Genomic DNA, 72089 nt, shown 5'->3' on the forward strand with positions numbered 1-72089 from the left:
TAGGCAATTCCCCGAGGAACCGTTTGTGGATTATGCTAGAAGGTGGAGGCACCGTTATGAGCAGTGTCATGAAACAATGAGCGATAAGGTGCAGCTTATGTGCATACAACGAGGTGCTATTCCGTTGGCCGCCAGAAGGATGAGCAGAGTGTCCCTCTGGGATTATGATGAGTTGATAGGTTGGGCCTTGTACGGATCGGCGGATCCCTTTTACTTGAATCCGAATGTTCCTCACGTCATGGATTTAATGGTTGTGGACATTTAGGAGAGTTCTTCGAACGAGGAAGATGCCAATCGGAGGGTTCCTATTAACATTTAGGACGAATCGGATGATGAGCCGGAAATTGCGGTAATGACGAGATCAGGCCGTGTGGCCGAGGGGAAGGCACCTATGATAGAAACCGAGATTGGAGAAGGGTCGGCTCCTAAGCCCGATGACCAAGTTCTTGAGCAGTTGAAGAAGATGCAAGCTAAGTCCACAGTCTGGGAAGTCTTATGCCATTCTAAGTACCATCGTGAGAACCTGATGAAAGAGTTGCAGAATCTGGTTATTTCCACCGATACTGAGCCGGCAGCGCTAGTGGGAGCAATTATGGCCCGAAAGAAGGCTGAAATCACATTTACTGACGAGGATCTCCCAGAAGAGGGGAAGGCTCACAATAAGCCTTTGTACATCCGAGCGGAAATCAACGGAAAGAAGACTAGCTGTGTGATGGTCGATGATGGATCGGCCATTAATGTTTGCCCATTGAAACTCTTGTCGAAGTTGGGAGTGGAGAGAGGAGATTTGACAGCTTCTGAAACTGTGATTAGAGCATATGACGATAGCCGTAGGCACATTGAAGGAGTCTTCAAGGCCAAGTTGAAAGTGGGGCCGCATGAGGAAGAAACTGAGTTCACGGTGCTGGATATCCCGGTAACCTTTGCCGTACTGTTGGGACGCCCTTGGTTCCATAAGTTGGGAGGTGTGCCCTCCACGCTCCACCAAATGATTAAATTCCCCTTCGGGGAGGAGATAGTGACAATTAGAGCTGAGAAATTAAGCTCGGTGGCACCATTGGGAATTGAGCCTCAACTTTTCTCCGGATTCCAAGTCTCCGGGATTTACGAATCAAGCATGACCACCGATGTGGTGAAGATGATGAAGGGAGGTTTCATCCCAGGAATGGGTTTAGGAGCACACCATCAGGGGTTGCCAGAATTTTTGGACTTTAAGAGTCAGAAAACCCGGAGGGGTTTGGGATATAAGCAGGGAGGTCCGTCCAATGTGAGTGGTGAAGGAAAAGTGGGCCTAAGGAAGTACTTCGTGAACGAGGGGCATGGAAAGGCGTATTCAGGGACCCCCGAGGCATGGACTAGCACAGAAGGGAAGATTCTGCCGGGGTTCGAAATCTTCAATGATGTTGCCGACTGGGGCAAAGGAAAGGCGAGCTGCTTTGTCGAGGAGATTATGATGCTGGATTTGAATGCCGAGGAGCAAGTCATCACCATTGAAGCAACTGCAGGAGCGGGAGATGAGCCTAGTACCTCCAAAATTCATGAGAAGTCCGAAGACCCTGATGATGAAAATTGTATTACTGCTTTGTTTGAATCAGATGATGTAATCACCCATGCTATCAATGAAATGAATTCTGATTTTGCTTACTTGCTTGATGTTGATCATGATCATTCCATGCATTCTCATTCATATAACATGCCTACATTTGAAATCAATGCAATAGAAATGTCAACTTTCAATCTTGGTACGGATGAAAATCCTAAACTTATACAAATTGCTCAAGAATTAACTATTGAAGAGAGAAAAGAATTCGAGAGAATAATTAAAAAATACGAAATTGTATTCGCATGGACATACGAAGACATGCCTGGAATTGATCAATCTATCGTAACTCACCGCATTCCAACTTACCCCGAAGCAAAGCCCGTAAAGCAGAAGCTCCGACGTATGAGACCACAATGGGCAGATAAGATCAGAGAGGAGGTGAAGAAGCAGTTAGAAGCAGGATTCATCGAAGTGATCGACTATCCCCCTTGGGTCGCAAATGTGGTGCCAATCGCAAAAAAGGACGGCAAAGTGAGGATGTGCGTTGATTACAGAGATCTTAACAAGGCATGCCCCAAGGATGAGTTCGCATTGCCTCATATCGACGTATTGATCGACAGTGCAACGTCAAGCGTCTTACACACGAATGTGGATGGTTTCATGGGCTACATGCAAGTTTAGATGGCCGAAAAGCACAAAGCAAAAACCTCGATCACAACCGAGTGGGGGAGATACTGTTACAGAGTAATGCCGTTTGGTTTGAAAAATGCCGGGGCAACTTACCAGCGAATGGCCACAACACTGTTCCATGATATGATACACAAGGAGGTAGAAGTCTACGTGGACGATATGATGGTCAAATCAGAGACAAGAGAAGGGCATTTTACCGCGCTCGAAAAGTTTTTGGCCCGAATTGCAGAATTCAAGCTAAGGTTAAACCCGAAGAAGTGCTTTTTCGGCGTTTCATCGGGGAAAATCTTAGGCTATGTAATCGGAAATAAGGGAATCGAGGTGGATCCTGATAAAGTGAAGGCTATACAGGAGATGCCGGCGCCGAGAAATGAGAAGGAAGTGAGAGGGTTTCTGGGGCAGGTTCAGTATATCAGTCGGTTCATAGCGAGACTCACCGCAATCTGCGAGCCAATCTTTAAGTTGCTAAGGAAAGACCAACCCGCTACTTGGAATGATAAGTGTCAGCAAGCTTTGGAGAGCGTCCGGAACTATTTGTCTAATCCGCCAGTGCTGAGATCGCCTAAACTGGGAAAGCCGCTTCTCCTCTATGTAGCAATTGAAGAGCGATCTATTGGGGCAATGTTGGCTCAAGAGGGAGACACCGGTGTGGAGCACGCGGTGTATTATTTGAGTAAGAAATTCCAGGAGTACGAGCTCAAGTACAACATGATCAAAAAGACATGTGTGGCAGTAGTATGGTTGACAAAGAAACTGCGGCACTATTTCCAATCGTATAAAGTGATCATTATTTCTCGGATGGACCCCGTAAAGTATCTATACCGAACTCCATCCTTGACGGGGAAGTTAGCCAGATGGTTGTTGCTTTTGTCCGAGTTTGACATTGAATATGTGACGAAGAAGGTTATCAAAGGGAGGGCCGTGGCAGAATTTCTGGCCAACCAACCCCTGAATGCAGAGGAAGAAGAGATAAGCTATGATTTTCCCGATGAGCACTTGACCGCAATCGAAGTTATACCATGGAAAATGTTCTTCGACGGAGCAGTTAATTCGAATGGAGCCGAAGTAGGAGTACTACTTACCTCACCGGAAGGAGAAAGGATCCCGATGGCCAAGAAGTTATCCTTCCCTCTCACCAATAATATGGCCGAGTATGAAGCGTGCATTTATGGTTTAGAGTCATTAGCGGCACTGGGAGCGTCATATGTCGAAATTTGGGGTGACTCAAAGTTGATCATCGAACAGGCACAAGGAAACTGGGAGGTAAGAGAAGAAAGACTACGTCCGTACCTCGATCAGCTAGAAGGGTTGGCACAAAGATTTAAAGAATGGCGTTTCTATCATATTCCTCGAGCACAGAACCAGGCGGCGGATGCCTTGGCCACTTTGGTGTCAGTTTGGGACAACCCCCGGAACCTTGCCTCGAAACCGTTGGTATTGAGGAGATCTCACAAACCATGCTACGAGGACGTAATGATGTTAGGGGCAGATGAAAAACCGTGGTATTTCGATATCGTGAACTTCATGAAGCATGGAACATATCCGGCAGAGTCAGAACCGAGGGATCAAGCTGTGATTAGAAGGTTAGCCCGGCAGTTCGTCATCCACAACGATTTACTTTATAAAAGGCACACCGATGGGTTACAACTGAGGTGCTTGGATGCGGAAGAAGCCCGCGAAGCAATGGAATCAGTACATTCAGGAATTTGTAGAGCCCATATAGGGGGAGCAGTACTAGCTAAGAAAATTATTAGGCAAGGCTTCTACTGGCTCACCATGGAAAGAGATTGTAACGAGTATGCAAAGAAATGCCATGATTGTCAAATCCACGGCGATTGCAGTCATCTTCCGGCCATGGAACTACATGTGCTAGCACCTATTTGGCCATTCGCTGCTTGGGGCATTGACATCATCGGCGAAGTAAGGCCTAACGCTTCAAATGGACATAAGTTTATTGCTGTCGCCATCGATTATTTCACCAAGTGGGTAGAAGCAGAGTCGTTTAGCAAACTGGGATCCAAGCAGATGAGAAAGTTCATTGAAAAACACTTGATCACTAGGTTTGGAGTGCCTCATCACATGATTACGGATAACGGGGTCCAGTTTCAGAGGGAAGTAAGGAATCTTTTCCGAGAATATGGAATTGAACATCACAGATCTTCTCCGTACCGTCCATAAGCTAATGGGGCAGTAGAAGCAGCTAATAAGAATCTTAAGAGGATTCTCGTAAAAATGGTGGAATCACATCAGAATTGGCATGAGCAGCTCCCAATCGCATTATGGGCTTATCGCACGACAGTCAGAACCTCGACTGGGGCAACGCCATTCTCCTTGGTATACGGAACAGAAGCAGTCCTGCCGATTGAGATCGAAAAGCGATCGTTGAGAATCGCAATGGAAGCAGAAATCCCCGAGACGGAATGGGTGAAGAAGCGATATGAGCAGTTGGCTTTGGTTGACGAGAAAAGGATGGAAGCCCTTTACCATGTACAGTTATATCAAAGAAGGATGGCTCGAGCTTTCAATAAAAAGGTCAAGACCAGTCCTATCAAAGAAGGAGATTTGGTGCTGAAACAGATTCGTGTGACGCACACCGACCCTAGGGGCAAGTTTAAACCTAACTGGGAAGGGCCATTCGTCGTGAAGAAGATACTAAGCAAAGGAGCGGTGAAGTTAACTACCATGGACGGCATGGAATTCTCCGAACCTACCAACCTGGATAGGCTTAAGAAATACTTTTCGTAAAAAAAAAAAAAGAGAAAAAGAAAGAAAAATTCCTGATAGGTTGAAAACCCACAAAGGGCGACCTATGCAACAACGAGGGAAATCCCAATGGGTGAAAACCCGAAAGGGCACTCATTTAAAAATTCCGGGATAGTAAAAGGAGAGGAGAAAAATCGCCGGGATCCGAAAACCGAAAGGCGGGTCCTGGTAACAATAGTTATTACTTGAGCAGTTACAAAAATGATGTATAAGAGACTAAGTATTTCTGTTGTTTGTAAATAAATAAAGGGCATGAATATATTTGACGAGAATGATTGGAATCATCATAATCTACTAAATGCATGGTAATATGAATCATGAGTTATACATTTCCTATCTTACTTTTCATAAAAAGCCTACCTGATATCCACCCCACTCCCTATACATCAGCTATACATCGGGGAAACTCTAATAAAAAACTACAAAGCAATACATAAAGAGCCTAATACGGAGGGAAGTCCCAATAGTCCTCAAACTCCCTCAAATGTGACGCCCGCTCCGCAGATAGTGTCTCCTCAGCAGCTCGTGCTCTCTCATCAGCAACTCGTGCTCTCTCATCAGCAACTCGTGCTCTCTCATCTGCAACTCGCGCTCTCTCCTCGGCAGCAAGGCGTCCGATCGACTCATCACGCGCCCTCTCCTCGACGGCAAGGCGACCCTCAGTCTCCCGTCGCATCACCCCCGACCAGTGGTCGTTCCTCTCTTGATACACCTGACCAACTCGGGCATCGGCCTCCCACACTAACTCGCTCTGTCTCCGCTCATGGGCATGCAGATCACTCTAAAGAAAAAGAAGGAAAAAGCGGATAAAAATAAGAAGCAGCATAAGCAAGAACATAAATCATACATACATGCATACATTCCACTACACTAAAGTAAAGTAATGATACATACCAGGTGATCGGTGCAGCGCAAGCTGAGGCGGTCTCGGAGATAACCAGACAGCCCCATGTAATCCGTACAAGTCTCCCTCGTAGTCAGCGAAGCGTCTGAGGGATCAAATGGGACCCTCGAGGAGAAGATGGGAGGAGCCGCCTCGAATCCCGCATAAGCGGCCCCGAAATCGTCATAACAAATCGTGGCAAAGTCTCTCCCGTAGTTTGGTAGGGGCACACCTAGGGAAGACCTCTCCGGTCGGGCAGTGCTGGAGGACTCGCCGACATAGTAGGGCTGCTCGCACACAGGCGTCTGAGCTCGAGTGCCGTCAAAGAAATCGGATAAATGGGCACTCCTCCAGGATCCCTCTTGCAAAAAAAAAACACACAATAAAAACCTCTAAACATCTCATGAATGAAATGGTAAAATGAGAAGGGGGCAGAACCACTTACCGGGACCTCCTCCTGACCAAAGACTGCCGCGATAGCCTCCCTCGAAAATACATCTGCCACCGGATCCACCTCCATCGCTGCCGCCGGGGCATCCCTCGCGCTCAGCATAGTAGATAAGTAAAGCTCGCGGCCCCCGGCGTGAATCCACACTGCTCTACCAACAAACCGACGGGTCAGGTCCTGACGAATGGTCGATAGGGGCATGGTCCGCACCGCGAACATAGAAACGGGAATCTCACCCGGTGTCCAGTGGGCGTCACTAACTCCGGTGATGCCTCGGTCCCCCAAATACCATGCCCGCACGCAAGGGCCGGTGAGCACACACTGCTGCTCCTGGATCATAGATACATACGTATAATCGGGACCGAAGTCGAGGTCGTCCCACCTGAACTTAATCTAAAAAATGCACAAAGAGAAAGTCAAAAAGACTCAAACAAAAATCTAGCACGACTAGGCAAAATCTACCTGTCTGAGGGTCAGCGAGTCGATCCAATCTAGGAGCCGCGGCACCATCCGACTCCTCTCGGTGCCCAAGTCAAAATCTCTCCATCGGGTCATGAAAGGCGGCCTCGGTACTCTCGGTCGAGGTCGAGATCAGCTGGGAAGGATGTGCCTCTCATACGCCCACACCTGCGGTAAAAACAAGGACTAGGGGTGTGAAAAATGCGAAGAAGATAAGACGGGCAAGTCAAGAAGGCGTCACGTACCAGCAGAGCAAAGGTGTAACCACCGAAATCCTTGCGCTTCCGGCAAGTCAGATCCAAAAATTTGTAGAGAAAGGCTAAGCCTGCCCCCGCCCAATCATAGGAAGCCGCCGCATCCAAATCACTGAGTGCCTGAATGAGACCCGCGTGTACCTTTCCGCCCTTCGTGCGGAAAATCGTCTCACTCAGGGTATATACCAAGAAACTATGAACCACCAAGTCGGTATCGTCGGTCTCGCAGAAATCTCGCCGACTCAAGAGGCTCGCGGTGGAAACAAAATTCGCCGGAGTAGATTTGGCGCATGGGCGAACTCCCGGTCCAATCAAGGCAGCAAGCCTAGCAAGGTCGACCCGTGGTCGCATCATATCAAAATGAAAGGGAACGGGAGTGCTGCTCCCTCGTAACCCTGTCAGCAGTGAAAAATCTCTGGGCGAGATGGTCATCTCCCCAAAAGAAAGGTGGAAGGTGTGGGTCGAGTCAACCCACCGCTCACATAAGGCCCGTAGGCCAAAACGATCACATACCCCATTGGTGCGGGGCAACGCTGCAATAAAAGGCTCGAAGCCCAACTCGCGCATGCGGGCTCTCGCCGCGGCACCCAGCCTAGCATACCACGAGTGAATCTCGGCGGTCGTCCCGGAAATCTCAATAAACTAAAAAGAACGAGACAAAAAAATTTAAATACAGTTCCTAAAGCATGCAATTAATGAGAACGCGTTAAGACTAGGTATTCTTTCATTATCTAACCTAAAGACATCCGGTCAGTTAGGACCAACTTGCTGTAAAAATCTCTCCTTTAGGGTCATTCATGTAAGGTTTAGTCAATTCTCTAATCCACTCTCGTCTGCATTGACAAGAAGCATAGATTAGGTTTTACTATTCACGTGCATTAGTTAAGTTTTTACTATTCGCGTTTTTTTTACTACTCACGTGCATTAGTGAAGTTTTTGCTATTCACGTTTTTACTATTCACGTGAATTAGTGAAGTTTTTGCTATTCACGTTTTTACTATTCACGTGCATTAGCTAAGTTTTTACTATTCACATTTTTTACTATTCACGTGCATTAGTTAAGTCTTTACTATTCACGTTTTTACTATTCACGTGCATTAGTTAAGTTTTACTATCCACACGCATTAGTTAAGTTTTACTATTCACGTGCATTAGTTAAGTTTTTACTATTCACGTGCACTATTCACGTTTTTACTATTCACATTGTTTTTTACTGTTAGCATGCATAAATTCGTAGTGTCACTATTCACATGCATATAGCGCGCATCCTCACGCAGAAATAAATAGGTGTTACTTGTAAGTCAAGGAATTCATATTTTCTAGCTAAAGTCCTCTAAGGCAGTCTAAAGGTTAGCATGCAAATCATGTTCGGATAGGAATACTAAAGCCTAGAGTTTGAATCAAATAAAAGTGAGAAATTACTTACCTCGTTGCAGCGTGTCCGGCTCAGATGCGTCGTAGGGTCGTGGAAGGGCTCCACTCTATCTAGGTTTACGTAAACCTCGTCCATGCCTCTAGTGCCATCCCATTCATCTAAATCCATCCCGAGAATAATCCAAATCGAAGTCTAGAGAGAGAAATAAGAGAGAGAAGGTGTGGGGTTGAAATGAAACCCCACCACTTTATATAGGGAGAGGGAATGGCATTCCCGTAGATAGTGAAAAAGGTACGATTTGACATAAAGGTAAAAAGTAAATAATTAATTACTAGGTGCACAGACCTCCGATTTGCCGTCCGTTTTAGCTTGCATTTCTCCCAGACAGCGACCAATATTATCAAGACATGAACTCCAGACAACAGTCAATTTTTATAGAACAGTGACACCAGTCAAAGTACAGACGACAGTCAATAGAAAAACAATCATTAGTCTATATCATTTCAGACTAAAACACGTTCCCATTGAACCTCCGAGATGATAGCTCTAGTGAGAAAATACAGACAACAGTGTTGTACGAAAATCCGAAAACAATCCCCGCTTTTGAGCCATATGACTCATGGTCGCAGACCTGAATTGCTTTTGAGCCATATTACCCACGGTCGTGGACCAGGGTCGCTTTTGAGCCATATTACCCGCGGTCGTGGACCAGGGTCGCTTTTGAGCCATCTGACTCACGGTCGCAGACCGGAGTTGCTTTTGAGCCATCTGACTCGCGGTCGCAGACCGGAGTTGCTTTTGAGCCATATCACCCGCGGTCGTGGACCAGGGTCGCTTTTGAGCCATATTACCCGCGGTCGTGGACCAGGGTTGCTTTTGAGCCATCTTACTCACGATCGCAGACCAGAGTTTCTTTTGAGCCATCTGACTCACGGTCGCAGACCGGAGTTGCTTTTGAGCCATTTTACCCGCGGTCGTGGACCAGGGTCGCTTTTGAGCCATCTTACTTGCGGTCGCAGACCTGAGTTGCTTTTGAGCCATCCCATTAACGGTCGTAGACCGAAATTGCTTTTGAGCCATTCTTACCCATAACCAATGTATGCTAGATTCTGAGGAAAGAACATTCATCGACGGCCACTCCAAAGGTGACGATGGAAGGAATCAGAGAACGACACCGGAGCGCGCAGCGCGAAGGTCAGGTATGCTCCCTCCTACTCTTTACGTGTCTTTTACTTTTATATGTTTTACATTGCATGTGTTATGTTAGCAAAAAACGTTTTCAAAACACACACATCTCTGTCAAAATAGAAAAGTAGGGGCAACTGTAGACACCGAGTCGGAGGACCTGTGACGAAAACCTGAAAACAACACGGTTGAAGCGATTGATTCCGAAAGTTTCAAAAATAATAAAATAAATAAGTTACAGTCGGTCGCTGTTGTCGATCGGATAGCTCGCGAATGCTTAACGGCACGGTGCGAGTGCTTAGCGGCGGCCGGCGCGCATTCGATGACAGTCGGACGCACGCTCGACGACACGAAGCACGCGCTCGACGTCTGTCGGACGCATGCACCCAACCATGAATAGTACGCGCTCGGTGTCTGAGCAAGGCACGAGCTTGGCGGCACGGGACGCGCGCTCGTCGGCCACGGGACGTGTGCAACCGGCAGCGTGGAACACGTGTTCGGCGGTCACGACGCATGAACGCCCGACGACGCGGAACGCGAGTTCGACGGCCGCGGGACGTGCACGCCCGACGGCGCGAGGCGCGCCCCGGTGGCCGTTGAGCAAGTGCCCAATCGCGTTGGGGGGAAGCCCAAAGGTAGGGGGGCGCGAGCGCCCAACCGCGTCGGGCGGACGCCCAACGGCAGTTGGGCGCGTGCGCCCAACCGCGCGTTGGGCGACCGCCCAACCGCGCGTTGGGCGACCGCCCAACAATGTTGGGTGGTAGCCCAACGTGATGTTGGGCGGCCGCCCAACTAGCATTGGGCGGCCGCCCAACGGCTTTGGGCGACGCCCTATTTTGCTCGGGCGTCGCCCAAAGTTTCCGGGACCCGTTTCCCTATATAAGGGGCACGGATCCCAATGCAAAGGGAGGGGAGGGATTTCTTAGAGCCTTTCTCGCTCTAAACATTTTTAGAGAGAGAAAGTGAATTTTTTTGAGAAAAATATTTTTTTTTCTCAAAAATTCCGAGTTTCCTAAAGTTAAACTTTTACTAAAAAATATAAAAAAGGAAGATCGCGACTCGTGGAATCGATCGGCTTCGACTGTCAGATACCGAATTTAAGGTATTATCCGAGGACTAGACTCTTTTATTTTATTTTATTTATTCTCTTCTTCTATTTATTTTTTATGTTATAGTTTCTTTATTTGATTAGTTATTTATTTTATCACGTTTTATTTAATTAGCGTATTTATTTAATTTTCGTTTCGTGTTGAATAAAATTCAGTTTTGTTTTAAAATAGAAAACCTCGTTTTGATATCCCAATACGAACCGTGATCCGATAAAAAGGTAGTTCGGGTATCGAAAAAACGTTGAAATTATAAGTTTCTAATTTAAAAGAAATTTCCAAATAATGTTTTAAAATAAAAACATGGTTTTAGGAACTTCCGTTATTGACTATGATCCATTTTTGGTAGTTCGGAAATCCAAAACGATTGAATTAGATTTAATTTAAAGCTTTTGAATAAATCTGGAAACAATTAGAGTGCTGCTGTAATTTGCCATTTCTGTCACTAATTGCTGTTTACCGACGGATTTTCCGTCGGTAAATCTGCCAAAACGTAAAAAATACCATTTCAGTCCCTTTTTCTCAACTTTTGAGCTTTTAATCCTTAATATATATATGTATAGTTATGTAATTTATGTTTTTTCAAACTATTTTAGATATTTAGTGTATATAATTATTTAGGATGTTTGTATATCATTCTTTATTCAATTTTTAAACATAAGTATATGTATATATATGTTTTCTTTTATTTTATTCATTTGAGTTATATTAGATTCTATTTTGAAGGGTATCTACTTGGGCATTTTGGGAAATAATAAATAGATATTAGTATATGTTATTTTTTGATATTTAAAACTATAATAGTTATGTATATATGTAGTTTTGGGATATTTGGGTTATTTTATTGGTTATTGAATGAAATTATTTTGAGTAAATGTTATGTTCTTATTTATGATATTTATTTACTATTTTCACATCTTTAAAGTATAAATGTATTTTATCTAATATTTTCATATATGTATTATATAGTTTCCTTTTATTAACTTTTATTTTCATATTCTCTTTTTGATTTAAATGTATATATATATATGCTAGAATTACTTTCTTTATTCAATGGATCATTCATGGGTCCATGTTTCAAATGGGCTTTATTTGATTATGAATCTTGCTTTAAATGGGTTTATTATTGTAATTATAATAGGTAGAGAGAGTCCATTAAATAAGAGGGGAAAATAAATCAAAAGAAAGAGAGTTTTCAATTTGATTATTTAAACTAATGAATTTTTAGAGGTTCCTAATGTAAATAAATGGAGTTGTTTTTTGTTAATATTTCAAATCGTTTCCAAAACACCACGTTTTAAAACCTTAATCCGTTCCAAAGGCGGATTAAGTGAACATTGTAATTAAAATCGCTTTCTTTGTGAATAATAGAGTTTTTGAATCATTTTCTTAAAGGATTTGTACAAAATAAAATTGACTTGTATGTTTAACCACGTTTTCTTAACTAAAGGTTTTTGTCTCAAACGTTTCCAAAGCACTTGAGTCGTTCCAACGGCGACTCGAGTAAACTTCACTAATCGGGGTTTTAAAACGCACCTAAATCGTTCCAACGGTGATTAAGGTGCGAACCATGTAAATAAACTCATTTTGGGGAAATAAGTTAGTGTAGAATAAACACACGGCATGACATTTAAATAAAGTTGTAAATAAATCACTTCTTTCTTCCCCCTTCTCTGTGTATGTATAATATAAATGGGTGATTCTTTACTAATATGGCTTTCCAATAATATATGCTCAAAACGGTTTCTGAAAAAAGAAAGAAAAGGTTTCAAATGAATTTTAAACTTAAAGAAGTATACGATTAGTCCGTTATCACCTAACATGCTGAGTAGGAGGCCGGTGATTCATAACCGGGCGATGTCGGGGTGCCTAGTAGCCTTTCTCCGGAAAGGAGCTAGCTTTCTCGGCTCGTACCTAAGTTTCTCGAACCCACACCGGTCTCCCACAAGGGATCGGTGTTCATTTTTCCATTCGTGGGTGGCGACTCTTCCATATCTCCGAGCTCCGGTCCTGCCGAGCAGCTTGATTCCACGATTGGTTGCTTTCGGCGCCAATCACCGCTTACGTCGCCATGAGGTTGTCCACCCCCCGGTCCGCCCGGGAGATTAGGCCGCGGCACCTCGTCTAACAACGGTGCTTGAAGATTTTAAAGTTGTACTTGCGATCGGTTAACAGTAGCCCCGCGAGGCAATGTTCATATTGCGTATCCGTAATACCGAGTCCCACGTCAGGAAACTCGAAGCCACCATCGATCAATGAGAGGGATTTCATTTGGTTCTCCATCAAAACGTAATGAGATTGACTGCCGCACAAGCTGCAAAAACTGCCAAAACCCTAATAAACCCTAATAGGCATAGGGAACGTTCTCAAGAGGAGCAAAAAAATCCTTATTCTGTATAAACTAAGAGATATCTTCTCTTTTTTTTTAACGCCACAAAAGGAATGAGATATACTTGTATGCTTATTAGATGCTTATATATAATAATATCCTTGATACATATACTTATGTGCTTATATTTTTTATATTCTTAAATATATACTATATTGTAACAAATTATATTTTCTCACTAAATTTTCAAATTAAAAAACGAATAATGTTTGGGCTTCTTAAATTTAAGTTCTTACTAATTCAAATCAAATCATTTTTTGATTTTAAGCTACCGTTTACTTGAAGAAAAATATTTTGTGACTAAGGAATTTTTTTTTGTGTATTTAACTACAATATCATAAAACATTTTCCGATTTTTGTTTATCATATTCATATCACTAACTTAAAGTATATAATTTTCGGTGCTTCTTTATAAAACTGAAAATTAAGTGTTAAATACTTAATTTTAAGTGTTTAATATTAGGGAAAAGTACAAAAATAAACCTTGTGGTTACACTCATTTTCGAACAACACCCATGTGGTTTAAAAGTTTGCAAAGTGGTACCATGTACTTCATTCCGTTAGCAAACACATACCAAATTGACTAACGGTGTTAAAAGTCAAAGGGAAAAGAGTTAATTTGGTCTTTATATTTATTTATTTTTATAAATTAACTTCCTTATTATCTAATTATCACAAACAAACCTCAAAATAAAAATTAAAAATCAAATACACCATCTTCTCCATCTCTCTTTAATTTTTAATTTTTCTTCTTTTTTCTCTCTCGTCTCTTTGTTAATTTCTCTCTAATTTTCATCTCTTTCTAAAAAAAAATTGAATGAATCAAATCTTTAAATCTTAATACATTTGCAGTATCAAATCAAATGAATCAAAGATATCCAACATGAAGTCTGGGCTCCGTGATGCAACAACTTCTCTAGTATCAGATTTGATACCATTAGAAACATACAACGTTAAGTCCATTTTTTCTTTAAGCACCTCAAATATTGGTATCATTCGTAACTGGAAGAAAAAACACCTATGAACTTCACAGATCAATGACACCGGAAAGCTTCTGAATCCGGCACCTGCAACCTTATCAATCTTGCAATGAAGCTTACCTGCTGCAATAAAACGTGATAATTCCCTGAAAAATAGATAAGCTTGACTTAGTGTAAAATTTTGTCATCTCAAAATGCAGAAGTTTCAAAGTGAAAGAAGAGCAAAACCAGTGGGTTGAACCCGTGAATTCAATAACTTACACATCAATGAACTCCACCTTCTTAATATCTTGAATTTTGTCATCCCAAGCTGTAAAGTAAAGAATACCAAGTACATCTTCTCCTCAACTGCAACTGTTTTGCTTTCTGTAAGCTTTAGTTGTTCCAATGCTTTTTCCTGCAATTAAAGTGAAGAGATTTACAAGTGAGCAGAGATAGATGCGACAGACAGAAAAATTTTGTTCTGCAATTTATTGCTCTTAATCACCTAGTCAGCAATCCGGATGTATAACAGAGATTTGGCCAAATGAGCTTCTCGAACTTCACTTTCACCTAAGTTTTCTTCAGCATCAACAATCCTAAGAAAGACAACTGAGTAAAAAAAAATACGCTATTATGAAGAGTAAATTAGCAATTAGCATTATATACCATGTAACATTTAATATTAATTCCTCAACCAGACCAACCATCTAAACTATAGGAGTGCCAAGGCTCTCCTTCAAGATAATCTAAGGGGAGTGCTTGCATTAGTGCTCGGTGGTGGAGGGTGCTTGGAGTAGTGCCACGCATACTCCACATAGGAGAGAGAAGAGAGAGAAAAAAATTCAATTGATTTTAGAGAGAGAAATTAACAAAGAGGAGAGAGAAGAGAGAGAAAAAAAGAAGAAAAATTAAAAAGTAAAAAGAGATGGAAAAGATAGTGTATTTGATTTTTAATTTTTATTTTGGGGTTTGTTTATAATAATTAGATAATAAGGGGGTTAATTTATAAAAATAAATAAATATAAGGACCAAATTAACTCTTTTTCCTTTAACTTTTAACACCGTTAATCAATTTGGTATGTGTTTGCTAACGGAATGAAGTACATGGTACCATTTTGCAAACTTTTAAACCACATGGATGTTGTTCGAAAATGAGTATAACCACAAGGTTTATTTTTGTATTTTTCCCTTAATATTATGAGTGTTGAAAGTATTAAATGGTACAACGTTAACTTTTTGATAAATACTAAAAATAAAAATAAGTACTTGAAAAGTAATAGTTGAAAATGTTCAACTTAACTTAAATATTCTGACTTGTCACAATAAGTTATTGTTAACTTAATTGAACTTTTTAAGTGGTTGAAGAATTGAAATGATCAAACACCTTTAATATAAATGGATAAGATGTAAAAATACTCATACTGTTTACGGACAGAAGTAATTTTACAACTAACATCTAAAATGGTGCAATTTTACCCTAACATTGACAACCAAGCAGAATTACAAAATACATATATTTTATTTTGTATTCTGCACCAATTGTATATCAATTAGTTTTAAAAAAAGATTATATTTTTTATGATTTAATAATCGATTTGAAGATTAATATTTTTAAATCCGGTGAAATATTTGAATTTTTTTTCGTCCAGCTAGTATAAAATACAATATATTTTTTTAATTTGTTTTCATGTCTAATCATATATTTATGATCTGTTACTAATTAGTGATAAAATGACATATATGTAAAGTGAAAATGACAAGATTCATGGTTGAGAAGAGAGTTTGATGAATTATTTCTTAAATTGACCTAACTAGTCAACGTTAGGGGTAAAATTGCTCTATTATCTTCACTTTCACCGATACAGTGTGCGATGGACCATCCTTTGTGCTTATACCGACGGTCTTGAGAAAGGCAGCCTCTATTATCTTCACTGATACTAAACCTACAAAACAATGAGGTCCAAGCAACTCCCTACCAAATATGGTAATCACATGCCCGAACCTGAAATCTCTTCGTTTTTTTATTCATTGCCCTCAGTGAGTCATCCGCGAGTCTCACGATGTTAAGCCCAAAATATACCTAAAATATCATACATAAATACATTAAATTTACATTGAAATCGTGCTAATTATATTCATTTGGAATACTTTTACGTCTTTATTTACTTCTTTGATGCAATGTACTTAATTATTTGGTTAAATCCAAATAGGAGCGAAAACGGAGCTAAAATGGAGGAAAAACCTAAAAAACGTACCAAGAATGCATATCAGTCAGAAGAACGCACGAGGAAGACAAGAAGCAGTCGAGAGACGGGGAGAAAAGCCCCTGTCGCCACTGAGATTCTCAAAATCTCAGTCGCGACTTTCTAAATCTCAAACGCAAAAGTCGAAGTTTTCAGCCTTTTCCTGCACCCCCTGTCGCGACTGAGATTCTCGGAATCTCATATGAGACAGCGAAGTATTCTGCACATAAATCACATGTTTTAATCCGAGAAACGCGACTGTTCGTTTGGATAAAAGCAACCCTTCACTAGCGGACACGACCCATCATTTACAACCCTTCAACAACTATAAATAAGTGATCCATTTTAGAATTGAAAAGGTTGGAAAAAGTTAGAGAAATTAGAGAAGAAAGTTATTATGTTGAGTCTCTGACTCAGAAATGAGTCAGAAAGTTAGATTTCATTTATGTGTAAACAAACTTGCTATACACAAGTTGTTATTAGATTAGTTATAAACATAGTATTAGTTTAGTTTCAAAGGTTGATCAGAGACGAGTTTTCATTCTAGTAGTAGACGAGATCAGTCTCTATTCCGAAGATCCAGCGAGAAGAATTGACGGCTGAAGCGCATGAGGTTTGACGCACCTACGGAGTTTGAGAGAAAGATTGACAACCCGAATCTCAAAGTTTTCATTACAATGCTATCCAAGTTTCTACTTCTCTGTTAACTTGTGAAAGTTCACATTTCATTAATGATATACCTATTTATTCAATATATTCTTACTGTTGATTATTTTGATATTGTTCTGACAAAATGATTTTCAAAATGATAAATTGGTGTTTTTATTAAAACGTTCTATTCCATCTTATTCATATAAGAACTTTGTTGAACACTTGACAGATTTAGTTTTTATGGATGACATGATCGCTGATCGCGGCTTATCAGACATAAAATACTAGTTTGATTAAGGTAGAAATCACCTCAACATCAGGGGGATTTCTACAGTTCAAAGCCATTTAATTGAATAAATCGCTATATTGTTACATGTCCATAATCTTACAAAGTTAAAGTTGTTTTCTTTGCTTTATGAAAATAAGTTTTATACCTATTATTTATTCCAATTACGGAAGTATCTGTTTTGTAATCAAAATTCCAAAACAGAACTGTTCTCTAAACTCGATATAATCCTTCTATCTAATCCTAATTTACCAAAACCAATACAATCAATTAAACGTATTTCTTTTATTAAACCTAAACACATGATTAAAACCGAATTAAATAAAGTTTTAGTTAAAAAGCGTTCCCTGTGGGTTCGATATCTTTTATTACTACAAGCGTATACCGTGCACTTGCGGAAATCGCTCAACACACGACATTAGTCCCGAAGCCATTCTCTCTACAGTAAAGTAGAAAAGTTCCTGCTCATCGACTCGATTAGTCTCGGAGTGGTGAATTTATGTAAAAGGTTCAAAATAGGATATTCTATGTGTTTAGATTGTAAATTCAAAATGTTATAATCAGTTGCCCCTGTTATAGGTTTCTAGTATATTTTGGCACTCAGCCACACATGCTATTTTGTTAGTGGGTATTTACTCATCCAACAACCTAATTTAGTTGTAACCAATCTGTACTTACTGTGAATGATTCTCCGAACAATCAAAATTGAAAGACATATTTATTTTTTACGGGTACTTAATCTATGGTATTATAACATTCAGTCACCATGGATAAGTAAACTTTAAATTAGATTTTTGAAAAATAATCCCAACCCATAGACTTCAAATTTTCCTCAAATTCTACATGTCATCCCCATTGCGCAAGAAAATCAAACACCGAAAATAGTGTGCATCGTGTAGTAGAAATGTTTTGAAACCATTTACCTTCCTCCACTATGTGAATCAAAGAGGGACAACCGTAAGTAATTGATAAAGTTGGAAAATCTTGGTTATGGTAGTGGTGGCGGTGGATTCTGAGCAACTTTTCTATTATGTCATTCGATGTCCATAGTGGTTGGCTTAACTCAATTTTCTTTTACACTCCTTTTGCACTTTCAATAGAATTAGAACACGCAAAAACACAAATCACAAACAAAGATATATAAAAATGAAAGCTTGAAGGTCTAAAAATGGAGGCTATTTGGAGAAGGGTTTTAAGAGATGGAAGAACATGAAGGGGTTATGGGTGATAAATAAGGATTTAGTGGGAATTAATTGTTTTGGGAAGTTAAAAACGTATTGGGAAGTGGAAAACCTGTATAGGGAAGGGAAAAAGTTGTATTTGGGGAGACATTATCATCCTTTAGGCATCCACACCGCATGTGAAAACATAGGAAATTTCCAGTTGAATTTTAACACCAATATCGATGCATGTTCGTAACGCGGCCGCTATTGACTAGATCAATAACGACGCATTCTCCCCAAGCACGTCGCTATTAGAAAAATTAATACAAGCATCAATAGCAACATGTGTTACCTTATGAGTGTCATATTGATAAATTCATTTCGATTAACAAATATAAAGATCAATAGCGATGCACGATATTTATAGGCATCGTTATTATCCAATTAATAATGATGCACGTTATCTATGAGAGTCGCTATTATTAAATTCATTAAAGGTTCAATAACAACATGGGTTAATTACGTGTGTCACTATTGAACCATCAATAATGTACATATATATGGTCGTTGCTATCCACACTCACTTGTGATGCCCGATATATTTACTATCTCTATTGGTAGTCATTAGTGACGTACATTACAAGAGGTTGCGCTATTGAAGTGTCACTAGTGACCATTTTCCAATGTGTTTTTTTTAAGGGATTCAGATATCAAGTGAGTCATGTAACATTAATTTGGTATAAAAATTTGATGGGTAAATTATATCCATGGCCATTGAATTTTACTTATTTTATCATTATGGCCACTAAACTTCAATTCTTAATTGTATGGCCACTGAACTTTATTCTTTTTAACACCGGTGACCATTAAACTTTAACTAATTCCTCAAAATGACCGGTAACGACCTTAAAATGAAAATATTCAAGAATTAAAGTAGTTCAGAACGACATTTACTATGAAACCATATTTTTTATTTTTCAAAATCACCTTTTTTGGAGCTTTCTCTCTCTACAAATTCACTCTCTCTCCTAACAAAAAAAAACACCTAAATGGTCTCAAAACGATTTTTTTAAGAATTAAACTTCCTTAAAATATCATTAACTCTTCGAATTTTTTATTTTGAGGCTGTCAACGGTCGTTTTGAAACATTAAGTGGCCACCAGTATTAAAAAGTGTAATGTTCAATGGCCATGTGTGTATTTTCCCAAAATTTAATTGTTTTGTGAACTTTAGAAATGTCTCATTAGCTTTTTTACGCTTACTTAATATACTATATTGACCCCAAACTTACTTAAATAATCTATTAGCCTATGAATGTGCTTAAAATAAAGGGAAAATTACAAAACTGGGTCAAATGGGAGGCCCATTTACATATTAAACCCATTTACTAATTCTACTACATATCTAGACTGATTTTGTGCGACTTTCCAAAAATACCCTCAATATTTACGCGGAGCTCGCCCCATCCCGTCTGACTTCGCATATTCACCCATATGCGAAGCCTGCGAAGTTAATGTTTTAATTTACTTAATGAATTTAGTTCGCATATGCGAAGCCTGCAAAGCTGAAGTTTGTTTTGCTTGATGAATTTAGTTCGCATATGCGAATGCTGGATATGATTTGAAGCTAATACGCGAAGTGGTATATAACAAAAATTGGCAAACAACAACGGATTCGAACATTAAAATCATAACATTATCAAAATTTACAACAAGATTGCCACAATAACAACATTCAAATCATAACATTATCAAAATTTACAACAAGATTGCCACAATGAATTCTACTAACTAATCATTTCAAAGTGAAACTAACTAATCCGGTACCAAGATTACGCATCCGCTTCAAAATTGGCACCGGATTAAGTTAGGTCCACTTTGAAGATTGGCACCATAGGATGGACGTGTCCCATGGTGCACCCCGAGATTGACACAACCTCTCCTAACGAATCATTTCAGGAGTGAATGTGTCAATCTTGGGGAAGTTCATCCCTATACAGGAAGGAAAATCATCTCCCCTGCAGCCCAGTACGCCGCCTTCCAGAAAGGGATGTTACGTATTCAACCATCTACAGAAAAAATTAACCGTGTTAGTTAGGAAAAAAGACGATTTTGGCTTCACGAAATGAAAATTAGCGAAGCATGCGAATGTAAATGTGCAGGGGAAGAGGTGATTTTACTTCGCATATCAATTTTTTCGCGAAGTCTGCGAGGTCTGAAATGTAACTATCTACATCGCATATCGCTGCTTTCGCGAAGTCTGCGAGGTCTGAAACGTGAGGATCTATTCGCAGACTTCGCGAACTAATCGATTCGCGAGGTAGATCCATACGTTTCAGACTCTTTCTCTTCGCAGAACTTCGCGAAATCATCAATTCACGAAGTAGATCATCACTTTCCAGGCTCGTTCTCTTCGCAAAGCTTAGCGAAACCATCGATTGCGAAGTGAATTCATGAAAAAACGCAGAAAAAACAAACAGATACTTACATTTTTCGCCCCTTTCATCCCCAAAAGCGACAATAACAATATGATAACATGGGAAGAACGAAGGAAATAACGTAGAAAAACCATTTCTTTGATGGTAACAAGAAGAAAGAAACCAAGCAACGAACAGGAAGATGAAAAACCATTTACTCGTTTTCTAGGGTTGGGAAGTTGCAGAATCAAGAGATGAAGAGATGAAAAAGAGAAATTCATTATGATTTTGACTAAATGGTGCAGATTTCGTGCAATTTAAATGAAGAAAGGAAGATCAAAAGTCTTGAAATCATTAATGCTGGAGCAACTTTTCGCATAACCAATGAGATAGAGGGAGCGGCAATTCGCAAGTGGTGGAAGTGGGAAGGTCAGGTGTATTTTTGGAAAGTCACACAAAATCAGTCTAGATATGTAGTAGAATTAGTAAATGAGTTTAATATGTAAATGGGCCTCCCATTTGACCCAGTTTTGTAATTTTCCCTAAAATAAATTATTAACCCTTGAAAACGATACTTAATTTCTTATATGCTTGACACGTAATAATAAAGGCTTAATTATGTCACATTTAAGACAGCCAATGAACCATCATTTAAATTCAGGGTGTAATCATATTTTGGGACCAAAAACTTTGTCCTTACTGTATCATGTGAATGATGATTTATGGTTGCTTGTTAATCATCTAGGACCCTGGTGTCATTTTCATTGTACCTATTTAGCTTTTTCACGACGTAATTGTCCTTTTCCTATATACTCTCTTTCCTAGGGCTGTAGTCGAGCCGAGCCGAGCCGAGCTTTGGCATGTTCAAACTCGGCACGCTATAAAATTAACGAGCTCGAGTCCGAGCCGAGCTTGCTATAAAATTAACGAGCCGAGCCCGAGCCGAGTTTTGACTTACTCAACGAGCTTGAGCCGAGCTTCGAGCTTGTTTCGAGCCCAAAATCCTCTTTTGGACTTGGTTCATTAAAGAAAATTATCTAACCATGAATTGTTTGTGAGTAAATTATTAATTATATTTGTAAAGTTTGCTTGCAAATAACTCTTTAATTGTGTACATGCTCACAAGCAAAGTTCGTGAATAAATAAACAAGATTCTTACAAATAGTTCGTTTATTACTCATTTATTATGTTTGCGAACCAACTCATCTCATAGCAAATGAAATAATATTAAGTTTAGATATTTGTGAACTAACACAAAACTATATAGTTTTCTACAAAACTAAAATTTGTTTATAAATGTTCTAATTGAGTCTGCTCGCGAGCTTTCGAGCCGAGCTTTGATCTGTTCAAGCTTGGCTCGTTTACGAACCGAGCCAGTAAATCGTGTTCACGAGCAGCTCGTTTACAAATCAAGCCGAGTCGAGCCGAGCTTTTATCGAGCCGATCACCGAGCCGCTCATGAGCGGCTCTGTCCATTTACAGCACAGATTCTGTCCCTTCTAGATAAACTTATGATCACAAACAAGAGGTTGTCATGTGCATTACGTATCCACACAGATTACATTATTAATGAATTATTAGATAGTGAAAACAATTATTATAAGAATATCCATCTAAAGTATAAAACAAATGAATACATGTTACAGATCAGAAAGATAGAACTGAAAATGGGGAGTGAGGAAAGAGCATCAGAAACTCAAATAATAGCAATCCCTTTGCCTTTCCAAGGCCACTTCAGCCCTATGCTTCAACTCTCAAATAGACTTGCTTCCAAAGGATTCAAAGTTACTCTACTTGTCATCTCTCAGACTGAGATGACAAAATCCCCAAATAATACCTCTGTCAATGTCGAGTTCATTTCTCAAGCTGTAGAAAATAATGCAGAATCTTTTCAGAAATTCGTTGATACTGTTTTGAGAAAATTACCTGAAATTGTTGCAAAACTCAGTAACTCCGGCTACCGAGTTAGTTATGTGGTTTATGACTCGTTGTTGCCTGGGGTTTTAGAGATAGCTAAAAAGCTTGGGATTGGTGGAGCTCCGCTTTTCACAATGTCTTGTTCTGTTAGTAAGATATTCGAAACAGCATACCAAGGGATGCTTAATGTTCCCGTTGAGCAGACACCTGTATTAATAGATGGTTTGCCCCCACTTGACATCTTTGATCTACCCACTTTCTTTTTCGACTTAGCGACTTACCCAAACTCCTTAGAGTTCCTGCTTAATCAGTTCATGAATATTTCTGATGCTGATTGGGTTTTTTTCAACACCTTCAACAGCTTGGAGAAAGAGGTAAAACTATATCTTTTTATAATGTTTTCTGAAAACCGTACGCATAATGTAACAGAGAGTAAAATTTTGCATTATCACTCCCTCCCAATAACAGTAGGAATGGATTTATACATTATCCCATGATTTAGTTAAATATTTCCAAAACTCATTTTGCCTTATTACAAAATAGAAAATTAATCAAGAACTTTGTTGAATTTCATTATCAGGTATTGAAGTTAATGGAAAGCCAATGCAAAATTACAACAATAGGGCCAATTATTCCATCAGTATATTTAGACAAAAGAATAGAGAACAACAAAGACTATGGTCTAAGCCTCTTTAAGCCTGAAATAGAAAGTTGCAAGAAGTGGCTGGACTCAAGAGAAACTTGCTCGGTTGTTTATGTTTCTTATGGGAGTTTAACAGTAATGTCAGAAAAACAAATGGAGGAAATAGCAAACGGTCTAAAAAGCAGCAATTATTATTTCTTATGGGTAGTAAGAGAATCAGAATTAAAAACACTTCCAAACAATTTTGTGGAAGAGACATCAGAAAAAGGTCTAGTTGTGAGTTGGTGTCATCAGCTAGAGGTTCTGTCCCATAAATCTATAGGTTGTTTTGTGACTCACTGTGGGTGGAATTCAACAATGGAGGCATTGAGTTTGGGAGTGCCAATGGTGGGAATGCCACAATGGGTTGATCAAACAACTCATGCTAAATTTATTGCTGATGTGTGGGAGGTTGGGGTCAGGGTTAAGACAGATGGTGAAGAAAGAATGGTTAAAAAGGAAGAAATTGAAAGGTGTATAAAGGAAGTTATGGAAGGTGAGAAGGCCAAGTATTTCAGAATGAATTCTGAGAAATGGAAGAAACTGGCTAAAGAAGCCATTGATGAAGGTGGGACTTCTGATAGGAGCATTCAAGAATTTGTGACAAATATGATGCTTTGACCATGGAGAGCGAATCTTAATTGGAATAATTTATCAATTTGTGGATGTAGGGATAAATTCAAAATGAAGTAAGACTCTTAATATCTAGAGTGTAATAGTTTATTTTTTTATATATAAATTTGGACATTTACTGTTGTGTGGAATTAACGAAAGATAAATAATAAACAATCGAAAAACACAGATTTACGTGGTTAACCAACGTTATGTTGGCTAGTCCACTGGAAAAAGGAGAATAGTATTATTAGGAGGCAAAAAATCAGATTACATGATTAGGTTTACATAATGATGTATTTATAATACCCAATCTAACCTAATCCAACTAGGAACCCATGATCCTAATCTAACTAGGAACCCATGATCCCACGATTCCGAATCCAAGTAGAAATCCGAAACACAATACTAATCCGAATAGGAAAACAGGATATACTAATTCAAGGCATTACGACAAATCCTCCTGAAAACATAACAGATGCACCCATGACAACGCCAGATTAACAGACTTCTCCCTCTGCCTCAGAGTCGCCCCCACAGGGCAACTAATAATCTCTGACGTTAAGCAAGTTCAAACAGTGTTGAAACTTGCTCTGTGGAACAGGCTTGGTAAACATGTCAGCTGGATTGTCAGCAGTGCCTACCTTTTTCACCTTGACCCTCTTCTCACTTCTCAGAAAATGATACCTCACATCTATATGCTTGGTCCTCTCACGATGAACCTAATCCTTGGCTAAACATATTGCACTCAAGCTGTCACAATACACTGTAGCCTGATCATGATGTAGACCAAGATCACTAACCAGTCCTTTAAGCCAAATCCCCTCTTTAGCAGCTTCAGTCAGTGCCATATACTCTGCTTCCGTAGTAGACAAAGTCACTGTAGGCTGCAAAGTAGCTTTCCAACTGACAACTGAACCGCCAAGAGTGAAAACATAACCAGTCATAGATCTTCTACTGTCAACATCTACAGCATAATCAGAGTCTGAAAAACCTGTCACCAAACACTCTGTATCACCTCCATAAATGAGACCAACGTCAGATGTACTTTTAGGTACCGAAAGATCCTCTTCATAGCTTGCCAATGCTCCTTGCTAGGTTGACCCATAAACTTGCTAACAACACTAACAAACTATGCAAGATCAGGTCTAGTGCATACTATTGCATACATCAAGCTTCCTACCGCACTAGCATAGGGAACTCGAGACATGTACTCCTTCTCTTCAGCCCACTTAGCTGCAAAAGCAATAGACATATGTGCACTTGCAGCACTAGGAGTATCTATGGGCTTTGAAGTAGACATGCCAAATCTTGACAAGATCTTATGAATATAGCCCTTCTGTGATAGAAAAAGTTTCATTTTGCTTCTGTCCCTGTAAATCTCTATTCCCAGAATTTTCCGAGCTGCACCCAAATCTTTCATCTCAAACTCTGCACTGATAAGACCCTTCAACTTCTGAATGTCGTGCTTCTTCCTTGCAACTATCAACATGTCATCTATATACAACACCAGATAGATAAAAGACTCATCTTCTAGTTTATTGTAATAGACACAACAATCATATGGGCTCTTGGTGTAGCTCAGCTGCATCATGTAGCTATCAAACCTCTTATACCACTGCCTAGGAGACTGCTTAAGTCCATACAAGGACTTCTTCAACTTGCAAACATAATTCTCCTTTCCAGGAATCTGGAAACCATCTGGTTGGGTCATGTATATCTTTTCCTCCAAATCTCCATGTAGAAAGGTTGTCTTTACATCAAGTTGCTCAAGCTCCAAATCCTGATGTGTAACTATAGCTAGCAACATTCTAATAGAGGTGTGTCTGACTACTGGTGAGAATATCTCATTATAATCCACTCCCTCGCTCTGATTGAAACCTTCAGCAATAACTCTAGCTTTATACTTGACTCCCTCTGCAGTTGATATCCCTTCTTTCATCTTGAGAATCCACTTGCAAGTAATAATCTTTCTCCCTGGAGGTGGTATGACTAAATCTCATGTTTGATTCTTATGAAGGGACTCCATCTCATCTCCCATAGCAGTAAGCCATTTCTCAGAATCGGTGCCTGAAATAGCTTCTTTGTAAATTGATGGTTCACGAGTGTCCACCTCTTCAGCAACCTGTAGTGCATAGCCCACCATGTCCTTAAAACCATACCTCTTAGGTGGCCCAACTCCAACCCTCCTTGGTCGATCTTGAGCTAAGCTACGATGTGTAGATTCAGATGGTTGAGAAACTGATTGTGTAAGTTCTGGTAGCTCAATTTCTGCTTCTGACTCTTGTTCCTTCAAGCCACTCTCACTCTGTATGACCTGAAGCTCCACCTGTTTATCAATGCTATCAGTTTCTGTTGTAGTTGTAGGCTTCATAATGGGTCTAAGCACAAATTTTTCGTCAAAGACTACATTTCTGCTCAGAATGACCCATTTCTCTTATGGAGACCATATCCTAAAGCCTTTAACTCCATCTCCATAGCCTACGAACACTCCCTTCTTGGCTCTTGGCTCTAGCTTACCCTCATTAACATGATAGTAAACTGTGCACCTAAAAGCTTTCAAATTTGAGTAATCAGCAACCTTTCCTGACCAAATTTCTGTAGGCATCTTGAGCTGTATGCCGGTGTGTGGTCCGTGGTTAATCAGATAACATGATGTGTTCATCGCTTCAGCCCAAAATCTTGTATCTAACCCAGCGTTAGAGAGCATGCACCTCGCCCTCTCCAGTAATGTCTGGTTCATTCGTTCAGCTACACCATTCTGTTGTGGTGTATTCCTGACCAGTGTTCTAAAAATCGGGCCAGGCGGGCGCCTAGGCAGAGATTTTCATAACACCGCTCCAACTTTCATTAATAGGACAAAACAAATCGGCCGGCCGCTTTATTACCGCCTAGGCGGATCAAGGCACTGCAAGACGGAGCGAGGCATTGCAAGGCGGAGCAAAGCGGTGCAAATCGCAAATAAGCGCCTAACTTTTTGCACAATTATATTTTTTTTTGTCCTATTACCTAAGTTCTAACCAATCAAAACACTCAATTTAATTATAATGTGAACCCTCAAACAAAAGTACAAAATAAAATATACTAAAATATTCTTCTTCTTCTTTTTTGTCTTATTAGCTAACCAATCAAAACACTTAATTCAATTAAAATGTGAACCCTCAAAATATTATTCTATACTATCTATTCCTAAATCCCAAATCGTAACCTAATCATCTCCATACGCCGCTTCCTCCTGACGAAGACGAAAACCAGAGACTGACGAAGACGAAGACCTAACAAAATATTACAATATTTATTTTTTTTATCTTAAATAATAATTATTATTATTATTTAGATAGTATAATTTATATTTTAATTGTATTTATATAATAATTTATTTAAAAAAATTCAAAAATTCAAAACCGATTAATCGCCGATTAATCTCTAAGGCCCCTGTCCGCCCGACTAGCGCCTAGCGCTTTTTAAAACCTTGTTCCTGAATGTGTGATGCCGAGAAATCCATTCATCCTTAAAGAACCGATCAAACTCAGACGAGCAGAATTCCAGACCATTACCAGTTCGCAGCCTCTTTATCTTATTTCCTGTTTGGTTTTCCACCAATGGTTTCCACTGCTTGAAATTCTTGAAAGCTTCACTTTTATGCTTCATCGTGATGACCCAAGTCATCCTTGAATAATCATCAATCAGAGACACAAAATATATGTGACCTCCCAAAGACTCAACTCGAGATGGACCCTAACAATCAAAGTGGATGTAATCAGGTGTGCCTTTTGTTATGTGAATAGCTTTGGGAAACTTGCTTTGATATAGTTTCCCAAAGACACAATGTTCACAAAACTCCAGACTCTTGATTTTATGACCACCAAGAAGATCATCCTTTGATAGAATCTACATCCCTCTTTCACCCATACGACCAAGTCTTATATGCCATAGCTTTGTCATATCTTCTTGGTCAATCTCTGACGATGCAGCATTAGCTGAACCTGTAACAGTGGAACATTACAGGAAATACAAAGTACCGTACTTCACACCTTTCAGAATCATATCAGAACCTTTACAAACATGCAGAACTCCATCTTTTCCTGACCAGCTGAGACCCCTGATGTCTAGCAGACTCAGAGATATCAGATTCTTTGTCATCAACGGAATATGCCTAACTTCGTTCAACGTGCAGAACTTACCATCATGTGTCCTCAACTTGATTGAGCCTATTCCAACTGCCTTGCAGACATGACTATTAGCCATTGAAATGTTACCTCCATCTACATGCTTATAAGTTGAAAACCACTCTCTCATTGGACAAATATGATAAGATGCTCCAGAATCAAGAACCCACACATTAGAGTGATGAGTGTGTCCATCAGCAACTAGAGCAATGTCGTTTTCAGAGCTGGTGTCAGCAGCAGAACCTGGTTGATTTTCTGATTTCTTCTTCTTCTTTAGACAATCAATTTTCCAATGTCCTTTCTCCTTATAGTAGTTAGATGTGCCGTCTTGCTTGGGACCCTTTGAGAACGGCTTCTTAGACTTTTTTTTTCCACCGTTACCCTTTCCCTTACTGCCACTAGAAAACAGTCCAGATGCCTGATTATCTGTACCTGTATTGTTCGCCTTATGGTGCAACTCCCTGCTATGAAGAGACGACCCAACTTCTTCCAGAGTCACAGAATCTTTGCCAACAATAAATGATTGAACAAAATTCTCATATGAAAGCGGTAAAGACACCAACAGAATCAAAGCAGCATCTTCATCTTCAATTTTCACATCAATATTACATAACTCTAGTAATAATGTGCTCAGTTGATCTAAATGATCCCTGAGTTGCGTACCTTCCTGCATTCGCAGGCCAAACAGAAGTTGTTTCAGAAGAAGTTTGTTTGTTAGAGATTTCGTCATGTATAAGCTCTCCAACTTCATCCACAGACCGGCAGCAGTCTCTTCGTCTGAGACCTCAATGATGACGTCATCTGCGAGGCACAATATAATTGTCGAATGTGCCTTTTCTTCTAGAATCTCCATCTCAGCAGTGACCTCTCCTGTTGTCTTCTTCAATGGCGTCCACAGACCTTGTTGTTTTAACAAAGCCCGTATTTTAATCTGGCATAGAGTGAAACTATTTCTCCCAGTAAACTTTTCGATTTTCACATTCATCGCATACATCTTTCACTCCAGAAAACAAAACCTCGATCGGAAACCGAAAGCTCTGATACCAGTTTGTTGTTCGGAATTAACGAAAGATAAATAATAAACAATCAAAAAACACAGATTGACGTGGTTCACCAACGTTATGTTAGCTATGAAGGAAAATAGGCAAACGTTTGGCAGCGGAAATATAAAAATTTTAACCTTTTTCCATTAACCCAAGATCCGTTAATCGTTATTTCATATAAAGAGGGATAGAAGGAAATACCTTTTGATGTTCTATCTACCATTGCAATCGAAGTTCCCACAACTCTTACTTCGAGTTCCCGAGCACAAGACAAAAGCACAATTCAAAACCAAGTTAGAATTCAACCGTATGAAAGCAATCAAGAATAGATTGCCTCTAATTAATCAACACAAGATCAAGGAATAGAGAAAGAGATTAATAATCAATTGAAACAGAAGGAAGCGGTGAATGATCTCGTCCTCAACTAGGGGTCAAAATTTCTCTCTTCGGTAGACAATAGCTTGGCCGAAATTTACATGTAAGGGGGGTATATAAACTCTCTTGTATCTAAACCCTAGTTAGATAGAATTAGGTTACCGAATAGGAATTTAATTCGGAATCAAATTCTTATTTATTATCTATAATTATATCTAAATATAAAGATAATAATAATAACCTTATAGGATAATAATAGGAGCAATTTAATCTCATTAAACCTCCTAACTTATTTATCCTTTAATTAATTTAATTCACAATCATAATCTAATTAGAATTGTTAAAAATCAAATTAATTATTTATGTATTTATTATACATAAAATCGCCCCCCTATTTACTAGGCCTTAGTGGACTCAGTTGGGCTTCCATCAATTAATTAACATCTATTTCTCTTTTGGGCTCCAAGTCTTATGTGTGATGTCACACCCGACCCTAAACGACCTCAATCGGCATCGGGCGTGAAATAGAAAGATCATAATCAATACTTAGGAGTCTCCAATTTAACCAAATATCATTATATTACAATTGCAATACCAACGTTCTAACCATAATTCTAACAATAAGCAACCAACTTCCAAACCTCGCCTAATCGGTCGGTAACTTTCTCTATATCCTGTACTTTATCACCTAAAAACATTAAAACATTTAAAAACGTGAGACAAAAATCTCAGTAAGAAACTATCAGCTATAAAAACCAACTTTACTTAACATAGTTGTATATATACATTTATAAAGGGATTTAATCAAAACCTTATAAAATATACTCAAAACTTAAGTTCATAATATAGTCAAAGTACTAAACCAAAAACCAAAAATATATAATATTGTATCTATTCTTGAGTTCAAAACCTTATATCAAAATCAATCATAACCGAAAACATAATCCAAATGAACTTAAAACATTGTATCCATCCTCGAGTTTCTCCCCTTAAGTATCAATCCATAACCACATATATAGTCGAGACGTCTCTTAACATTGCCTATCCCATATGGTTTTACCCAACACTTCGCTGCCATACCCAATAGGTCTTCAGACTGTGTACACAGGCCATGTCCCTCACTGAACATGGTCTTCAAATATAAAACCACCGATCCGGATAACTTTCGATGGATATTAAATCATTAAATCATAACGTGTTCAAATTTCCTTTCACAATCAAATTCCAAACTATTTCACAACCATAAATCATTTGGCTTCAATTAGTCCTTTTGTATCATAAAAATCATATTTGGACTTCAATCCAAAATTCAATAAAAAGCAAAATCGTGAAAAATTCCAATTTTACAAAATTCCTACATAACCTTAAAATATCACTATCTGAAACTCTTTAATTGTATATATATCTATATACATAAAACTCAAAATATAGTTGATAGTTACTTACCTTGGTCACTAATTGAAGAAAATACACCCGATCGATTCTCGTCTAAATTCTGTCTGAGACGTTTCCCTCCAAACACTGTCGAAACTCAAAAACTCTTCGGTTAGGACTTAGATCTATATATAAGGATGCTATGGTTCCAATTTCGAGTGATTCGGACGGTCGAATCTCCGTAAATCGAAGAAACGGTGGAGAAACGGTTCAGGAACGATGAAAATGATGAAAAGGCAGAGAAAGAAAATAAAAAGAAAAAAAACCAAAGAAGATGATCATCATCTGCGAATGATTTTGGATATATATCCAAACCTGAAAAATATCCAGTTTGGTCCTCCATCTTTATATAATCTTTTAAAAATTACTCTAAACTTTTAATTTACGCCTAAAACCATCAAATTAACTCCAAACTTTTCCTATAGTACCAAATTAATATCACATACCCAATAATTATAATATATACTAATATCAAGATATCAATTCTAAAAATTTAGATACGGACGTGATAACATTGAGATATTATCCCAAGGACCGAAAGGGATATTCACCTGGAGAAACGCCGTGTACAGATCCCCAAAGAAGATCCGACGGGCGGATCTCCTTGATCCAGCTTGAAGGGATCCGCTGGCGAACCTATGAGGCGAATCTCCTCCTTCACCTGATTCACCACAGTAACGGCTAACCGCCGACTCGGCCATAAAGACCATTAATGAGCTATCAATTAGCTAACCGCCAGGTTAAAGATAACCTGTAACCGCCATTAATGGAGCATTAATGGAGACTTTCTAGTGGCTGAAGGTTACGACTTCCTAGCTATATATAGCCTACATCCCTAGGCTATCAAGGGACACATTCTCACATCCTTTGTCAATTCAGTTTGTCCCTTGATTCACCTTACTGACTTTGGCATCGGAGCTTCCCCCCGTCGAACCCAACGACGCCCCCACAGGGACGGAAGTTGATCAAAATTTCTCTGCTTGTTATCAATTGGTGCGGTGAAGGTGGAATCCTTAATCGAACAAAGGGTTTTTCGTTCACATTAAAAATCTATGACAACTGGAGATTAGAATCCCTCTTCAGGGATTGAAACACCATTAGTTACACCATCTAGTGCTGGCCGCACAGATTCAACTACTCATGCAACGCACGTCGAAAGTAGTATGAACCCAGATGCTTTCATCAACATGTGTGCATAAGCAATCGGAGAACGGTTTGAGCCCAAGACGGGGAATCACCTGCGGTCATTTATGACCCTTCCTCCGCATTGGAGCATGGCGTCCACATCGGCTGTATCATCTTGGCCCTTATTAAACTTTGGACCGGGCGCCCAAAGTTCTTCATTTCTCCAAGCTCACAACACGGATTCTATGGTAACTACCACGTCATCAGGTGGAGAACGTCAAATCAATCGGGAGTTATTCCCTAATGGTGTAGAAGGAAGTCAAAGAAACGATTCAACCCTTCCGAGCGGATCTACGGATCCTGGGTTAAATCTGAGTGGGTCCAAAATCCCGAGGCGCCCACGGACAAATCTCTCCCTTGGCGGATCCGAAGGGCGAACGCACAAAAAACTTAGAAAGGAGAAAGGTAGGCGGTCTAAATCACCTTCGCCTCGACGACCGAAATCCTCCCGTCGTGGCCGATCGCCCCCATCTACTGGTCGTAGACGGAGTAAAAGGCCAAGGAAGACACCCCATTTGAGTGGACCACCGCCGCCGCCACCCCTAGGAACTGTTGAGCACAATCCGTCGGGAGGCCATGGAGGGGGTAGTGGGCAGGCTCCCCCAGGTGGGGAGGGCGGAGGAGGTAGTAACGGAGGAAGAGGCGGACGCAAAAGCGGAGGAGGGCGTTCGCCATCAGATCCATCATCTGGGTCAAGCTCTTCTTCCTCTCCAACAGATCTCCACGAAGGGGTCGCCCAAGGGCGGATCCGGAGAATTTTAATGATAGAGTTAAAGCTCTGGTACTCCGTATGAATGAGGAAAATGCTAGGCATAATCCGTTCACCAATAGAGATTCACCTTTCGCAGCTTGGATTGAGGCGGAGGAAATAGATAGAGCTTTTAAAATACCTAATCTCGCTATATACACAGGTGTTGACAATCCGGAAGCTCACGTCAGAAAATACCGAATACTGCTTAAACTCAATCGTGCCACCGAGCCGGTGCTCTGCAAAATGTTTGTCACCACGCTAGGGGGTCCAGCCTATGGGTGGTTTCAGTCTCTACCTCCGGGCTCGATAAACAGTTTTGATCAATTGAGCATGGAATTTTGCGCTAAATTCGCCAGCTGTATTCCTCCAGTGGTTAAATCAGGGAAGCTTTTTGAGTTAAAGCAGAAGGCGAACGAATCCCTTCGGGAGTACGTGGACACTTTTAACCAATTGTGCATACAAATCGTTGATGTGGATATCTCCGTAGCAGTGGAATATTTTTTGAGAAACACCACTTGTAAGAGCTTGCAAGAAGATCTAATTCGAAAGAAACCCACCAGCATGGCAGAATTGATGGAGCGTTGTAAAGACTTTATCGAGGTGGATGACATTCGCCGAGGATCACTGTCATCGCCTAAAAGGGACAAGGGCGAATCTCGCCATCGAGATAGAGACAAAGACAAGCATCAGGATTCTTCATCTAGAAGAAGGCAAAGAGGTTCTAAGAACAAATCAACGTTTGTCACCTCTTTCACACCTCTCAACGCTTCTAAAAGTGAAGTCCTTATGTGGATCGAGAACAGTCAACACAAACGGAGCATTTCATACCCCGAACCAAAAGGGGGGGAGTACACCAATACTCGTAAAAATCCTAAAAACTATTGTAAATATCACAGGAAAAATGGCCATGACACCGATGCATGTTGGGAGTTAGCTCGGGAAATCGAGCGTCTCATTGAGAGAGGCAAATTGGATCGGTTCATCCAAAGTGATGGCAAGAAAGGAGATGGCGATAGATCCAAAAAGGACCCAAAGAATAAGGGAAAGGGTACCATTAATGTCATAGCAGGCGGACCTGGATATCAACCAATGCTGAAAAAGGCAAAGACCACCGCTCTTGACAGAACATCGTTAAATCGCCCCTTTGCCGATGTAGGTCCTAAAATCTCTCCCCATGCGGATGCATTGGTCGTCACTATGATGGTGGAAGGCTGGGAGATGAAAAGAGTGATGATTGATACTGGGAGTTCGTGCAATGTCATCACCAGAGGAGCTTTCGCCAAACTCATGATTGATCTAGTCCAAGTAGAGCCAACTGTGGTTGATATCCTAGGAGTGACGGGACACACCATCCAAGACAAAAAATTCCAAATCACCTTTCCAGACCTGATCATCGTCTGTAAGCTCACAAGCTCAACATTGACAAAGATGCAATTCCCGTAGCTCAGAAGCGAAGGAACCATGGGTTTGAAAGACAAAAGGTGATAGAGGAGGAGATCACCAAGCTTCAACGAGCGGACGCCATTGAGGAGGTACTTTACACTCAATGGTTGGTGAACGTCGTTCTGGTGAAGAAAGTAGGCGGATCTTACCGCATGTGTATCGACTTTACAGATCTTAACAAGGCTTGTCCCAAAGACAACTACCCTTTGCCATGTATTGACATACTCGTGGATGGAACTGCCGGACATGCGATGTACTCCTTTACAGACGTGAAGTCGAGTTATCATCAAATTCCCATGGAGCCTTCAGATAGAATCAAAACCTCGTTCGTGACTCACCAAGCCACTTATTGCTTCAAAGTCATGCCCTTTGGGCTTAAGAACGCAGGAGCCACTTATCAGCGGATGATGAACAAAATATTCGCAGAAAGCAAAGGTGATAACTACTCAGTCTATGTGGATGACATGATCATTAAAAGCACAACCATAGAAAGGCATGCGGATGATGTAAAAGAAGTACTGGACGTACTCCGACGCCACAATATTAAGCTGAACCTAGAGAAGTGTACTTTTGGTGTGACGTATGGAAAATTCTTAGGGTTCATGATCAGCGAAAAAGGAGTTAGCCCAAATCCTAACAAGGTTAAGGCTGTCCTAGAAATGCAGGCACCACGGAACATCAGAGAAGTGCAACGCCTTAACGGGCGGATCATAGCCCTGAGCAGGTTTATCTCATGTTCAGCACGCAGATGTCAGCCCTTTTACGAGGTTATCAAGAAGCAAAAGGCGTTCGAATGGGACGAGGATTGTAAAAAGGCCTTTGAAGGGATCAAACGGTTTCTCACGGAGCCGCCCATGATGAGTCGGCCGATGAAAGGAGAGGACCTCTACATGTACGTATCGGTTATGGATAAAGCCGTGTGCACGGTCATGATACGAGAGAAAGACGGCCATCAGTTTCCTATTTATTATGTGAGCAAGGTTCTGAAAGATGTCGAAACCAGATATTCTAAACTTGATAAAATGGCGATGGCTGTTGTCACCACAGAAATCCGCCTTAGGCCATATTTTCAGGCTCATACTGTGGTGGTTCGAACGAATATACCGATGAGAAAGGTGTTGCAGAAGCCGGACACTTCTGGAAGATTGATGGAATGGGCAATCCGCCTTGGTGAATTCGATGTGATATATGAAAGCAGGTCAGCTTTGAAAAGTCAGGTCTTGGCAGACTTTGTGAATGAATTCACTGAGGAAGGGATAGATCATCCCAAACCTCCAATGGAAGAGTGGACAATGTACACCGACGGCGCCTCCTCGGCGAATGGAGCGGGCATAGGCGTTGTGATCAAGGGTCCCCAATACATAAAGTTACGGTACGCAGCAAAATTGAATTTTCATGCAACTAATAATGCTGCTGAATATGAAGCTCTGATATTGGGATTACGTCTACTCAAAGAAATCACTCCCGAGCGGATTGTGATCTATAGTGACTCCAAACTAATGGTCAATCAAGTAATCAAGAATTACGAGGTGAAAGATGATGTTTTGGCTAAATACGTAGCAGAAGTCAAAAAATTGCTAGATCACCTTGAGGCAAAAGAAACCAAATGGGAACTGATTCATGTACCCCGGGGGTCCAACACTGAGGCGGATCATTTAGCCAAAACGGCCTCTAGTGAGGAGAACTGGACAGACCCACAATGTCCCTTCGAAGTTAAAATAGCTCCAGCCTTCGCCTCAGAGGAAGTATCCCTACTCACAACAGTAGAAGATGACTGGAGATCGGCCATTCGCCAATATCTGCTATGTGGAACTTTACCTGAGGATAAGGAAGAGGCACGACGGATAGTTAGAAGAGCGGCTTATTTCTCCATGATCAACAATGGCCTTTATAGAAAATCTTTTAGCCACCCTTGGTTAAAGTGTATTCTGTCGGAGGAGGGACAACAAGTCCTCAAGGAGCTACATGAGGGGTCATGTGGGGCCCATGAAGCATCCGCCACCATTTTGAAGAAATCCAGGTTAGCAGGTTTCTACTGGCCCACGGCCGAACTGGATGCACAAAAATTGGTAGAATCTTGTCATAATTGCCAGATTCATGCGAATGAATCACATACTGCCAAACATCTCCAAAGGCCCATCATAGAAGGACGGCCATTCGCCCTCTAGGGAATAGACATCGTCGGGCCATACCCTCCAACTCGCCGACAGAGGAAGTACGTGGTAGTGGCAGTGGATCATTTCACCAAGTGGGTAGAAGCCGAAGCTGTCTCCTCCATCACTGCAGAACGAATGGTGGAATTCGTCAAAGACAACATCGTGGGAAGATACGGTGTTCCGCATACCATCATCACTGATAATGGAACACAGTTCAACTGTAGCGAGTTCAAAACTTTCTATGAAGAGTTGGGCATTCTGAACAGATTTGCCTCCGTTTATTATCCCCAGTCCAACGGAATGACCGAAGTCACGAACCAGACGATCGTAAAAGGGATAAAGAAGAGATTGGGAGAACATGATAAGAAGTGGGCGGATCAGCTGACGAGCGTTTTATGGGCTTATCGCACCACTCCTAGGACGGCCACAGGAGAAACACCATTCACCCTCTCTCATGGTGTAGAGGCTGTGATCCCAGTCGAAATAAGGTCCCAAGTGATAGAGTGGCCTTTTATTGTGAGGAGGACAACGGCAAAAGGCTAAAGGAAAGTCTGGATCAGGTAAGAGATCGAAGAGACCAAACCTATGTACGCATGGCGGCGTATAAACAACGGATCGCCGCTTACCATGATAAAAATGCCAAGCTTGTGGATCTGAATGTAGGTGATCTTGTGCTCCGAAAGGCCGACAAAATCCAGTCTTGAGAAGGCAAGGGCAAGTTAGGGCTCAACTGGACGGGTCCGTATCAGATAGTGGACAAGATTGGATCCGCCACATTTAAAATTCAGGACATGGAGGGCAACACATTGTCGCGCACATGGAACCTCCAAAATCTCCACAAATATTTGGTCAGAAAATGAGGTGTACACACGGTCTTGAGTACTCTTTTTCTTTTAGTAAGCTTTTTCCCACGTGGTTTTTCTTACTAAAGGTTTTAACGAGGCTCACCTATAAGACCTGCTTGCTGTAATAAAGCATTTCTCCCATTAATAAACATCATTTGTTCTATTATCTGTGTTCTTTTTAAAGTTTATTGCAGCAATATCAATATTCCAGTCTTAAAAAGAAGGGGGGCATCCAACGCTCTCCGCATTAACAAAGTATCGCTATCTCATAGCTACTTTTTCTCCTTAGACATAAGAGAATCTATCTTATGGGCGGATCCATCTCTGAGAGGATCCCAATCTCTGATAGAGTTAAAACGATCCTTGGACGCAAGGTCTTTACACTCTCTTACATATCCTTCCTAAAAAAGGATTCACAAGTCCTACGGGCGGATCACTTCACCTCAAAGACAGGTAGCAAATTGATCCCCTAGGCAGCTTTACTTCCTTCAATGGAATAAAACAGCTTCTAACCTTCACAAAGGTCCATGCAATGGAGTATGGCTGGCCACCTACTCCAAAATAAATCCTACATGCCTATATATTTACTTACGCAAACGTAATAGTAAAATAAATAGCTGCCATAAAGGATTAAACAAATTGTACTTAAAGGATTTTTTACAAAAAGTAAACAACTAAGTAATAATGGGAGCATCCTCCTTTACATTATCTTTGCCTACGACACTTGCCTGGGAAACCTCCTTCTCCAAAGCCTCGGATACGCCAGCCAAAGGTACCTCCTTCTCTACGGAAGATGTGGGACCAAGAGGAAGGGCGTTATCAGTGATCGGTTCTTCACCCGCCTTGGGGGGCACTTCCTCAAGCTCCACTAGCGTGACATTAGTGGAAGGCTTGCTTTCTTCCATGGGTCCCTTCATCCATCTCCGAACATATTCGCGGAGGTATTCCTTAGCGTCTGACATTTTGTCATATTTGGCTACATCCTCTGGGTCGGGGACGGCGAACTGCGGATCTATAAAATTAATCTCGAGATGCGCCAGGAAAAAGTACGCCATGAGCAGTTCGCCATAATATAAGGCTTGTTCGCCCGCCATATATTCAGCTTCTCCTAGGGCGTCCTCATGGTTCTTGGCGTCTGTCACAATCTTTTCCTTTAGCTTCTCGATTTCCGCATCTCTAAGGACTAAGGCGGCTGTGGCAGAGGCAAGGTTCGCATTAGCAGAAGCGATGTTCGCATTGGCTTCCGTTACCTCTTTCTCCAACTTTTCAATGGTTGCCTTATCCGCCACACCTTGAAGGAGCTCGGCCTCCATAGCACGTATACGAGTATACATCTGTCAAAAACAAACAGTTTCGTTAAAAGAAAAGAGCAAAGGAACAACTTTTTCTACAAAAAGAAATCCTTTCTAGGGGACTCACCATAAGGAGCTCCGTTTTCCCCTTTTGCGCATGAATGGAACCAGGAATTTGGTTCTGATTCCTTTGCACTTCGCCCACCTGACCCAGGGCCTCATCCAAGTCGTTTATGATGGATTCATTCTCAAAAGATCCTTGAGCGCCATATTTAGTGGACCAGTATCCGCCCATATCAGGCTTCGCCATCTGCACAAACATTCAAGGGTCAAAACTCAAGTCCAAAACTTGATGAACAGATAAAAATAAAAGGCAACTTACCTGTTCCATCTCCCCTACAGGCATGGCAGACTTCATGGCATCCGCCATAAGCTTAAAACCTCCAGAAGCTGCAGGTTTCCTCCTTTTTAGTGGCGGCTCAACCACTGTTTCTGCAGGGCGTTTTCCAGTATCCTTTTGAGGATTTGCCGCTTGATCTTTCCTACGCGCCTCAGCCTCTAGGAACTTCCTACGTTTCTCTGCAATAGTGTGATTGGCCTTAGATAAACCCCTGCCAAAGAAAACAGTAAAGTAATCAAGGTTCAAGACGAAATAAAGGTTACCTTGATCAAATTGCGTAATCTTCGAGTAAATGAACTGTTCCCCCTCTCGGCGAATCAACGGAATATCGCTCATCATGAAGGCTAAAGCGTCTGCGTATGTCCATGCATCCACCTTGATCTTCTTCATGAGCTCCGCCACCTCTTCATCACTATCGGTCAATATTCGCATATCGCCCGCCATGTGTAAAGGCTTGGGATTCCAAAACGAGGGAAATCCCAGTGATTCGCCCTCTTTTATCTTCACATAGAAGAATTTCTCATCCCAGCAATGGACATTGGACATTTTGTCACTGAATGGCGAATATACTCCGAATTTGGCGAAAATGAGATAGGATTCGTACTTCCGTTTCGAGGGTTTATGGAAAGCTCTAAAGATACGACCCGTATATACCACTCCTAAATTTGAGGCGAGGTAGCAGTCTAAAGCAATATCCAACCAACCGTTGGGATGCAGTTGGCTGGCCGTAATATCAAAGTAGGAAAGGATGTCCGCCATCATCTTTGGGAGAGGAAGTCGGAACCCTCTCTCCACATGACTGCAATATACTGTTAGAAAACCGCTAGGCGGACAGGAGGGTCATTGATGGGCTGCGGCTAACTGAGTCTCATAATTATTGATCCAAGGGAAGCGATTCGCCAGATCCACTAGATCCGCGGCACTCATACGAGACGGAGTAGACTCCGCTCGAGGGTTCTTTTTCCTAGGTTGGATTGAAGAAGAGGCCATTGTCCCCGGAAAACACCTGGACTTAACGACCGGAGCGGTACCGGAGACAGAAGTAGAAAGAACTTGATTCCTAGTGGAACGAGTTTGGTAGCGATTACACGCCGAGTTATAAAACCCAGCTAACTCAGAGCTAATGGAGTCCTCGGAGGAAGATGAGTTCTCCGATGACGAAGTGGTCCAACTAAAATCAACTACTATTTCAGGGGAAGGGGTCGAATTAAAAAGCTCTGAAGTTGATCTAGAAGATGAAGAAGAACTCCTAAACATTCAGAACAAATCAAGTAAGAAAAGATGAACTTACATGAAATCGAAAAGCTTTGAACTCTGAAATTCCCAAGAAAAGCTTCGAGCAGGAAAGAAGAAAGTGAAGACGAAATGGAGAAGAGAGAGAAAGCAAGGGAGAAAGAAGGACGTCTTCTCTTTCCTAGGACAGTGCGCCCGTTACACGTGTCACTCCTCGATTGGCATCGAACAGAGTGCGCATTAATACATGTGTTCATGACGGCGCGCGGAAGCTCAAAAGCCCTAAAGGACTTTAAGGGACTTTTGGGGGGCTTCTGATAACATTGAGATATTATCCCAAGGACCGAAAGTGATATTCACCTGGAGAAACGCCGTGTACAGATCCCCAAAGAAGATCCGGCGGGCGCATCTCCTTGATCCAGCTTGAAGGGATCCGCTGGCGAACCTATGAGGCGAATCTCCTCCTTCACCTGATTCACCACAGCAACGGCTAACCGCCGACTCGGCCATAAAGACCATTAATGAGCTATCAATTAGCTAACCGCCAGGTTAAAGATAACCTGTAACCGCCATTAATGGAGCATTAATGGAGACTTTCTAGTGGCTGAAGGTTACGACTTCCTAGCTATATATAGCCTACATCCCTAGGCTATCAAGGGACACATTCTCACATCCTTTGTCAATTCAGTTTGTCCCTTGATTCACCTTACTGACTTTGGCATCGGAGCTTCCCCCCGTCGAACCCAACGACGCCCCCACAGGGACGCAAGTTGATCAGAATTTCTCTGCTTGTTATCAGGACGTGACAATGCTCTCCACCTTTAAACAAATTTGTCCACGAAATTCATATTCTCTAATCTATCTTAATTTCCTTCCGAAACTTTCAAGATTACGAAGTTATTTCAAATTATCAAGATTCCTTATAATCATCATAAGACCACAAATTCTAATGTTTTCTTCCATTAACTTCATCATTTATCCATATCCACATCACTGTAATAACTCTCAATTTCAACCTAATTAATTCGATCACCATAATCCACAATAAAACTTCAAATATCATTTATATCTTCCTAACATACACCAAATCTCACTTTAATAAAGTTAAATCACAATAGATTCCATCAATTGTATATGTATCAAATATATTTCACCTATCTCCAAGTTCTATAAACTTCAAAAATATCACTTTTGAACCGCTAATATGTATGATATTATATGTTTTCTATAAACGTCATACACCTTCATCATAATAATACTTAAATTTATAATTTTTCACTCCAATCATTATTTATATTATAATCTTCAATCATTATCATCAATCAAATATATACATATACCTCATTATTATGATACAATTTCCTATCAATAAGAGTCATTTCATAAACTCTTAATATCAACATTACTCTTATAATTCTCCATTCTCCATTTGACTCCTTAAATCAATTGGGCTAATATGCTATATATATATATATATTTTATAATATCCTCATTATATAAACTTACACTATAATCCTCCAACTTTCAACTAAAATAACATGACTATGATAAAAGTACTATATAAATTTCAATGTCAATATATGTATCCTCAAATGTGCTTAAGATCAAAGAATTTTATCCTCAATATTCATATCCTAATTATTTCCTCAAACAATATTTATTTTCATATTAAGCATCAAATCATGAACTTTACGATTTTCTCCCACTTTATTTCTCATTGATCACTAACATCGGTATCTCTCTAAACATCATTTATATAACTCTCAGTAATTCTAAACCTCAACCCGATAAAGTTCAACAATAGATCTGCACTTTGAATTCGGATATCATTTAATCAAATTAAGATTCCATAACTTGTTAAACTCCTATCATAATCTCAAATTTATAATCAACCTCCAAAATAATTAATTGAAATCTCCACATTTTCGCTTTCTTAATCACATATATATTAACTTCAAAACCCATCATATCATTTCAAAGTCTCCTAACCTTACTTCACATCTAAGATACGTATATTTTATAAACCAGTAGCAGTGTCTCTCAAATAAGGAGAAATCAAAACAGAAACCAAATTCTGGTTTAGAGCTAAAATGACCAACATATATTGTTTCTAGCTTAACTTTTTCATACGGAGTCCGATTAAGGCGATCCAAAAACCCCTGGAAACATAAGACAAAAATAAAGAACTTTCATTTAGGACTCCATGACAGATTCAGCCTATATCTGGTCGAAAAATGCATCATAAGATTTAGATACAAATCTGATTCTCCCACAGCACCTAGATAGACAATTCTCTACATCTCTAGCTCAAAGTTATGACTTACTCATAACCCATATCACCCAAATATCAAATAATTTCCTATTTTTCATACACCTAGATATTGCTAACCATCAAATCTCATTTTTACACCTCATTAGCTATTCACTAAATCCTCGAAAAATTTCAAATTATTTCTTCGCTTGCACCAAATATCCATATTCCGTAATTCTTATCGATTATGTCTTAGCTATCACCAAATATTCATATTCCTCAATTACTATCAACCTTAGGTCCGAAGAATTTAACCTAGAGCTCTGATACCAAACTGTCACACCCGACCCTAAACGACCTCAATCGGCATCGGGCGTGAAATAGAAAGATCATAATCAATACTTAGGAGTCTCCAATTTAACCAAATATCATTATATTACAATTGCAATACCAACGTTCTAACCATAATTCTAACAATAAGCAGACAACTTCCAAACCTCGCCTAATCGGTCGGTAACTTTCTCTATATCCTGTACTTTATCACCTAAAAACATTAAAACATTTAAAAACGTGAGACAAAAATCTCAGTAAGAAACTATCAGCTATAAAAACCAACTTTACTTAACATAGTTGTATATATACATTTATAAAGGGATTTAATCAAAACCTTATAAAATATACTCAAAACTTAAGTTCATAATATAGTCAAAGTACTAAACCAAAAACCAAAAATATATAATATTGTATCCATTCTTGAGTTCAAAAACCTTATATCAAAATCAATCATAACCGAAAACATAATCCAAATGAACTTAAAACATTGTATCCATCCTTGAGTTTCTCCCCTTAAGTATCAATCCATAACCACATATATAGTCGAGACGTCTCTTAACATTGCCTATCCCATATGGTCTTACCCAACACTTCGCCGCCATACCCAATAGGTCTTCAGACTGTGTACACAGGCCATGTCCCTCACTGAACATGGTCTTCAAATATAAAACCACCGATCTGGATAACTCTCGATGGATATTAAATCATTAAATCATAACGTGTTCAACACTACACCATAGATTGCCTATTGCAACTATCTTTAAAAAAATGTTGCCTATAAATGTTGCAATAGCTAAATTTATTTGACTGCTACTATTCATGTATGCCAAATGCAACAATTCTTTACAAAGTGTTGCTTCAAATATTTTTTTAGTTGTTTTTATTTGAGGTAAGGTAATATTTACAGCTAAAGCAACACTATACAATGTAAAATATAATTCAAGTGTTGCATTTGATAAAAATAGAATAAATATACATAATTTTGTAAATGTAATTATCCCTCCACACTACAAGAAAAATAAATAATAATGAGAGAATAACAAAACTATAAAGATAATGTGAGTAAGCAAAAATATAGCTAAAAGTCTATGGACTTGTGATGAATATTTATGCTTTAAATAAGAGTTTCTAAAAAATTTTAGTAAATAATAAAAACTATATGTTGAGGACTAAATATATCTATAACAACTAAGTATAGTGTTAGTAATAAAAAAATTAAACAAAATTAAACAACTAAAAAAATATTATTAATTCCTACCAAAAAAAATATTATTAATATTTCTCAAAATTTTAGCTCTAAATATTCCCATCGAAATAAAATAAAAAAGCTAATATATATATATTATTACTAATATTTTCCTAAAATTTGGATCCAAATATTCATTCCAAAATAAAAATAAAACAACTCAAAAAATAATGTTATTAATGTTTTCCAAAATTTTGGATTCAAAATACGAACTAAAATAAATGCCACCATTGTTCTATGCATTGTTTTTGTGAAATATCAAAATTTCAGTAAAAAAAATGTTTCTCACAAATTAATTTGGCTTCAAAATTTCATATTAATTAGTTATCATTTCCCCCCAATTTTTTAACTCTAGTAAAATTTCGTTAACCTCATTTCCCCCTAATTTTTTAACTCTAAAATTTCATTTACCTTTTTGGCTCGAAAATTTCCCTCCTTTTCTTTCCAAAAATCCCTTATTGACAGACTCTCTCTCCTCCGCACTTTCTTTCTAACATTCACAAACACTCTCTTTTGCGTTTCCTCCCTAACCTAGCATCACGACGCAGGCAGCCACCGTTACTGTCCTTGGGCCTCCCCCTTCCACTCATCCATTGTCTGAAGGTCGACCTTCACTAGCTGTCGAGGCTTCTAATTTTGCTAGTTCAGATTTGATTGAAAATTCCCTTCACCCATTCAGGATTGTGATTTCAGTATTTCGATCTTTCCTCATCAGTAAATCAGTTCAGGTTAGTTTATTAGTTTAGTTTAAATTCCAACTTTGTACTTTGCGTTTTTGTTCAGTCTTTCGGATTTGATTATTCTTGGGTTTGAAATCAAAGGTGTTGCTGGAACTAGGGTTACATTTTCACAATTTAGGGATTCTGGTTTTATTGTTGTAGCTTTAGCATTTGGGTATTTTGAGTGTCATCGTTGAAATGTCGAGGTTTTTTGGTTTTATATTTACATTTTCTTATTTTTCAGTCTTTGAATTGCAATTCATTTGTATATGTTTCGGGATTCTTTCTAATGGCTGTTTGGGTTATGTCTCTTGCTAATTTATATTTGAAGTTGTTCATGAAAGTCGTTTATCTGCTTTCATTATGACATTGGTAATTAGGGGGAAAAGAGTTGAATTTTGAGAATGACATTGAAGTTGTAAAGCATGAGGTTTGGTGATTGCTGAATGATCAGATTAGCCAATATATAAATAGTAGAGAAGACATAATGATTAGCTCCAGTACTTGAATAAGGGAGATGTCAGATGTTTTAGAGGATAAGTTTATGTTTAATATGAAAACTATTGTCATTGCCTTGAATAAGGGAGATGTCTGGTGTTTTAGAGGATACGTTTATGTTTAATATGAAAACAATTAATGTGAATGAACACAGTAGCCGATCTTATTGGTTCGCCAATATCTTGATGTTCCTCATGCTTAAGCCTGATATTTATTTGCTCAATTATGATTCTATGAATTGCCAAAATTATACATAATTCAAAAAAGACAAAAGCCTTTAATTTTTTGTTAAATAGAAACAAAAGAAATGCATGTCAACCATGTCAACTTTAATGTTTAGAAATAATAAAAGATAAAAATAAAAACAATTAAAACCAAACACTCCATTTGACCCATATACAAACAAAAAGAAAGAACAAGATAATTAAAAGATAATGTCCATACAAGTGTATAGAATGGTAGCAATACCACCACCAACAATGATATAATGTGCTGAACTTTCATTATATTGTAATTGGCAACTTGTTCTATCAGGCGTGGTGGATATATTATTAGCTAAGTTAATCATATATTTTCAGTATCTTCAGCATGCTTTGCTCATCAGTGAGATCAAATAATTTGATTAAGGGAAATTGCACTAAGAGTAAGATGTGTCTTATAGATTTGGTGTGTAACGAGAGGCTAGCAAATAATGAGTGATGGATTGTTGAAAGGTTGAAATGTTAACATTATTAATTCTTTTTTGCAGGAATGGGCAATGGCTGTGAAATTTGTCTAGATAATGAGTGATATCATCATCCTCATTGTGCGTTAGCCCGTACTGATATTTTATGGTTGGATGCCAATGATGTTGCTAATAACAGCTTATCAAGTACCCAGCCAAGCCTATGAGAGGCTCGAATCCTACCCCAAGGTGAAATTTCTTTTTTTACAGGTTTGCCACACATGTAAAATTTAGCAGTAATTATGGTATTTATTCAATAGTTATGCGATTATCATTTTTCTACTATTCATACGAGATAACACCATTTTTACACCAAGTTAACCTCAGCACCATTTCCTTTCACTTAGCTTATTAGCAGCTCCATTTCCTTTCACTTAGCTTATTTCAACGTAACTGAGCAGGCTAGAGAAGATTCAGCATCAATCATCTGAAAACATCTGCATTCAATCATATATTTCTAATTATAAGTTGAAAATTAGTAGCTTTGTTTATCAATTCTGACAAGGTTATAAGTGAGAAGTCATACCAGGAATCTGGATTTCAAAGCATGAATTAGTGCATCGTAGATGAAGGCACTTTGGCACTTCATGCTGCCATACAAACAAATAGTGTTTATGCAATAAAACATTAACTTGCAATGAACTCTGACTTAGTGGTTAGCACCCATCTCCAAGGGCAACCTGATAACAGATGGAATCCTTTAAGCTCGACGAAAGATTTGGTTTTTAATTTTTTTTGTCCAATACGTGCAAAACACCGGGATAGTTTTTTTAATTGATTTGTTAGTGATGAGTGATAACATGATATAGATCTACAATGGGGATAACAAGATCTGTGACTGAGGAGAGGATTTCCTTAATGGTGTATGGAATTGACCCAATTTGTGCAAGGCTCTTAATTGCACTATTTATGACGTTAGTGATAAAATTGTTCTTGTCTTATGATTATTTTTTAATCTTATCCCTGAAATTATATTTTATATAACCCAACTCACTCCGGAAAGCATAAAACACACAAGATTGTTCACTGTCAGTACAAGATGTGAAAAAATTATGAGAAGTCAGAAATCTTGAAGTAATTTAACAAAATCTAGACTTGCAGGCACCTACTATTATACCAATGATGAATGGAAACAAGGTATTATGTAGAAACGGTCACCAACTACTCGTTTCAATTAATTTCCTAGTTTATTTTTTTATAGGATGGTTTTTGTTTGTAATGGGTCGAGATGATAAAATTTGGTTGGAAAATCCTAAATACAGTGAGGAGTATATTATGGAATAAAGTCATTTGCCAAGTATGCATTTGTTGAGAAACCCGATTAAGTGGAACCGTCGAAGGCAGAACTTTTTGTAGCAACTCGGAAGAGAAAGGAAGGCCATCAATATAAAAATGAAGACAATTCAACTGCAGACAAACTTGTAAGTCAATGATATAATTAAAATAGCATCTTTAGGTATCGTTTTGATTTTTTTTTTTTGTATGATTTTTAGGTTGAAATTGCTATTCAAAGATTTGATTTTAAGGTTGAACAGAAACTGCAAAAGCTTAAGCACAGGTAAATTGGATTTTAGGAGTATTCAATCTTTTGCTTTGTCAGGCCGCATCTATTCACATGAAAAAGCTGAAGCACTCCACTCCATATGATACCCATTCTTTCTTCAATTACAATAATAAGCTTTGTTTATATCTACAACTATAATTTGCAATGATATTTTGGCATCTTTAGGCATCGTTATGGTTTTTAGGCTAAAATTGCTATTCAAAAATTGGATTTTATTTTAAGGTTAAACAACAATTGCAAATTAAGGATTTTCAGGTTGAACAGCAACGACAAATGAGTTGTTCTGTAGTTTGGTTTTTTTATTTTAGTTCTTAGACATTGTTAGATGTATTTAGGAAATAAGTGTAAGGATATATATATTTAGATTTAAATTCTAACTTGAGTGATAATTTTTGCATATGATAACTTAAGTGGTAAGTTGAGTTATATATTTAGATTTAGGCACTAAGTTCCTGGTTTGCACCATCGGGAAACTTCTCTGAAATTTACAGTTCATTTGTAAAGTATATGCTATATGATTGGTAAAATTACCGTTCTCTGAAAATTACAGTTCTTGGTGAAATTGAAGTATATACCATATGATTGGTCTGTCGCTGTCCAGAAATGTGGCGCATCACACGGTGAAGGCAAAGACCACGAAGGAGATGTTGGAGATCTTGAGTTCGTTGTACGAGAAGCCTTCCACGGCAAATAAAGTTCATCTGATGCGGAGACTGTTTAATCTGCAGATGACAGAGAATGTAGCAGTGGCGGCGCACCTGAATGATTTTAATATGACAATCACTCAATTAAGTTCTGTAGATATTGATTTCGACGAAGAGGTATTAGCCCTAATTATGTTATCTTCTTTACCAGAGAGTTGGAGCGGCACGGTTACTGCCCTAAGTGCTTCAGCAGGGAAAGAAAAACTTAGGTTTGATGATGTCAGAGACTTGATTATAAGCGAGGAGATTCGCAGGAAAGAGTGAGGTTCCACATCTGGATCAACCTTGAATGCAGAGAATCGAGGCAGGTCAGATCGCAGGTCAAAACAGAATCGTGGCAGGTCTAAGTCCAAAGGGAGAGGGAAACCTGTGAAGGACAAAAGCCACATCAAGTGCTGAAATTGTAATGAGAATGGTGATAGGGGTCAAAAAACCCTTATCTTTGGGTACGGTTTTAGGACGGGTTTTAGCATTATTTAGTTAATAAGCGAATATTTCTCGCATTTAAATGCTTTTGTGTGAGTTAATTAGGAATTGGAAACGTTTTATTTATTTTTCGTTGTTTAGGCTCGTTTTATGACCAATCTAGGCAATTATGGCCAAAATAGCATGCATAGTGTAATTCCGTTATCTTTTGAAGCTAATTGGTCCGTCAAAAGTCGCACCAAACGAAGCGTTTGCTCAAAATAAGCGATTGACGGATCAATTTAGCTTTTGGACTAATGTTATCTGGAGTTTCTGTACGTGCGCAGGTGTAAGTTCGGGCGAAAAAGGACATCGACGACATTCGGCAAGCATCGAGAACATGCCGGGCGAAAACGCTCGATGAGCGGGCATCCGTGGGCCATTTCTGCTCGCCGAGCAGGCCCCTGGAGGCCTGCTCGCCGAGCAGGCCATCCTTGCTCGTTGAGCAGGCCAGGCGCCTGCTCGGCGAGCAGGGGGCTGCTCGGCGCGAGTAGTCCTGCTCGCCGAGCAGCTCGCCCTACTCGGCGAGCAGGCCTGCGGGAATTGGTCAAAAAGACCAATTCCGCCCCCACGAAGCCACGATGGACCCCACGTCTTCCTACACCAATAAGGACACGAAAATATGTCAAAAAGAGGGCCGAGCCACGCCTATAAATAAAGTTTTTCCAATGTAATTTAGATATCTTTCAATTTTGTAAATTATCTTAGCTTTCCCCTTGTAATTCCTCTCCATCTCCTCCATCTTCTTCAACTTCCATTGAAGCTCCTTCAAAGCTTTTTCTCGAGGAATTATCAAGGTCCGTCCTTAAGATAGATTAGGTTTTTATTCAATAGACCTAATAATCTATCTTCATTATTATCGTCCACAGGATTTATTTAGTTAAAACCCCTATCTTTGGGTACAGTTTTAGGACGGGTTTTAGCGTTATTTAGTTAATAAGCGAGCAATTCTCGCATTTAAATGCTTTTGTGTGAGTTAATTAGAAATTGGAAACGTTTTATTTACTTTTCGTTGTTTAGGCTTGTTTTATGATCAATTTAGGCAAATACGGCCAAAATGGCATGCATATTATAATTCCGTTATCTTTTGAAGCTAATTGATCCGTCAAAAGTCGGACCAAACGAAGCGTTTGCTCAAATAAGCGATTGGCGGGTCAATTTAGCCCTTGGACTAATGTTGTTTGGAGTTTATGTGCGTGTGCAGGATAAAACATGATCAATTTCAGGCAAAAATCGTGTCTCGGGTACCCCCGGCAGTTGCTCGGCGAATTGAGCATCGGCGCGCAGCCCGGACGCTGCTCGGCGAGCAGCCCAGGCACTGCCCAGACACTGCCCAGGCACCGCCCAGGCACTGTGCCTGCTCGCCGAGCAGGCCACCAGAGGCCTGCTCGCCGAGCAGGGCGCTGCTCGTCGCGAGTAGCGCCTGCTCGCCCTGCTCGGCGAGCAGACCTGCGGGAATTGGTCAAAAACTTGATGCGTCCTCACTTAAGTTAAAGATGAGAACTCACTAAGGGATAAGTGTACCCCGTCGTTATCAAGTAATAAATTTCTGGAAAGTCCAGGTTATCGTCCACAGGATTTATTTCTGCAAGTATCGAGCTATCGGTTTCAGGTGTTATCTAGGCTTAGGGGGGTTTTGAGTTTGTTTTGCTAAGTTAATCTACTCCTAGGTTGAATTATACTAGTCCTAGCTAAGTTATCTGATCCTAACTAAGTTATTCTATGCCTAATTAAGCTACTCTACCCCTAATTAAGTTAAACTACTCCTAATTGATCTTTCACTAATGCAATTATCCGAAGGAACATGGTATGAACGATAATAATGAAGATAGATTATTAGGTCTATTGAATAAAAACCTAATCTGTTCAAGGCGATTAACCCTACTTACCCTCCTGAAGTTCCTAGCGTGTGATTCCCTAAGGCCGAAACTAGGTCTAAGGCTCAGTAAATTGGCGCTTAATTAACTAAGAGGTCGTCAATCTCCTAGGCTCTGACTAGGTCAGATTCAACTCGCAATATGTGCCTACTAGATTTTGGGGCTTTTGAATGAGTTAAACCAATTGAATAAAGCGTAAGACAGAGATTAAACAAATAATCATAGAACAAAATAAGAGCTAAATTATTATTAAAGGCGAAGATAAATGTCACAAGATACAATAAGTCAAGTTCGGCAACTGTATCAAAGAGTACAAACAAGGAAAGATAAAAGGAGATACGAAAATCTCTTTCAGGGAACCTGTTTACTCTGCAGCCGGCGACTTAATCTTAAGGACGAACCTTAATAATTCCTCGAGAAAAAGCTTTGAAGGAGCTTCAATGGAAGTCGAAGAAGATGGAGAGGAATTACAAGGGGAAAGCTAAGATAATTTACAAAATTGAAAGATATTTAAATTACATTGGAAAAACTCTATTTATAGGCGTGGCTCGGCCCTCTTTTTGACCTATTTTCGTGTCCTTATTGGTGTAGGAAGACGTGGGGTCCATCGTGGCTTCGTGGGGGGCGGAATTGGTCTTTTTGACCAATTCCCGTAGGCCTGCTCGCCGAGCAGGGCTACTCGCGCCGAGCAGCCCCCTGCTCGGCGAGCAGGCGCCTGGCCTGCTCGGCGAGCAGGCATGGCCTGCTCGGCGAGTAGGCCTCCAGGGGCTTGCTCGGCGAGCAGAAATGGCCCACGGATGCCCGCTCGTCGAGCGTTTTCGCCCGGCATGTTCTCGATGCTTGCCGAATGTCGTCGATGTCCTTTTTCGCCCGAACTTACACCTGCGCACGTACAGAAACTCCAGATAACATTAGTCCAAAAGCTAAATTGATCCGTCAATCGCTTATTTTGAGTAAACGCTTCGTTTGGTGCGACTTTTGATGGACCAATTAGCTTTAAAAGATAACGGAATTACACTATGCATGCTATTTTGGCCATAATTGCCTAGATTGGTCATAAAACGAGCCTAAACAACGAAAAATAAATAAAACGTTTCCAATTCCTAATTAACTCACACAAAAGCATTTAAATGCGAGAAATGCTCGCTTATTAACTAAATAATGCTAAAACCCGTCCTAAAACCGTACCCAAAGATAGGGGTTTTTTGACCCCTATCAAATGGTCATTACAAGAGTGAATGTAAGGCACCGCAGAAGGAGAAGTCAGTGAATTCAGCCAGCGAGGATTTTGGTGATGCGTTGATTCTGAGTAATTCAACTGCAAAAACAACAGCAGAAGCCCTGGTATTGAGTGTAAGAAATCCTTTGGAGTCTTGGGTATTAGACTGAGGAGCTTCGTTTCATTCATGTAGTAGTGCAGATTTGATGGAAAACTATACCCCTGGGAAATTCGGAAAGGTTTATCTTGCTGATGATGAGCCTTTGGAGATTGTAGGGAAGGGAGATGTTTCGATCAAATCTCCGAATGGATCTGTGATAAAGCTGTCTGGAGTAAAGCATGTTCCTAGCCTAAAGAGAAATCTGTTGTCAATTGGGCAAATGGATGATGAAGGTTATTGTGTAATCTTTGCAGGTGGTGCTTGGAAAATGACCAAAGGAGCCATGGTGGTTGCCCGTGGTGAGAAGGTTGGATCGTTGTACTTAACAGACAACGTTTTCAATAGCATTGATGTCGTGAGGGAGAATGTCAATGCAGATTTGTGGCACTGTCGTCTTGGTCACATGAGTGAAAAGGGGATGAAAGTGCTGTATTCAAAGGGTCTGTTGCCGGGCTTGAAATCTGCTGATCTTGGGCTGTGTGAGGATTGCATCTTTGGGAAGCAGAAAAGAGTCAGTTTCTCTAAAGGTGGCAGAACTTTGAAGAAAGAAAGGTTGGAGTTAATTCACAGCGATCTATGGGGTCCTGCACCTGTGAAATCTCTTGGTGGAGCTTTGTATTACATGACCCTTATTGACGACTCCACTAGGAAAGTGTGGATCTATTTTCTGAGAAAGAAATCTGATGCTTTTGATTCCTTTCGAAAATGGAAGGCCCTAGTTGAGAATGAGACAGGTTTGAAAGTAAAGTGTTTGAGGTCTGACAATGGTGGGGAGTATGAGCTTAAGGAATTCAAGGAATTCTGTGCTGAGAATGGAATTCGCATGGAGAAGACTTTGAAAGGAACTCCTCAGGAGAATGGAGTTGCAGAACGAATGAACATAACTCTGTGTGAGCGTGCTAGAAGCATGAGGCTGAAGTGTGGACTTCCGAAGATGTTCTGGGCAGAAGCAGTTAACACTGCAGCATTCTTGATCAACAGAGGGCTATCGGCTCCCTTGCAGAGCGGCATTCCAGAAGAGGCTTGGAGTGGTAAGCAGGTAAATTTGTCTTTTCTGCGAGTATTTGGATGTGATTCATATGTTCATATTGCTCCCCTTGAGAGAAGTAAGTTAGATGCGAAGTCTGTTAAATGTACGTTCATTGGATACGGTGGTGATGATTTCGGATATCGGTTCTGGGATAGTCAGAACAGGAAGATTATCCGCAGTCGGGATGTTGTTTTCAATGAGCAGATGATGTACAAGGATGGTCTGGGAGCATCTGATCGAGTGGCGAACTGGGTTAACCTCCCAGTTAAAAAATTTTTTGGGCTTTTTTGGGCGATTAGGGTTTCACACGGTTAGGGTTTCAGGAGTATAAATGTAACCTCTTTCTCTGTAATCCGTATCTTATTCATTATAGTGAAATATCTTGGCTTGGTAGTGCCTCCAGACGTAATCATTCTAATCGAGTGGCGAACTGGGTTAACAATTCTTGTGTGTTTGCTTATCTTTCGTTTATCGTAATTTCAATTATTCCTAACAAGATTCTGGAGTTTAGGTGTTATCCCTCCTCATTTTCTTGTTTTTGTTTTGAGAGCTGATCCATAATATCCTTTCATCTTTTCTAATTTTTTTTTCTACATGTAATGGAGCCCTCTGAACTTTCAATCTTGGCTCTACCACTGGGTCCGTTTTTCTACAATCACCTTGAATAGCATTAAAATCACCAAGCACAACTCAACTGGAAGGACTTCAAATCAAAATAGAGAGCAATCCTATTAATTAAGAACTGTCTTAATTAAAAAAAATAGTTAAATCGCTATTATTAATTTGCTCTTTTTTAAATTTTATTGGGTCTTATCGAGTGGAGGTACTACTTAGTAGTTAGATGTTCTCCCACACAAAATTAGCAGCCATAAATCAAATTTTTGTGGTCTTAAAACTCAAGTGATCAAAATAACAACGAAGTCTGGCAGCCCACTTGGGTTGAAAATAGAACTAATAATTGAGAGAAACAAAAATAAAGATAACTATGCAGATATAATAAACTAATATAATAAGGGTCAAAATATGTGCATATTGAAAGCAAATTTAGTTAGCTATAAATAAGAGAGCATTCAGTTAAAGATTTCTCAACCTTATAGCTTTGTGTTAATTAGCAAAAAGCAATCAATATTCCAATTATAATGAAAGTTTCCATTAGTTTCTTAGTTTTTGTTGCTGTCTTGGCTCTGGCATCCACATTTGGCATTGCCTATGATCCTAGCCCTCTTCAAGACTTCTGTGTTGCCACAAATGACACTAATTTCTCTTGTAAGTACTTAATTTGTTAAGTCCTTAATTTTATCATAGAATATATAATTGATGAAATTTGTTACTTTTGCAGTGTTTGTGAATGGAATGTTTTGCAAGGATCCAGAGAAAGTGACAGTGGAAGACTTCAGTTTCTCAGGATTTAATATTCCAAGAAACACATCCGAGCAACTAGGAGTTTACGTGACACTTTTGGATGTGAGCATTATACCAGGACTCAACACAAATGGCATTTCTTTAGCTCGTATTGATTTTTCACCAAATGGGGGATTAAACCCACCTCATACTCACCCTCGAGCAGCTGAAATTCTAACAGTTTTAGAAGGTACTGTTTATGCTGGTTTTGTTGGTACTAATCCAGATCATCGCCTTTTCGCCAAAGTTCTTCATCCTGGAGATGTTATTATCTTCCCATTTGGACTCATTCATTTCCAGATGAATATTGGAAAAACTCCAGCAGTTGCTATTGCTGCTTTGACAAGCCAAGATCCTGGAGTTATCACTATTGCTAATGCTGCTTTCGGTTCTGAACCAGCTATGGACCCTCGTGTTCTTGCTAAAGCTTTCCATCTTGACCAACATTTAGTCACCAAACTTCAGAAAGAGGAATGGATCAATCCAACATATTAGTTTTCTTTACCTTTACCTGCATAATAAAATCTAATGCCTCTTCGTTATTAATTTTCTTTTTATTTGGAAATCTTTGTATGCCTTTCACCAAAATAAAATTACCTGTTCATTGTTTGTTTAGCACTTCAGTCCCTTATTGAATTAATAACAAATTTAACAGATCTAATCCGTTTTCCCTCATTAATACATGACACAGTCCACTAATTACCTAACAATGGAAAAAGTTACAAAATAAAAAAGAACTGATTTATGGAATTAATTCTCTATACGAAGACTAAAAGATGAGTTAAAATGCATTCATACATTTTGTTCAAAATCTCAGTACAGTAGCATTTATCAAATGTATGTAGTGTACTTTAGTTTAGTTGGAAGATAATTAAAGGCTTAATACATTACCAGCTCCCTGAACTCCCTGAACTTTGCAAGTGTCTCACCAGCTCCATAAACTTGTTTATTTCCTATCACCAGTTCCCTAAACTTGTCCATAAAAATAGATTAGTTCCTTGAACTTTGCAAGTGTCTCACCAACTCTCTAAACTTATTAAACCTAAATTCTAAAAATACGTCTTCATCTATTCGAGAGGTAATTTACTTTTATGGAAGTTTAAGCAAGTTTGAGGAGTTGGTGAGACACTTGCAAAGTTGAGGGAGTTAATCTACTTTTATGGAAAAGTTTAAGGAGCTAGTGATACGAAATAAGCAAGTTTAGGGAGTTGGTGAGATACTTGCAAAATTCAAGGAGTCAATCTACTATTTTGGATAAGTTCAGAGAGCTGGTCATATATTAGGCCATAATTAAAGTGGATTACTATTCATAGCTCTAATTTCCCACATTTAGCCTTTAACAAAGATGAAAATACAGTTTAGTCAAAATCTCAAATCCTCTCAACTCTTCGAATCCTTTCAAATTCTAAACTCAAATCCGGACAAAAAGTATGGATCGGGGGAGGGGCGGCAAAGGAAAGGGAGTAATGTTACGTGACTCGAACGGTTGTTTTTTTTTTTTTTACGGTTTTTGAATTGAAATTTCTGTTTTTTAAAACTCGGTTTCGGGACTTCGGGCTTATGAGTATCACCAACATGTGAGGCGTATGAACATCACGCCCTCACACAGGTGAGGGTGTAATGCTATTACGCCTCACCTGTGGTGAAGGCGTGAGACTCATACGCCCTCACCACAGGAAGGGCGTAATAGCATCACGCCCTCACCTGTGTGAGGGCGTGATGCTATTACGCCCTGGGGTGATAAATTTTTTAAAATTTTTTATTTATACATATATATAAATTGTAAGTACTTAATTTGTTAAGTCCTTAATTTTATCATAGAATATAATTGATGAAATTTGTTATACTTTTGCTATATATGCAGTGTTTGTGAATGGAATGTTTTGCAAGGATCCAGAGAAAGTGACAGTGGAAGACTTCAGTTTCTCAGGATTCAATATTCCAAGAAACACATCAGAGCAGCTAGGAGTTTACGTGACACTTTTGGATGTGAGCATTATACCAGGACTCAACACAAATGGCATATCTTTAGCTCGTATTGATTTCTCACCAAATGGGGGATTAAACCCACCTCATACCCACCCTCGAGCATCTGAAATTCTAACAGTTTTAGAAGGTACTGTTTATGCTGGTTTTGTTGGTACTAATCCAGATCATCGCCTTTTCGCCAAAGTTCTTCATCCTGGAGATGTTATTATCTTCCCATTTGGACTCATTCATTTCCAGATGAATATTGGAAAAACTCCAGCAGTTGCTATTGCTGCTTTGACAAGCCAAGATCCTGGAGTTATGACTATTGCTAATGCTGCTTTAGGTTCTGAACCAGCTATGGACCCTCGTGTTCTTGCTAAAGCTTTCCATCTTGACCAACATTTAGTCACCAAACTTCAGAAAGAGGAATGGATCAATCCAACATATTAGTTTTCTTTACCTTTACCTGCATAATAAAATCTAATGCCTCTTCGTTATTAATTTTCTTTTTATTTGGAAATCTTTGTATGCCTTTCACCAAAATAAAATTACCTGTTCATTGTTTGTTTAGCACTTCAGTCCCTTATTGAATTAATAACAAATTTAACAGATCTAATCCGTTTTCCCTCATTAATACATGACACAGCCCACTAATTACCTAACAATTGAAAAAGTTACAAAATAAAAAAGAACTGATTTATGGAATTAATCCTCTATAAGAAGACTAAAAGAAGAGTTAAAACGCATTCATACATTTTGTTCAAAATGTCACAGTAGCATTTATCAAATGTATGTACCATCTAAAGAACACATGATCATCAATAGATTATATTCTCCATGCTACTTGAGTTATATATATATATATATATATATATATATATCATGCTATATTCTTTATTTGGTTAAATGTATTTTGGAAGTATTGTAATTAAATATTTTCCTTAACTAAGTCAAAAAAAGTAGTAAAGATGTTAAAAACATAAAAATAGCAATTCCGTTTCATGTATGGGGCTTCATCCACAATTGAAAGCAAAATGAGTAAATAAAATTATAGATAAACTGTTTACACACACATCATGAAATTCTCTAATATGCAAAAATGGAGGGGAAACTTCATAGTACCCATATATACTATACTTTTGAACCTAATCTTTATATTTCAACATTTCTATTCTGAAACCTTGATGAATTGTACCCTATTGTAAGCCTTACGTTAGTTCTGGTCTAAGCCAAATAAATAGTAATTGTCTAAGCCAATAGAGTACTTGTATAAGCCAGCCCTATAGTACTTGTCTGGCTGGCCTAGGCTATAATGATGGTTACTACGCGTTACGTTAGGGTCTGTGTAAGCTCATGAGTCCCCTCTGGTTCTTCTTCTGGTGTAAGACATTTAGGGAGGTTACTGTTCTAAGCCCTAGCGGGCCACCTCTGTCTTATAGGGCCACCTCTGTCTGGTCTAAGACGTTAATTGAAAGTTAACTATGAAATGTTTAAGTTAAAGACTTTTTTTTATCCAAATATACTTTATGTTGAAATAATAAACTTATAATTAATAGTCTTTAATTTGGTTCAGTTTATTGTCCAAGAGTCATTTCTGTATTTATCAAGAATTGTATTGTTTCACAAAGAGTCATCTTTATTTGTACAGAGTCATTGTGTTCACCAATAGTCATGTCTGTAATCTATAAATACCTATGAATTAAAGTAGTAAGGAAAGAAAATTTTCTTCCAGCAATTATACTCTTGCTCTGTTACCTGTGAAAGTTTATTTATTTGATCCAACACTTTAACTGTCAAGGAACCCAAAAGTATAAATTGTGATACAGAATAAAGACGAACGTGATGATTTTGATTGTAAATTAACAAAGAGTTTCTTCACTAGCTAAAACTAATAAGAGAAAATCCCAAGATATAGGTATGAAACCTTGCTTTCAAATAGAAATATTGTGTTTGATTGATAAAAAACATTAATTATCCTTACAAATGGTGAGGTATAAATACTTCACTTAAAGTAAAGACAACAGACGCAAATGCCCTTACTAGGGTTACAACATAGACAGTAATATGGGTACCATGGGGGGGGAGGAGCATGGAAAATGGCATAAAGAAATATAAGACTAAATGATAGAGGCAGTAATTAGGATGAAACCAGCTAGTCGTCAGACTTGTCTCCTTGGAGAGGAAGTAATACTAGTCTCCTTGGTGAGGAAGTAATCTCATTGGATACGCTTAGGAAGGATTCACCTGGGTAAGCTTCGCTAAGGTTTCATTCTCCTTTAAGGTTCATTGATTCGCCCGGTGATTCTTATTGCACTAACTGGAGCATTTGCCAGGTAAGGCTTGAATAGAGGACCTAGAAAGGATGTTCTCATCATTCCCTATTTCTTTTAAAGGGTTGAATCCAGACTCGCCTTTAGTAGCTTCAAGGGGTCCATCTGGTTTCCACGAACTAAGATCATATATGTTGAAGGCTCGTGATATCTTGCCTATCCAATTTGGTAGGGCCACGTGATAAGCATTGTCATTGATCCTCTTGGTCACTTTATATAGATCGTATCTTCTTGGCCGAAGTTCGCTGCTCGGGGCACTAGTGAACCTATCCTTGTTTAGGTAAACCATCACTTCGTCCCCTACTTCGAACTAAATTAGATCCCTTAGGTGCTGATCTACCTTGGCCTTCAACTTCTAGTTCCGCTCCTCAAGAGTCTCCTTCACCTCTTGATGCATCCGCAGATACTCATTCGCCAGCTGGTGGGCGGTCACATTCCCCTTATCCCCTTTTAAAAGGTTTGCTACATCTATAGTGTGATTGGGGATCTTTGTATATACAATTTCAAATGGTGGCTTCCCAGTTCTGAAACGTATTGATTGGCTATAAGCAAACTCTGCCTGAGCTAGAACCAAGTCCCACATCCTAGGCTTGTCCTTACGCTTGCTTCTTAGCAAGTTCCTTAGGGTCCGATTAACCACTTCTGACTGACCATCAGTTTGTGGATGTGCGGTACTACTGAACTTTAAGGTCATATCAAAGAGAGCCCACAACGTCCAGCAAAAGTGGCTCAGAAAATTCATATCTCGATCCGAAACAATACTCTTTGGTACCCCATGTAGTCTTACTACCTCTTTGAAGAACAGTTTGGCGATCACTGAGGCATCATTCGTCTTTCGGCATGGGATGAAATGGGCCATCTTGGAAAAACTGTCAACCACAACAAAAATGGAATCCATGCCCCTTTGTGTTTTGGATAATCCAAGGATGAAATTCATGGATAAATTTTCCCATATTGTCTTTGGCATAGATAGTGGGAGGTGTTGGTCGCATGTCCCTTGGCGGTTTGGTCGATATAACACTGCTCAACCAGGTATGTGAGATCCTTTCTCGTCTTAGGCCAAAAGTACAGAGAGCTCACTACCTCGTAGTGTAATAATATGATTCCCAGTGATTGTTATTGATGTGTAGTTTAGTATATATACATAATAGAGTTCACTCTGTAGTGAACAACTATAGTCAACAACTGAACCTATATTCTAGGCTAGAGATGAGGAACAAACTGTGTCAATAATACAGATAAATAATAAATGAATATATAGTCTAATACACCCCGTAGTCGAAAGGTTCGGAGGTCGAACATTGAGACTATTTCTAAAATCTTCAAATAGTGGTGAGGGTAGGCCTTTATGAAGATGTCAGCGATTTGATAGCGAGAAGGAACGTGAAGAACACGCACTTCTCCTTTGGCAACTCTTTCTCAGACAAAATGAATATCCATTTCCACATGCTTGGTGCGGTGGTGCTGAACTGGATTGCTTGCAAGATACACTACGCTGACATTATCGCAGTACACTATTGAGGATTTCTGAATCGGACAGCCAAGTTCCAGAAGCAGATTATGGATCCATCAAGTTTCAGATATGATGTTTGCAACGCCACGATACTCAGCCTCTACGCTGGATCGGGACAGTGTTGGCTGACATTTTGCTGACTAAGATCTGAGATTGTCCTCGAGAAAAACACAATAGCCTGAGGTTGATCGGCAAGTATCGGGACAGCCCGCCCAATCGGTATCCGTGTATGAAATTAATTGACTGGGAGAGGATGCTAGCAGTGTTAGGCCAAGATCAATAGTACCCTGAACATACCTGAGGATGCATTTAAGTGCATTCATGTGTGTAGTCTTAGGGTCGTGCATGAATAAGCATATTTGTTGAACCGCATATGATATGTCAGGGCGGGTGAGAGTGAGATATTAAAGGGCACCGGCCAATTGTCTGTATTCGGCGGGGTCGTGATAAGCAGAACCAAAAGAGATGCTGAGCTTTTGCTTGGTGTCAACCGGAGTAGCAGTATAGTTGCATGTTCCGATGCGACTTTTTCAATTATTTCTGATGCATACTTCCCTGAGATAGGAATAGAGAGCCAGAAGACTGAGTTAATGATATGCCCAAAAAATAATGCAGAGGTCCCAAGTCTTTCATTACAATTTCAGAGTTCAATTGAGACATTACGGAAGCCTGAAGCTTGTCAGAAGAGGTTACTAGCACAATATCATCAACATACAGGAGGATGTAGGTTGTGTCAGAGCCTTGTCTGTAGACGAATAATGAGTTGTCAGAAATGCTGTTTGAAAAACCCATCTTGAGGACAAAATTGGCGAACCGCTGATACCAGGCCCGAGGTGCCTGGTTGAGGCCATACAATAATTTCTGGAATAGACAGACATGATCAAGATACCTAGAATCCCAGAACCCCAATGGTTGGTGCATGTATACTGTTTCATGAAGAGCCCCATGCAAGCAGGCATTTTTGACGTCCAACTGTCGAATTTTCCAATTTTTAGACAAGGCTATGCTGAGGACAGCATGAATGGTGGCTGGTTTAACCACTGGGATAAATGTTTCACCATAATCAACACCTACCAGCTGTTCGAACCCGTTTCCAACCAATCTTGCTTTATACCTCTCAAATGATCCATCTAACTTTGTTTTGTGCCTGAAAATCCACCAACTACGAATAAAATTAGCACATTTTGGTAGGGGTACGAGTACCCACGTCTTATTTTGAATAAGAGCCTCAAATTCATCAGTCATGGCTTGTACCCAATTTGGATCATTTAATGCAAGGGAAGGTGTTTTTGGGATCGGAGATATGGTAGGGTGTGTTAAGGTGGAGAGATTTAGCATGCAATGGGGTTTGTGTATGCCATGTTGGGCCCGTGTAGTCATTTTATGAGTGTTAAGAATGGGTAATTGAGGGGAAGGTGCTAGAGATGATTCGACAGCGGTTGCTGTATGGGTCGATAAGGAAGGGGCAGAATTATCAAAAGATAGCGGGGAGGCAGTGGACGAAGACGGTGAAGACGAGACTGATGCGGAAGAGGGTGTTAGCGTTGTGCGTGTAGACGATGACACGGACGGACTGAGTTGATGCGACGGAATAGGAGACGACACGGATAGACTATTTGGACTCAACGAGACAGCAGACAACGCAGATGGACTGATTTGACGCGACTGAACAGGAGACGACATGAACGGATTGTTTGGACTCGACTGAATAGCAGATGACACGGACGATGTTATAGAGTTTGACACAACATGGGATGAAGAGGTGATGGATAGGGGAGACGCGGCAGACTCGGGGTGGACAAAATTTTTAGGGGGAATGGGATGACGTGAATGGACAGTGGGGAACAGATTGTCGTCCGCCGCGGCAGGAATCGGAGTGGGAAATGCGTAATTGATAGGTGTGGTGGAAAAGGGAAATGTCGATTCGTCTAAAATGACATGACGTGAGATGATTATTTTATTCCTAGACGTGTCCAGACACTTATATCCTCTATGATTAGATGGGTAGCCTAAGAATACACATGGATAAGATCGAGACTCGAGTTTCTGTCGTGTTTGGGATGGAATTAGAGGAAAACAAAGGCACCCGAAGACACGTAAGTGAGAATAGGTAGGGTCCTGTTGATATAGAATTTTGGTTAGAGATTGATATCCTAATAATTTGTAAGGATATATATTGAGGAGATAAGTTGCTAATTCAAGAGCATGTTGCCAGAATTTAAAAGGAATGGATGCATGATGCATTACTGTTCGAATTAGATTATTAATGGTGCGAATTGTGCATTCTGATTTTCCATTTTGAGGGGAAGTGTAAAGACATGAGAAATGAAATTTCATTCCGTGAGTTTGACAAAATTGACGAAAGGAATTATTATTGAATTCACCCCCATTGTCGCACTGAAAAACTTTAATTTCCCGTTCAAATTGAGTGCAAATATATGAACGAAAAATAAGAAACGCGGAATAGACTTATGATTTATAGGCTAATGGCAAAGTCCACAGAAAGTTTGTGTAAGAATCTAGAAATAACACATAATAACGATGACCACCTGAACTAAGAACGGGTGATGTCCAGATATCACTATGAATTAAATCAAACGGCATATAAGCAAAATTATTAGAGGACTACAAAGGTAATTTTACTTGTTTTCCATCAATACATGAAGAACAAACAGAAACATCCTTAACTTTATTACAAGAGATCAAATTTTTATTTACAGGGCGTTCAAAACAAGAGGCCCTGGATGTCCTAATCTATTATGCCAAACAGCTGAAGACAAAGCAGTAAAAATAGAATGAGACGACGGTGAGGTGTGGGAGCTAGAGGTGACTGGATATAGGGCGCTGGTACTTTTACATCTCATGATAATAGTGCCCGTCTATAAATCCTTCACAAAAAAACCCAAAGGATCAAATTCCACAGAAACTTGGTTATCTTTAGTAAATTGACGGACGGAAATAAGATTTTTGATGAGGTGAGGTGCATGCAAAACGTTGGTTAATTTTAAAGGGTGATCTTTTGTGGCTAAATATGCATTATCAGATCCACAAACAGACATACAATGACCATTATGCATTGAGGCTCGAATTAAAATAAGAAGTGAGTGTACCTTTGTTGGTTGTCATGTGAGATGTCACTCCTGTGTCCATGTGCCATTGATCAGGAGATGGTGCAAGTGTCATGGTGTGTATAGCCTCTGCAATATAAGTTGGCACATAAGACGGTGATTCCATATGAAGATGTGCTTGCGGCATTTGAGGGTGAGGTCCTAGAATGCCGGATTGAGACGGCTACTGGCCTGATGTATGATAAGGGCACATAGGAGTCGCCCATGGTTGTGGTGGCGCCCAAGGGTAGGTGTATCCCTAAGGCGGAAGGACAGTAGGACGGTAGTGCGACACCTGCGACAGCCGGTAGTGGTGGCGACCGCCTCCGCCGCGGTATGGACGCCCGCTGTGTCTGCCGCCGCAATACGATGAAGATCCATGGTGATGCACGGGCCGTGTTGGGGGGTGATGCGATGGCGCAACGGCAGAGTCGATGGAGGATGCAATCAAGGTGACGGAATCAGATGAAGGTGGATTTTTGCGAGCACGGGCTGTTTCCTCCAGAATCAGCATAGAGCGAGCTTTCTGAAAAGAGGGAAGGGGGACCCCATGTCTGATTTGAGTGCCAACAGTATCACACGCATTAGCCAGACCAGATATGAGTTGTAATACCATTTTATCATTGGTAACCGGACAATCTGTTGGAGTTTAGTGTCCTAAAGACAATTGTTTTAGGATATAAATATTAATGAATAAATTGTTTATTTAGTCATTTGTTTAATCAGATATATAGCAATAAAATGTAACTATATATAAAGGCACAAATCTTTCATAAAGAAAGTAATCCTAAGTTTATTTAAGTAGTTATAAAGTGTTCATACAAGCATGAAGTGAGACTATACTTTATAATAGACCAATAGACTTAAAATCAACCCAAGTCAAGTAATATGTTATAGGGGTTGGCATATTACTGTTGAGACTTGCATGTAACAGTGTTTTCTGTCGAGACAGAAAGCTGATCTCACAAGCTTTAGATATTTAGATATCTAGACAGTTACATGGATCCGGTGAAAGAGTTCATTAGGATTAGGACCCGGCTTGAGATAACAGCATGGATTAATTTATCTAAAAGTGTCAACTATTCATCTCATTTGTATTAGTAGGTATAACTAATCCTCAGACTCAAACATTCGTTAATTAGTGATTCTGGATTATGGAGTCTGGTACTTTGATTCTGTGCGAGCACGATCCAACAGGTGAGAGCCTGGGGTGTGTGAGAGCAGGGTTGGGTATCACACACAATAATTGCAGAATAGTTAATGTCAAATTGAGCATTCGTCACTCCCGATAAGTGGGAGATATATCCAAATAGTCGCTTGTGGTGAATTGACTGAAATCCTTGCAAGGTGATAGAGTTAAGAGTAGAAATGAACATTTCACTTAACTTATCTTTTCAGAGTGAATTCAACCTGTACAAGTAAAACCGGACTCTTCGTTATATTTAACCTTGACACGTTCCATAATTATAAGGAATTGACTGACAGGATATAATTGATGAAGGATCATATTATACTGCACCTAATGCTGAAAGGTTAACGTCAGTTATCAACCTGACTTCTTAATTGCTCTGGGGGAATATCATAGGTTCTACTAGTAACAGCTCGCGACGGTATTCCATTATATATATGTTGGAATTAATCAGGATGAATTAATTTCAAAGGATATATACGGCTAGTGGCAATAAAGAACCTAATGGGTCGCATATGGGACTTGGAACCAGAGGACGAAAATGTAATTAGCGGGACACACTACATGGGCCGAAATTTATTAGTTAAAAAGGGATAATTAATTTGATTTAATAATTATAATTAGATTATGATTATAAATTAAATTAAAGGATTATCTGATAATATTAATTAGAGGTTTTAATGTGATTGAAACTTTAATTAATTATCCCTAACAATAATTAAATTATTAATTTGATTAGTAATATTATCTAGATATAATTAGTTATTATTTAGATAATAATAAAGTGTTTATTTAATTATCTAATTAGTAATCCTATTCCGAATAAGATTCTAATTAATTAATTACCTAACACAATAGGGATTAGGGTTTTGAGAAGTCTATAAATAGACACCTGAACCCCCTAAATTTCGACTAACACAGATTACTTGAGCAAGAGGAACCGTTCCGTCTCCGTCTCGGCTAATTACAATCTTTCTTACTCTCTCTTTGATCTCGTATCGATTCTGTTAGAGGCAGTCATTGCGATTGCTATTTATTAAGGTTGATTACTAATCGTCTTTCTTTTCTGTGTTGTTTCTTTTGTTGTTCGTGATACACGGATTAAGAGTTGTGGGCACTTCGTTTGCAACTGTAGATAGTTCTTCAGAAAAGGTATTTCACTCTATCCCTCTTTATATGAAATAACAATTAACAGATCTTGGAAAAGGGAAATAGATAAAATAGATAAAATTTTATAATTCCGTTGCGCCTAGGCTTGTCTATTTTCCTTCATTGGTATCAGAGCCTATGTTGATTTGTTATTTCATATATGTAAATAAAAGGGTTTTCAATCAGATTGAATAGATTTATTGTTAGGTTAGTTAATAAATTTGATTTAGTTAATTAATCTAAAGATAAATGGTTAAGATGATATTAAGATGTTTTATGATTCGGTTAATTAACAAAGGTGTTTGTAGAATTAAACGGTTGATTAAAACGATGTTTGTATATGTGATATACGTGTTTTGTGGATTTGAACTGTTTGAATCGTTAAAAGAATTAATTAGATTAATATTTGAAATTTTGATTTTGTTAAACGATTTAAACGAAACGGTTAGAATCGATTAATTATTGATATATATTTCACTAGTACAGAAATGGCCTATAGCCACGACTTATTTGCCACGGTTCTGTTAAAAACCGTGGCAAATAATGTTATTTGTCACGGTCATACAAGGAACCGTGGAAAATAAGCTGTTATTTGCCACGGTTCCTGGAACCGTGGCAAATAACAGCTTATTTTCCACGGTTCCTGTAGGGACCGTCGCAAATAAGGTGTTATTTTCCACGATTTCATACAACCATGGCAAAATTACCTTATTTGCCACGGTTGTTATGAAACCGTGGCAAATAACACTTTATTTGCCACGGTTCCTAACAGAACCGTGACAAATAATATTAATTCAATAATCAAATCAAAAATCAGTTTGCCTGAAACATTTATACAATACCTATAATCAAATCAAAAATCAGTTTGCCTGAAACATTTTAAATGCTGGTTTATTAGGTTATTTTAAATGTTTTTTTAGTCCAAATATTTGTGTGTATATTAATGAAGTTTCTGGTTTTCTCCTTCATCGTGTTGTTACACTCTTGAAGGTAGTTTGACTTAATACAAATGTTGTATAGTGATAAACAGGAAATTACATGATTTTAGATATAGTGTGGACAACATTGTCTCCTTTTCTGAGATTGTCTTATTTGGTGCATTTTTTCTATTTGCTTTACATCTTTTATTTTATTGATGTGTATTATTTAGTTATGCTTGCCATTCGCAGTAGGCAATGGATCGCCGAAGCTGGAGAAGAAGAAAAAGGAAAACTCTAAAATAGTACATGGGGAGGAAGAAGCAATTGAAAAAACTTAGGGTGAAAGCTGAGAAGGTTGCAGAAGAGAAGATTGGTTCCCAACTTGAGCTACTAGCTTCAGTTATGTATCAAAGCTGTAGTGAGTAACTAAGTAGCTCGCAGTTTTGTTGAAATTTTTATCAAGTGTATTGAATAGTTGCAAGGCCTTCATAGAAAAAGTTGAGGGTTTAAATCTCTCTTTTAGACTTGTGTTGTTATTCAATGTGAACTTCAGGAATTGCTATATTTGAGACTTATTCGTGTTTGGCTATTTTGGTGATTGTTAAATTGTTTGATTTTGTTGCGATCAGTATGGAATTTGCTAGAATTTTTTGTTTCTTAATGTGCTCTGGGGTAACTAATGTCGTTTACTATTAATTAAAGAGTAGGAAAAAAAATAAAGCATGTTCAATTTAAACCTGCTGCTGTAAAATTGCTAAAAACAATAAAATTAGAGTCGGTTGTTCGTAACAACTGACTTTAATGTTATTATCTTTAGCCATGGTTGTTATAAGAACCGACTCTTATGGTCAGAGCATTAGAGTCGGTTATTACAAACAACCGTGGCTAAAAACCCCTTTAGCCACGGTTGTTTATAACAACCGTGGCAAAAACGTAAGGCATTAGAGTTGGTTATTTGTAAAAACCGACTCTAATGCCCCTTTGGCCACGGTCGAACTACCGTGGCTAAAGACACAAAGCATTTGCCACGCCTTCTATGGTCACGGTTATATAACCATGGCTAATGATGGTAAACGACCGTGGCCATAGGCCATTTCCGTACTAGTGTTAAAAGGTTATATATAATTATAAATTAGTTTATATATTATATATAAAAGTTTTATTTAAGAGTTTTAAATTAAAAGGGTTTTAGTCTAAAATGGTTTTTGATTAAAAGAGTTTAATTTCACTAAAACTTTGATGAATTCTTTTTGGTGCGGATCGGATGGTTCGGGTAAAGGTAGTTTACACTGGAAATCGTGGGATAAGCTGTGTTGCCCTAAAAAATTTGGTGGAATGGGGTTCAGAAAGTTGCATAATTTCAACTTAGCTTTATTGGCTAAACAAGGTTGGCGACTTAGCTCAAATCCTGAGTCTCTTGTGGCACGAGTTTTTAAGGCTCTTTATTATCTGAATAGCTCTTTTCTTGATGCATCGTTATCTGATGGGCCTAGCTTTATCTGGCGTAGTATTATGGGTGCTCAAGAGTTGTTAAAGTCAGGTATTCGCAGGTTTGTAGGGGCGGGTGGTGAGGTCCGGATTTGGGAAGACCCGTGGCTCCCTGACGATCATTTTCCATATATTGAAAGTGAAAAATTGGATGGTTTAGGGGTGGAAGTGGCGGCTGATCTTATGGAGGAGGGTCGGCGGTCATGGGATGTTGGGTTAGTTTTGGGAATTTTTGTTCCTCGGGATGGAACTTATTCTCTGTATCCCCTTATCTAATCGGATTGATCATGATGTGTGGTACTGTAAGGATGACCGACGGGGCAACTATACAGTTAAAAGTGGGTACCGAAAGCTTATGTCTGGATTTGGAACAAATTGGTTCATTGATTCTCTAGTATGGAATAAAGTTTGGAATCTTAAAGTGCCCCCTAAAGTTAAGAACCTTCTTTGGCAGGTTCTTGCTAACTGTTTCCCTTCTAAAGTCGCGCTGAAAACCCGGAGGGTTCCTATCTCAGATTTATGTGAGCTCTGTCATGGGGCGGTGGAAGATTCTTATCATATTTTTCTCAAATGTACTATGGCTCGAGCTATTTGGACTCTTTCGCCTATTGGGGATGTGGGAACCCAATTTCATAATATTTTTTATTATTGGGGCTGGATCTTCTCTAAACCGGTGGAGCTTGTTGAGCTTGTAGCGGTTTTATGGTGGATTATTTGGTGTTATAGAAATGACATTGTGTGGAATCGGAAGGATTCACAAGCCTCGATCCTGTACCATTCGGCCGGTTCCTTTCTACAAGCCTGGAAGAAAGCGCAAGCGTCGGTTTCTCCTTCAGGCAGTCCGGCTGTGCCAAGCCCGATGGTGTGGCAGCGTCCTCCAACAGGTTTTCTAAAACTGAATGTGGATGGTGTATCATTTGCGGACGAGAATGTGGCTGGGTTGGGGTGTATCGTTTGGGACGAGTTGGGCCGGTTTGTTGCGGCAAAAAATGGTACCTTGCAGAATTATCAAGATGCATCGTTCATTGAAGCGCTATCGGTCCGTGAAGCTCTCAGTTGGATCAAAGACCGCGGATGGAAGGATGTAATCATTGAATCAGATTCTTTGATCATGGTACAGTCTATGGCCCGCCCGTTAGAGGTTTCATCTCCTTTTAACGCCTTAGCCAATGATTGTCATTTTTCATTGAACGAGTTTTGTAATTGCTCTATTCGATTTGTCTGTCGTTCTGCAAACTCTGTTGCTCATTTGTTAGCTAGAAGTAGTATTTTACCTTTACATCGGGGTGAGTGGTTTTCTGTACCCCCTGATTTTATTTGTAATATGCTTCTTCTTGATTCTTAATAAATGCTTCATTGGTGGTTAAAAAAAAGTTGAACATCAACTTTATAACTTAAAGTTTTTTATTAAATTAAAATAAAGTTTTAATTGAAATCTAAAATTAAATCAATGAATAGATAAATAGTTATGTGTTGCGGTCGAACAACAGTATCATAACAGCCGCTGAGTTCGCACACAACACAACTATTCTTTGGGCGGTATTGCTCCAACTCGCAGATATGATCCGCAACGGGGACGAATTCGGTTTTCGTCCCCTATTTCGACTTTCGAATTTTTAAAATATTTAGTTTTCAGAAAACTAAAATTAATATATATATAGAGAGAGAATTAATTGATCCACATGAATTTGATCGTTGTCTATTTTAACATTGTATAGATTAAATTGAGTTGTCTAATTAAAGTTATTTGATACAGTTAATTAGGCGAACTATTTCATTGATACAAAATTAAAATTTTGGAACAACGAATCAACTCATATAAGTTTATTGATATATAATTGTTATAATTAATAAAAGGATATGACAATTATGTGTGTTTTAATTTGATTTTGCAAACCGGTTTTGTGTTTAATAATCATGTTTGATGTATTAGTTAATCACGTTAAACGGTTTTGGTAAAATAATTAAACACGATAATTTTCTGGTCTTAAAAGTTTTGTTTTTTGGAATTGATTTTGCAAAGTTATTTGATGTTTAATTATTTGTATGTGATACGGTTGAATTAAACATGTTAAATAATTTTGGTGAAATAATTGAACACAAATAATTAATATTTTGTATAGTTATATTCTGAGTGTCTAATTAAGTTTATATTTGATATATTTTAATTAGAATAATATATAAAGGATACAAAATTAATTAAAGGTTAATTTGATAGTAATTTCGAACCCCGTGAATCTCATTTTAATGACTTCTGCTGCGCAAAGAGGCTTGGTGAATTCGGTTGAAGAATTTCTCGTGGATAATGATTGGACGAATATCCACAGCTTGCCTCAGAACATTCAAAACCAGATCAGGGAGGTGGAGAGGGTCTGCAATGACTCGGATATTTGCATCTGGGAGCCTGATAAATCCGGGAAATTCACTGTTAGAGGCTATTACAGGCAGCAGCAGCCCTCATATGGGCCTCCTCCTTCTTGGCCCCGTTTCATTTGGGGAAAATAGTTGCCTCCGTCCCGGTCCTTCACGTGTTGGAGGGTTTTGCACAATCGGCTGGCTATGCATGATAATCTGAAGAAAAGGGGCGTGTCGATGGTTTCTAGATGTATTCTTTGCAAGGCAGCCTCGGAGAACATAGATCATTTGTTCATGTACTGTGCTTTTTCCAAAGGGCTGTGGCATTACCTTGAGATCACATTTGGGGTGATCATCAGCCCCTCAGGTAGTTTTCTGGATTTTTTTACAAATCTCATGAGCTTCCGTTTTAGCAATCAGGTCTGGTATCTATAGCAAACTGCGGTTATTAGCTGTCTTTGGCTAATCTAGCGGGCTCGCAACTATGCAACCTTTGATGATGAACTCCCTTCAATCCAAACTTACGGCATCCGGCTAAAGGCTTGCATCAGAGAGTCAAACGGCATTCGTCTTGGCTGCTGCTCTAGTCCGACGGAAGGTCGTATTCTTAGCTCCCTTTGCATTCCCCCGCGTCCTCCGCCAGCTCCAAACATCATCTGTGTCTGCTGGCTTCCGCCGTCGCTGAACTGGCTGAAGGTGAATATAGACGGGTCCTTCTTAGCTTCTGGAGCGTCCGGGGCTGGAGGCATTTTTAGAAACTTTCGTGGTCTTGTCCGAGGCTGTTTTGCTTGTCACCTCGATGTCTCAGATGCCTTCACTGCTGAAGTGAACGCGATTGCTCTAGCTGTTAATTTCGCCTGGGAGAAAGGTTGGAACCGCCTGTGGATCGAGTCGGATTCGAATAATGTGGTAAATCTACTGCAGCGCCGGAATGCGGAGGTTCCTTGGCAGGAACGTAGCAGCTGGCTGAAGTGCCTCTTCCAATGTTCATCTATGGAGATTGCAGTTACTCATATATTCAGGGAAGGAAACAGGGCGGCAGACGCGCTAGCCAAATTCGGAGCTCTATCCGAAGGTACTAAGGTGGAATATAGCACCTAGCTTCTGTCATGATTTCATCATGGAAGATATCTGTAATTTTCCTCACTTTAGGTTTTCTTGATTCTATTTTCGTCTTTCTTTTTCTTTCTTTCTTTGGCTTCTCTCTTGTAATTAACTCTCCTTTTATTCTTTTTATATTATTTGGGTTTGAGGTCTGCCTCGGGGGTGCCAGCCTAGCTGGGATGCCCGAGCTTTCCCCGTTCGTCCCAGCCTTTTATTAAAAAAATTTGATAGTAAAGTTAATTAAAGGACTAAATTGAAAGTATAATTAATTTAAGGGTTAATTTGATTAACTAAAATATTACATAAACTGTTTATGTAATCAACCAATTAAATTTATTTAATTGAGTCTTTGCATGTTTGGTGTTATGGACATATTTAGACCCCTCTATAATTGTTATTTAGTCTTTTGGTATTTTTGA

General features: G+C 39.3%; 3 protein-coding genes and 2 long non-coding RNA genes across 6 annotated transcripts; 4 read left to right on the forward strand and 1 right to left on the reverse strand.

The window, feature by feature from the left end:
* Positions 1-14159: 14159 nt before the first annotated feature.
* LOC136219308 (uncharacterized) lies at positions 14160-14647 on the reverse strand. Its single transcript, XR_010684121.1, has 3 exons — positions 14563-14647; positions 14337-14472; positions 14160-14221 (listed from the first exon to the last, which is right to left on the reverse strand). It is a non-coding gene; the product is annotated as an uncharacterized lncRNA (long non-coding RNA).
* A 7798-nt stretch (positions 14648-22445) lies between these two features.
* LOC136220372 (mogroside IE synthase-like) lies at positions 22446-24170 on the forward strand. Its single transcript, XM_066008196.1, has 2 exons — positions 22446-23107; positions 23314-24170. The coding sequence occupies exons 1-2, from the start codon at positions 22454-22456 to the stop codon at positions 24034-24036; spliced, it is 1377 nt and encodes a 458-aa protein (XP_065864268.1). The 5' UTR covers positions 22446-22453; the 3' UTR covers positions 24037-24170.
* A 20463-nt stretch (positions 24171-44633) lies between these two features.
* On the forward strand, positions 44634-50133 carry LOC136220373 (uncharacterized). 2 transcript variants are annotated; one of them, XR_010684506.1, is made up of 6 exons: positions 44634-44911; positions 46149-46313; positions 47226-47261; positions 47387-47545; positions 47618-47682; positions 48239-50133. It is a non-coding gene; the product is annotated as an uncharacterized lncRNA (long non-coding RNA). The 2 variants fall into 2 exon arrangements; XR_010684505.1 differs by lacking the exon at positions 47226-47261.
* Positions 50134-54198: 4065 nt separating this feature from the next.
* On the forward strand, positions 54199-55159 carry LOC136218027 (germin-like protein subfamily 1 member 16). Its single transcript, XM_066004752.1, has 2 exons — positions 54199-54409; positions 54483-55159. The coding sequence occupies exons 1-2, from the start codon at positions 54283-54285 to the stop codon at positions 55037-55039; spliced, it is 684 nt and encodes a 227-aa protein (XP_065860824.1). The 5' UTR covers positions 54199-54282; the 3' UTR covers positions 55040-55159.
* Positions 55160-56263: 1104 nt separating this feature from the next.
* On the forward strand, positions 56264-57122 carry LOC136216920 (germin-like protein subfamily 1 member 16). Its single transcript, XM_066003463.1, has 2 exons — positions 56264-56281; positions 56366-57122. Exons 1-2 carry the CDS (start codon positions 56264-56266, stop codon positions 56963-56965), a joined length of 618 nt encoding a protein of 205 aa, XP_065859535.1. The 3' UTR covers positions 56966-57122.
* The last annotated feature ends 14967 nt before the right edge of the window (positions 57123-72089 follow it).

The sequence above is a fragment of the Euphorbia lathyris genome, chromosome 2 (assembly GCF_963576675.1).
Source record: "Euphorbia lathyris chromosome 2, ddEupLath1.1, whole genome shotgun sequence".
Classification (NCBI taxonomy): domain Eukaryota; kingdom Viridiplantae; phylum Streptophyta; class Magnoliopsida; order Malpighiales; family Euphorbiaceae; genus Euphorbia; species Euphorbia lathyris.

Bases quoted from the DNA above. Each gene is read 5' to 3' on its own strand.
- LOC136220372 (XM_066008196.1), top strand. From the start codon at position 22,454: ATGTTACAGATCAGAAAGATAGAACTGAAAATGGGGAGTGAGGAAAGA. The intron at 23,108-23,313 runs GTAAAACTATAT...TTTCATTATCAG, and splicing joins TCAACAGCTTGGAGAAAGAG to GTATTGAAGTTAATGGAAAG.
- LOC136218027 (XM_066004752.1), top strand. From the start codon at position 54,283: ATGAAAGTTTCCATTAGTTTCTTAGTTTTTGTTGCTGTCTTGGCTCTG. The intron at 54,410-54,482 runs GTAAGTACTTAA...TTACTTTTGCAG, and splicing joins AAATGACACTAATTTCTCTT to TGTTTGTGAATGGAATGTTT.